General features: G+C 47.0%; 1 protein-coding gene and 1 pseudogene across 1 annotated transcript; one reads left to right on the top strand and one right to left on the bottom strand.

Annotated features, from left to right (window-relative positions):
* Positions 1–40839: 40839 nt before the first annotated feature.
* On the top strand, positions 40840–46536 carry LOC109778847 (aspartic proteinase Asp1). Its single transcript, XM_020337431.3, has 9 exons — positions 40840–41274; positions 41617–41734; positions 42257–42492; positions 42572–42805; positions 44963–45101; positions 45190–45378; positions 45465–45537; positions 45640–45727; positions 45806–46536. Exons 1-9 carry the CDS (start codon positions 41111–41113, stop codon positions 45918–45920), a joined length of 1356 nt encoding a protein of 451 aa, XP_020193020.3. The 5' UTR covers positions 40840–41110; the 3' UTR covers positions 45921–46536.
* On the bottom strand, positions 43243–44720 carry LOC120964457 (uncharacterized; annotated as a pseudogene).
* Positions 46537–72089: the final 25553 nt, after the last annotated feature.

The raw sequence follows: 72089 nt of genomic DNA, 5'->3' as shown, positions 1-72089 counted from the left end.
CATAACTTGAGTTTTATAACTCCGATTTAATTGATTCTTTTTGCTAATTGAAGCTCTTGATCTAAACTTTATGATAAGGCCAAATCCACCTAATTTTGGTACTATCAGAAATTGTTTTCTGTTGCAAGAGTTGTTTGCTTGTTTTCGAAGTTTTCCGAGATCTTTTCTTTGATTCTTTTGCATGAGTGCTTATGTATGCAATTGCTTGCTCACAGTAGATTGACCGGAGTGTGACGAGTAGAACTATCAAGAGTTATGAGTGTGAATCTTCTTCATCAACAGTACAAGGCAAGTTCACACTTTGATCATACTTTTCATACCCAGTTTTTATGCATTAGTTTCAACCCTCAAACATTGCATGAGTAGGTTTTGATAAAATGTGGGTATTGGGAAGTAGTTGTTGAGGTAGGAACCTATTGTCTTTTATCAAACCCTGGGTTCATACATTATGCTCATACTGCTTTGCTATGCTCGTATTCGTGGTTTGGTTTGAGAGAATTCATGACAGATGTGAGAGTTATTGTTAACTAAGGTTTACACTTAAGGTGGCTACTTTAATACACATCTGGGTGGATTGGTTGGGGAACCCTGGAGCACCCAGTGGTTTGCCCGGGCACCTGGAGAACCCAGTGCTTGCCCAAGAGGATCCCAGAGTGGTGGCTCAAAGGGATCATAAGATTATTCATGCTAGAAACTTCCGTGTGCAGCCACAAGCCATTATAGGCTCTGACATAGTTGAGTAAGTTGTGGGAAACCTTTTCATGATGGGCTAGCAGATGTAGGGGATTGTAGGTGTACCGGCCTATCTATCGGTTAAGGGACCTCTTCGGAAAGACTGTGTCTCAGTTATCCGTTTCTCAAACATCATGCAGTGCGCGAAATTCAACGGAGGAGATCGAGTCTTGTGGGGAAAAGTGCGCAAACATCTGCAGAGTGTACAAACTAATCATGATTAGCCGTGTCCCCGGTTATGGACATCTTGAGTATCTGGTACTTGAATTATTGTTTTGATCTCATCACCCTTTTAATTAATTTGTTGGGTTATTAATACTGTTTAATTGGGATTGAGTTGGAGGAACCTTTCTCAATGTTTATCAACCAACTTTGTAGTTAAATAAAATATATTCCTTTGTTGTAGGGAAAAATTGGCTTTTCGCAAAAACATGATAACCATAGAGCCTCCACCAGCCATATATGCATGTAGTGTAGCATGTATCTTGTTCATTGCTCTACAGTGTTATTTTGCCAGCGTATTCCATGTGCTGACCCGTTTCGGGCTGCAATGTATTATGTTGCAGACTTTTCAGACGAAGAGTAAGGTGCGCTAGGTCGTTGTCATGCACTCAGCTATGTCGTTGGAGTTGATGGACTTATTTACCTTCGATGCTTCCGCAGTTATCTTATTTAGATGGCCTTATGCCATATTATTGTAATAAGCTCTCTTTTGAGACATTCGATGTAATAAGTGTGCGATTGCACTCTGCTATAAATCCTTCGAGTACTGTGTGTGTCAGCATTACCGATCCAGGGATGACACTTATGCACAGAGATTTGACCGTCTGAGGTCGGATCGCTACACCCATCTTTCATCCACGAAATCTCCTCAATTTTGACTCCAAAATCCCCAAATTCCGCCCAAAATTGCGCCCCGGATCTCAAATCCCGCGTTGACCCCGATACACCGGACGACCGACGCTTTAACGGACGTCCGGAGCCCCAGGAACCACCGGACCCGATACTTACCGGACATCCGACACCCCGATCCCGAGCTGAAATCAGCGGATTTTCGACCCGACCGGACGTCCGACCACCGGACATCCGTCCATTTCCGGACGTCCGCTACCTGTAGATATCAACTTCGGCTGATTTTTGTTTCGGCCATAACTAATTCACCCAAACTCCGATTTTGACGTTCTTTAGATCATTTTGAGGCTTTTGACATCCCCCTTCCCACAAAAATACTTCCAACATCATTTGACTCCATCAAATTTTTTCAACTTTGGCATCTTTGCCTAGGGCTTCCACCATATCATCCGCATACTACCATAGCCTTCCGCAACCTAACCCTTTTTGTTCCCCTTATCATTTGAGGTTGTTTGAGTTGTGATTAAAGTCTCCTAAGGTGTTTCGGCTACTTAGGGACGATTGCTTCTTCATCAACCACCACCATAACTTCCGCATAGGCTTACCCACCATACACTTCCGCCACCCCAACTTAACCCAATTTTGTATGTGTTGTGAGTTGTGTCTCCTAAGGTGTTTCGGCTACTTAGGGACATTGCTTTCAACTCCGACACCGTGTATAGCCCATCATACCCTTCCACCACTATAACCCATTTTGACCGGGTTTCCACCAATACTTCTGCAACCACCACCGCATTCCCGCTACCACCATTTTGACATTTGACGTTTAAGATTTTGAGTTCATGGTTTTTTTCAGTTTCCTAAGGTGTTTCGGCTACTTAGGGACGAGTCTCCATCATCTTGGTATCTACATCAAGAACACCGCCACTCATCATCGCCACGGACGGTAACCTCCATATCATCTTGATATCGTGGTATCCCTCCATTCTATATTCCCCTGTCATTGCATTGATAACCCCTAGCCTATTTTGCGTCACTTGCCTATCGAGACTAGCCATTTGAGTATTGCCGGCAACGTTACTTGTGCACATTAGTGATATACACCATCCATTGCATATATACCATATCATATTAGTATCATATCACCTCGTGTGCCTCAAGTTTGTTCCGGCATATACACAATTGCTATCTTGGTTTGTGCATTTTGCATTGTGGCCATATACAAAAAAAAAAGAATAAAACTTTTAAGCAAAAGAGAAAGAGCAAAGAAGCTTGTAAGCAATAGCCATAGCATCATACCACATTGCATATAAGATCATCTTGGATCACCTTGTGAGGAACATCGGGAACCATATATACATAGCATAATTGGGATAGAAGTCGTTGCATTTTTGTCTCCTATAGGTTGTGCACAAGTGTCGTATCCGCCTATTGAGCAATCGTGCTAGCGTCTCTCTAGAGTTGTGCAACAAGAGCATTTTCCGTGGATCCCACATTTTGAGCTCATTCCTTGGTTGCACGACCCCATTTATCTATCCGTGTGCCACATATTGCTATTGGTCTACTTGTTTCACTTGCGAATTTGTGAATCTCTTTCAACATTATTGACTCTAGCTAACATTTTGCATCAAATTTTTGTGCCACTATCCTCACCGAGCTCCACCATCAGCCTTACTTGTGTAGGTGTGAGAAATCAACGAGATCGGTACCAATTGTGTTATTTCCTTGTTACATCATTGACTGATCATTGATCTATTTTCAACATTGGTCAAGGTACATTTGGTATAGTTCTCTCCTTTCTTCCACTCATATTTGCTCGAGTATTGTGATGGATAGGCAATGCATTTCATCTCCGGTCTTCGACAACAACGACGGCGCGAACAACTACATCACCAAAGCGTCCATCTTCGATCTACAATGACAAATGCAAGGCGCACATTCTACCTTGAGAGAGCGCATCGAGAACCTTTCCATCGACATTCATCACTCTGAAGCAAGGAAAAGGGACTACACGACAACAAGCTTTCCGCACAAAAGGAGGAGCAAGATGCAAGGATGGAGGAGAATCAGACCTTGTTGATCAACCGTTCTTCCCCTTCATCATCCTCAAGGCGACGGCGAGCAAGTCAATCATCTTCGGAGCACAAAAATTATACAAGCGCAAGTCGTCCACGTCCACATCTCCATGGCGACCACCATCACGTTCGTGATCCACATCGTCATGAAGGGCAAGTCACCTCCAAGCAACATGTGCACGACGACGACGAACGACATCTACTACAAGCTCAAGTGCGACAATGACACCATCATCATGAAGATGCTCCACAAGCGCCAATGCACAAGTCCCAACAAGCCCTACTTCACGCCAAGGCCAAGCTTCAAGAGCAAAAGAGAAGACCATGAGACGAGTACCACCAAGACGGAGCTACGGCTACCACCACCACTTCGGCATCTTCGCCAAGTGCTATCAAGGCGTCTTCACCTTTGGACGTACGACATCTTCGCCTACTTCCCATGAGTTCGCCTACATCGACATCTTCAATAACAAGGCGACCACCTACAAGCGAGGGTGACACTTCCATCTTCGGAAGCCCCTCAAGAAAGATGGCCGAGCATGCGAAATTCCCTTCGGTCATGGAGACGAGCTACGAGGTGCCACACCATATGGGCCTCCAACAACAAGATGGTGACAAGAAGGTCAAGCAAGGGCCATCCCCTTCGACCACGGCGACGAGCACGAACCTCTTCAACAACATGAAGACGGCGCCCATATTGGACTCATACTCCGAGTCAAGCTACGCAAGCGCACATGAGACTTTCTCGTTGGTCTCGGAGGAGAGTGATGTTTTGCCACATCCTACGGCATTCATCTTTGGAGACGTTTGCACCTACGAGATGTCCCAATTGCCGTGTGAGGAGAGCCACCGCCCCATGAGTGAGATGAGTGACTCCACCATATATGACATTGAGTGCATTTCCTATGAGAGGATGAATGTGACCACCACTAGCCCAACACATGAGAGCATGCCACACATCCTATGTGAGGTTGAGAGCCATTTGAGTGACTCCACCAACAATACGAGTGAGAGCATCCAAGAGGGAGTGAGTGAACCACAACACTTAGTGAGTGAGGTAGTTGAGACGGCATGTGAGGCCACTATGATTTCTAACGACTTAACCTCTACTCCAAGTGTGTTTTCTTGTTTGGTGCTAGGTCTCCTACATGATGACACGCCTATCCTCGATGAGTCCATACCTCCAATGGAGACAACGATGGCCATGGTGGAAGAAGGTGCACCCCCCACATGGTACCATCAAGTTGCAACCTCACCTACAACACATGAGCGATGCTCCAAAGGTAACATAGGTGATGGTGCTTCTCTTGTCCTACTAGTGGACTATATTACCAATGATTGCTTGCATGATGTTGATCACCTTATGGATTCATCACATACTATATCTTCTACTTGCTTTTATATGCCACCCATTTATGATGAATATGATGATGAGCATGTTGAATTGCCTAGTTGTGATGCTATGTTCCATAGGATATCATGTGAAAATTCTATTGGTCACTTATGGCATAGATGGCATAGATGACGAGATGATGGTCATTGGCTTTTTTTTCATGTGATGATATTGCCATGCTTCCTTTACATGATTTGCGCAATTCATCTACTATACCATGCCATGATCACATAGAACCAAATATGCTTTGTTTTGGATGTTGTCAATATTCCCCGTGTGATGTTTCCATTAATGCTCATGAGGAGACCCCCATAGCTTCCTCATACATATTAGGAGATTTTGATGCATTCCATACTTTGCATGATTCCCATAATTGCTTGCACCATATGCATTACTTGAATAACAATGCTCTACATATTTCTCGTGATACATTACACAATTTGAGTCTCCATTATGCCATACATAAAAACAAACCTATCATGATGGATGACATGTTTCTATACCATGCATCTCATTTATTTGAGCATTGGATATTTTGTGCTAACCAACACAAGCACGTGCGCATCATAATGGATGATGTGTACATATACCACGCACACATAATTTTTCCTTTGCCTTTGTTTTGTGTAGGTACTCACGTATACTCGTCAACCTCTCAATCCCAAGAGTTGACGAAATGAGCTCATGAGAGCAACAATGACTTGGGATCCCGTGGACTATCCTTACCACAATCCCCTTCGTGCAAGGACTACACACATCTCTTTTACTTGGCTCTCACACGGCTATGGGCTATTTACCACTTGTCACATTATGTCCATTCTACCATGTTCACTTTGCATGTTATGATTGCTTCTATGCCTTTGCCATGCAATTGTGACCCTTGTTTGCATCTACCCATGATTCACCATTTTACTACTCATATGTGTATTTGCATGCTTGGTGGAGATCCTTGTTGCTATTGCCATGATTACCATGTGCCTCATGCTATTGTTGCTTGTTGTGTTGGGAGAGTCATGATGTCCCATTGCTATTTACATATGGTCTCTCGACAATACATTGATGATATTTTGCTCATATCTTGCTTTCATGCTTGTGATATGTCATGTGCATCATATATGCTCACTATTTGCACACACGACATGATTGCCATGATTCCTTCTAGTATGTTGCATCTTCACACTTCTAGCTTGCTTGACTTGATCACTATGATTTCTTGCTTTATTGCATCATCCATGTTCCATTCTTACTCGCTTTCTTTGGTTGATGACATATATGTTCATGCCTCTCACATGATATATCTTGTTCATTGTCGCTTGCCTCCAATAGTTGCATCTATGCTTATTGATCTTGGAGACTTGGACATATTACTTGTGATGCATGCTTGTTTGATTGAGCCTATTGTATTTGGTTGTTCTCGCATCATATGCCTCCATACTATGAAATGCTCCCTTGTCCTTTCTTATGATGAGCATGATGCATACACTTGTTGGGTATCTTACCACACGAATGATAGGTTTTGCACTTCCGCTAACCTCATTTGTTTTTCCGAGTGTTTGTCATGTTCTTTCATTTTGAAGGATTCACAAGGTGGTACCATCACGAGACAACTTGATCATGCGAAGGCGTACACGATGCGCGACACCAACATTTTTGACATTCTCATAAAGGTGAACTCCTTCCCTTTGAGCCATCCTCAAATACGCATATTAGATGGGTCACACTTTCATTGTTGTCTCCTACTTGTTGTCTACATGATACATCTCGCGAACGGAGGAGCGACATTGAAGATTGGTGAGGGAGTCCTAGATTAAGGGGGGCGTCCGGCCTACGTGACGTGGGCCGGACTGATGGGCCTTGAAGATACAAGACAGAAGACTCTCTCCCGTGTCCGGATAGTACTCTCCTTTGCGTGGATGACAGGCTTGGCGTTCAGATATGTAGATTCCTTTCTCTGTAACCGACTTTGTACAACCCTAGTCCCCTCCGGTGTCTATATAAACCGGAGGGTTTAGTCCGTAGAGGCAATCACAATCATACAGGCTAGACTTCTAGGGTTTAGCCATTACGATCTCGCGGTAGAACAACTCTTGTAACCCTCATATTCATCAAGATCAATCAAGCAGGAAGTAGGGTATTACCTCCATCGAGAGGGCCCGAACCTGGGTAACATTGTGTCCCCCGTCTCCTGTTACCATCGACCCTAGACGCAAAGTTCGGGACCCCCTACCCGAGATCTGCCGGTTTTGACACCGACATTGGTGCTTTCATTGAGAGTTCCGCTGTGACGTTGAAGACAGGATTGATGGCTCACCTTGTCATCAAGGACAGTATCACCTCCGGAGGAGCCCTGGCCTCAGGCCAAACCCTCCAGCTGGGCAGCTTTACCATGACCGCCCGTCCGGCCGTTAAGCCGACAATGACTTCTCAGGTCATCGAGAATCGCCTCCGTGTTGACTCCGAATACTCCAAACGGATGGATCCGACGGAGTTATCATCTTTAAACAAACTCCTAGATCGCATCGCCGCCATGGGGGTCGCTATAGACTACGATCGGATTGGGCTTAAACCCGATCAGAGAAAAATCAAATCTCTGCCGATCACCCATCAGATAGCGGTAGTAGAGGAGCAAACAACAACTCTTCCTTTATGTTGAGGACGAACTGTGTTCGGATTTCCGAGCTCGAAGATCCGGATACCTGTCTACGGAACGGCACGCCCTGTCATCCGAACCTAGAATCGGACATTGGGACTCAAAAATCAGTTGACATCCCGGAGCCCGAACTATTAAGCTCGGAAGTCCTTCAAACTCCGGACTCCAAATTGGTTCAGGGTTCGGATTTAAAGCCACCCACCCACCACAAGCAATATTCGCCAAACAATTCCGGACCTCCGGATATATGCGACCTCATGTACGTACGACATCAGTCTCAGGAAACAGTCCATCACTTTTGGGCCAGGTTCCTCCTTGTCAAAGACAAGATTAAAGATTGCCGCGACGAGGACGCGATTTCAGTTTTCTGCAATAATTGCACGGACGAAGGAATCCTCAACGCCATCAACCGCCGTCGTGTATTACACTTCGCTGACTTGGCAACCATAGTACAGAAATACTGCATAATGGAAAGCGCCTGGAAAACTCAGGCAGCTCGCTGGGAACCACCGGTTTCCACTCAACCCCTCGGGCGGGCGAAAAGGGTGCACCCTCGCGCGGCACCTGGCCCCATATTGAAGAAGCCTAAGCCCATTACGGGGCACGGGACCGTTCTAGAGGGATGGCTCGACAGGCCATGCAAAATACACACGACACCGGATACCGTACTAACCCATAGCCTTAGAGCATGTTGGATACTCCGGCAGGTGGCCAAGAGTGGCGAGGATATCCTCACCAAAAACACCCCAGAGCAACACCCCCCGGAAGACGATGACCTCAAAGTATTGACGGTCTTCGGGACTTTCACTTCAAACAATCGGCGCAAGAGGGCACTCCGCGACCTCGCCGAAGTCTGCTAAGTCGCAGCAATAAACCCCTGTAACGACACGGCCATAACTTTCAATGCCAGTGAAGAGCCAAAATTCAGGACAGTCCGGGCACCAGCCGCCTTGGTCCTCAATCCAAATGTGGACGGCTTTTGGCTCACTAAAGTGCTCATGGATGGCGGCAGCGGACTAAACCTCATCTACGAGGATACACTCAGCAAAATGGAAATAGACAGGAGCCGCATCGAGCAAAGTAATACGACCTTCCGAGGAATTATCCCCAGCCGGGAGGCGTGATGCGCAGGGAAAATCACACTCGACGTGGTATTCGGCATGCCGGAGACCTACCGGTCCGAAGAAATAACCTTCCAAGTGGCCCCTTTCAACAGTGGATATCACGCCCTGTTGGGGCGAGATGCGTTCACACGCTTTCAAGCCATACCTCACTAAGGGTATATGAAGCTCAAGATGCCCGGCCCAACGGTATTATCACTCTCGCCAGTGATCCGGACATAGCCCTCCGTGCAGAAAACAAAACCGCATCCCTAGCCCTCGAGGCACTATCCGAGGCCCTCGCGGCTGAAGAGTTAACCGCACTACGCTCCACGGTGGACAGGGACGGCGTAATCCTTGATAAGCGGCCCAAATCCACCTCTTTCAAACCAGCAGATGAAATCATTAAATTTTAGGTCCACCCAATGGACCCCAAGAAGACAGCCTCTATCGGGGCACAGCTGGACCCAACGGTTGACGCCGCATTACAAGCATTCCTACACGAAAACTGGGACATATTCGCCTGGCACCCTTCTGATATGCTAGGGATCCCATGCAGATTGGCCGAGCACAACCTCAATATATTGAAGGGATATAAGCCGGTCAAACAAACACTGCGGCGCTTTTCCGAACCCAAACGACAAGCTATGGGGGAGGAGCTGGCCAAGTTAATCGAGGCCCGATTCATCAGAGAAATAAAGCACCTGGACTGGCTAGCAAATCTGGTGATGGTGCCAAAGAAGGATAAATCCTGACGCCTGTGCGTCGATTTCAAAGACCTCAACAAGGCTTGCCCTAAGGATCCCTTCCCCCTCCCCCGCATCGATCAGATCATCGATGCTACTGCAGGACACGACTCACTGTGTTTCTCGATGCATACTCCGGATACCATCAAATCAAAATGAAGGAGTCCGATCAAGCCGCAACGGCATTCATTACCCCATACGGGCCTTTTTGCTTCAACACCATGCCCTTAGGGCTCAAAAACGCCGGCGCCACCTACCAACGCATGATTCAAACATGCCTGGAGAAACAAATCGGCAAGACAGTTGAAGCATATGTGGATGACGTAGTCGTCAAGACTAGACACGTCAAGTCATTGATAGACGACCCGCGTCTCACATTCGATAACCTCCGCACATGTGACATCAAGCTCAATCCGGAAAAGTGTGTTTTCGGTGTTCCCGCTGGAAAACTACTGGGCTTCATCGTTTCCAATAGAGGAATTGAGGCAAATCCAACCAAAATCCGGGCCTTGTCACAATTGGCTATACCAATAGACCTTAAACAAGTCCAAAAACTAGCCGGATGTGTGGCAACTTTAAGCCGCTTTATCTCCAGATTAGGAGAAAAAGCATTGCCACTTTATCTCCTTCTCCGACGCACCGACCACTTCGAGTGGACGGATGCGGCAACGGCCAGACTGGAAGAACTAAAGGCTCTTTTAGCGAGCAAACCCAATCCTGGCCGCACCAAACGTCGGCGAACCAATGTTATAATACATCTCCGCAACACACCAGGTAGTGAGCGCGGTGCTCGTCGTTGAGCGAGAGGCAGACGGGCACAAATTCCCACTCCAGAAACCAGTATACTACGTATCCACTGTCCTCACACCATGCAAATCCCGGTACCCTCATTACCAAAAGATAGCATATGCGGTCTTCATGGCATCCCAGAAGCTACGTCACTACTTCCAAGAGTGCTCTATCACGGTGGCTTCTGAAGTACCACTCAATGACATAATAAACAACCGCGATGCTACGGGTCGGATTGCTAAGTGGGCCATTGAGCTCCTGCCATATGACATAACATACAAACCACGCCGGGCCATTAAATCCCAAGTATTGGCCGACTTCGTCGCCGAATGGACAGAGGCCGAACTCCCTAAAGAGTACGACACATATTCCAACTGGGTCATGTACTTCGATGGCTCTAAAATGCTGGTTGGCTTAGGAGCAGGCGTCGTTTTAACATCCCCAACAGGAGACACAGTCCAGTACGTACTCTAAATACTATACACAGACTCCAACAATGCATCCGAATACGAGGCCTTATTGCATGGTCTTCGGATGGCTACCTCCATGGGCATACAACGCCTGGAGGTGCGCGGGGATTCAAATCTCGCAATATCCCAAATAAATGGAGACTTCGATGCCAAAGATCCAAAGATGGCGGTCTATCATAACGCCGTACTTAAAATATCAGCTCAGTTCGAGGGACTCAAGTTTCACCGTGTGGCTCAAGAAAGAATCAAGCGGCGGACATCCTTGCTCGCATGGGCGCCAAGCGTGACCCCGTCCCGCCTAACATCTTTTTGGAAAGGCTCTTCAAGCCATCCATGGTGTGGCAGGATGAGAGCGGCAACACTAGTCCGGATCCGATGACACCCCCAGATTCCGAACACAATACCGATATCATCGGGGGCTCAGCCACCGAGATAACACCATTGGCCCATCTAATAATGGCAGTAATTACCCCATGGACCGAGCCCTTCTTGGCCTACCTTAATAGGTAAGAGCTCCCCGAGGACCAGAATGAGGCTCGCTGCATTGTTCGGCGCTCAAAAGCCAAAGGTCCATGACGGAGAACTCTACAAGAAAAGTGTTACCGGAGTCCTTCAAAGATGTATCTCCGAAGAAGAGGGACGACAGCTCCTGGTCGAGATCCATGCTGGCCTCGGCGGTCACCACGCCGCAGCTCGGGCCCTTGTAAGTAAGGCTTTCCGTACTGGTTTCTTTTGGCCTACGGCCCGAGCCGATGCACAGGACCTGGTCCAACATTGTGTCGGATGCCAGCTCTTCGCCAATCAAAGCCATATGCTGCCTACTGCTCTACAAACAATCCCCATTACCTGGCCTTTTGCGGTCTGGGGGCTTGATATGGTCGGACCCCTTAAAGGAGGAAGCCATAAGAAAAAATATCTGCTAGTTATGGTAGATAAATTCACCAAGTGGATAGAGGCCAAACCAGTGAAAACGGCCGAAGCCAGACCGGTGATCGACTTTATATCCGGTGTCATGCACCGTTATGGTGTCCCACACAGCATCATCACCGATAACGGCTCCAATTTCACGGCCGACGAAGTGAGAGCCTGGTGTGCTAAATTGGGCATTAAACTCGATTACGCCTCGGTATATCATCCACAAACAAGCGGTCAAGTCGAACGAGCTAATGGTCTTATTATGAGCGGCATTAAGCCTAGACTAGTGCGGTCATTGAAAGAATCAGACAAGCACTGGGTTGAGGAGCTCGACTCCGTACTCTAGGGGCTGCGGACCACGCCCAATCACACTACCGGATACACACCATTCTTTATGGTGTACGGCATAGAGGGCGTTTTTCCCTGCGACATTATTCATGACTCACCTCGAGTGCGCATGTATGAAGAGAGAGAAGCCGAGTTGGATCTGCAGGACAGCCTAGATGCCTTGGAGGAGGAGCGTGGCGTTGCAAAAGCCCGATCTGCATTCTATCAACAACAGGCTCACAGATATCAAAGCAGAGAGGTGCGGGCGAAGACTTATAATGTTGGTGAACTCGTTCTACGCTTGCTAGAAAAGAAAAAGGACAAACTCAAGCCCAAGTGGGAGGGTCCCTTCATCATAGATGAAGTTCTCACTGGAGGAGCGTACCGCCTGTGTGATACATTGGACAATCACCTAGAGCCGAACCCATGGAACGCCGCCAGACTCCGGAGATTCTACGCCTAGAGCCAGACTCTTTGTTCGTTTTCTTCTCCCTTTGTCTCTGTTTTTTTTCCTCTCTTTAATTTTTCTTCTTCTTGCTTTAAGCTCTTGTGCGGTTAAACCGCGCAACTATGACGTACACATCCTTAAATGTAGACGCCATAATGCCTGGGGGCTTCTTTTACAGAAGCTTATTATTATTATTTTCCGAGCATCAAGCTCCACACATATGTGTCCTTTCCTCATATGTATATTTTCTTCGCCATTATATGCATCGTTATGACTTAAGTTTTTGCTAAGCTGGGTTGCCTGACTCCTGTGCTTATGCCCTACGTTCCGGTTTGTTCGGCTAAGGCATAAAGGGAGCACCTCTGCGATTGTTACAGCCGGGTCATCCGGACGTGTACCTCAGACTGAGTGAAGCCGAAAGCTGGCGTTCTTAAGGGAATATTCGGTCGGCGGACTAAAGATGTTTTACACTCACTACATTATGAACCCCCAGATGTTACGAATACTGTGATTTTTCGATCACAGTTCGGACATGCATACTAACGCATGTGGACCCAGGGAAAGGAACCCTTAACGGAACTATTCTCCCTGGAAGATGTTTCTTACAATTAAATGTAATATAACATAACTAGCCGGATACAACTTGTCTGTTCAAGCAACTATGACCCCTATGCCTAGTTTCTACGCATACCCCGGTCTATATTACCGTTACAGTATTCGGAAACACTCCAAGCATTCAGGTCCAGAGGTCAAAGAGAAAAGGTCTGCCATGACAATCGTTTTACAATCCGGCTAGGGACAAATTTGTCAATTGAAGTACATCGTCACTTGGACTCAAAAACTTCTTCCTCTATGCCATCTAATAGGCTATCTAGCTTACAATCCTGTTGGGAATACTTGGCGGCTATCTTTACCTGGTCATATACCAGACTAACCGGAATTTCTTTCCCATCTGACCCCAACGGTCCGACCCGGGCCATATGATTCGGATCAAGCTTGGTGTACCGTGTTTTTACCATGGCCCAAGCCTCTCGCGCACCTCCTCGGCAGGCCGATATCTTCCATAGTCGGAAGCACCGCCGAGCTCCTTGGAATAGATTTACAAGCTCCTCCATGCTTCCTGGAGGAGAGGCGGAAGGCCACAAAGCTTTGGCAACGCTCCGCATTGCTTGCCAAGCTCGTTCGTGCAGTTGGGACAGCTCTTGCAGCAGGTCGCCTTGAGAGCCGGACATTTCATCTTCGGGACAGCTAGTCAGCATACCTGCAGACATAAATCTGTTAGATCATTGCTTCGCTGAAATATACGGAGGGGAGTTCAAAAGCATACTGAATATGCCACCTCGTAGCCTCCTATTCTCCTTTACGGCGTCAGCCAGCTGAGCTCGTATGTCTTTTAGCTCTTCTCCTAGCAGGGTGTTGGAATCCTGCAACTTGTTTTTATCATCTCTGACTCGTGTCAGCACACGTTCGCCCGCGACCAGTTGCCTTTTGTGCTCTTGTTCGCCCGCCTACGCGACTTTCAGTTCCCCTTCCTGTTGATCTGTTGATCCTGCCATCGGAAACACAACAGTATTAACATTACTGGTATATGATTACATTTTTCTAGATGGAAGGGAATATTACCAGGCGTTGCCTTCTTGGATTTCTCCAGTTCGGCGGTAACCGCAGCCAGTCGGGTCTGACACTTTTCCAGCTCTTGAGACAGCAGGCTATTCTTCTCCGTGGGTGCTTGATTATACAATGATCCTTAAATCAGTTGTATCAACTGCTTCAAGTCTCGGGGGCTACTGGTATATGATTACCAAATTTGTACTTACCTGCATATCTTGTAAATGCTGGTATGTGGCTCTGGCTAGCCCATCCCGAGCAGCTCGGATGTATGCATCGGCCGAGCTGAAGGCATTGAATGCCTCTTTTGAAAAGCCGGGGTCGCGGAGAGCGGCCTTTCGGCGCCGATGATTCATGGAACTCTCCACTTCAGAGTTCGTGACGGACACGTCATCTGAATCCTCTGCGGAAGGACAATTCGGCGTCACTCCCGTGTTAGCCTCCGTCCTTAAGGCAGGGTCTCGAACGTGGCTAGCGGAGGCGCGATCGGCAGGATCCCCGGACATAGTCCGGCGAACGCTCTTCCTGCGAAGACGTAGTGGACAATGTCATAGTTCGATGTGACTGCCAATGGGCGTATTTAAAAAGCTATACCTCTTTGATGAAGGCTCGACCGTGTTTTGATTTGCCTTCCTCTTCGAAGGTTTGCCCGTCGTGGGCGTCGCTCTCTTACGAGTCACCTCTGGTGCAGCATGGTGCGCCGAGCGCCTCCCCTTTGGAGCACGAGACAGTGCGGTGGGTGAGGCGGAATAAGGAAGCTCTTTCGGAGGAGATGTCTCCTGATTAATTACATGTGAGGCAGGAAGGAGGCCGGGATAGTCGGCTATGATGGCCACTTCTGTGCCATCGTAGCTCGCCTGGTAGAATACTCCCTCCTCAAGGTCTACAAATATGTCCAGATCCTCTTCGAATCCGGGGTCAAGATCCCGGTTATGGTCCTCCGGCTATGGAGCGGGGCTATAGATCCCCTCGATGACCTTTCGCCATTCCTGTTACAAATGGACGAGTTAGTGTCAAACTAAAAGTGACTCAGGGAGAGGATTGAGTAGAGTGGCGGGATTAAAACTCACCCAACTAGGAGGATTGTACATGGAAAATCCCTCCCGACGCTTGAGCAGAGAGAACTCCTCTTTCTCCCCTTTATACAGTTCATCCAGTATTGCGGCCAGGGCAGTGAGGGAATCCAAACCCTTTCGTCCACAGCGTGAGGCGTCATCTTCCCCATTGTACTGCCACATAGGGAGCCCCCTAAATTGGAGCGCCTGAACCCCTCACGCTATGGAAGTGGCCATTACCTCGACTATTGTTAGCCCGGACTGGGCGAGTGTCCTTATCTTGCCCATTAATTGACGGACTTCCGTGCTATCTTCCTCCTCGAGGCTTCGAGGGTGCCAGCTGTGGCGTTTCTTCAATGGAGTGCTGTAAAATTCGGGAAGACCCATTCGGATTGGGTCGTGGAGAGCGACGTCCTCAATATAGAACCACTCTGAGGGCCACTCTTCGGATGCCTTCTTCGGTGTGCCGGATAGGTATCCGGTTCTGGCTATGCGCCATACCTCAGCGCCGCCCACCTCGAATACCGATCCCTCTTGGGTGTGAGGGACGAGGCAGAATAGCTTTCTCCATAAATCAAAGTGGGCCTCACAGCCCAGGAATAGCTCGCAAAGAGCAACAAAACCCGCGATGTGCAGGATTGAGGCCCGCGTGAGGTTGTGCAGCTGGAGTCCATAATACTCCAGGAGTCCTCGGAGGAAAGGATGGATTGGAAATACGATGCGTCTTAACAAGTAGGAAACGAACCACACCCATTCCCCCTGGTTGGATTGGGGAAATTTTCCGCCAGGGCCTCGCCAGAGAAGGAGGTCAATCCTGCCCGAACAGGGACTAGATCCGCGTAGGGAAGGAATCCCTGCGTTTGGAGGTTAACCAGCTGATCGTGGGATACATAGCATCTCTCCCAGTCGCCTTTTTTGGAGCCGTGGGGGCAGGAGGAAGAACTGGGAACACTAGCCATGTTGGAATGGTTTCTCCTGGTAAGCTCTAAGGATTTTCTGCTAGATGTGGAATGGGATCTGAGATCCAATCTCTTTAAATAGATGCCTTTCTTGCACGGCTGGGGTGTTATGTGCAAAAAATACCCTGCCCTTTCGTATTTGCTTGACACGTGTAGGCAGAAGCAATGGAAGCATAGAAGCCGAGGGGCATGACATTAAATCGCAAGCCGAATACAGTTCTCTAAGTCAGGTGCTTTGAAGTGATCATAGGAGGAACCTGCGTTGCAATGTCGAAGACAATCTTGCGCGCCGGACACCTTGTCATTGAAGCCTGGTTCGGGGGCTACTGAGGGAGTCCTGGACTAAGGGGTCCTCGGGCGTCCGGCCTATGTGACATGGGCCAGACTGATGGGCCGTGAAGATACAAGACAAAAGACTCTCTCCCGTGTCTGGATAGGACTCTCCTTTGCGTGGATGGCAGGCTTGGCGTTCGGATATGTAGATTCCTTTCTCTGTAACCGACTTTGTACAACCCTAGTCCCCTCCGGTGTCTATATAAACCGGAGGGTTTAGTCCGTAGAGGCAATCACAATCATACCTAGGGTTTAGCCATTACGATCTCGTGGTAGATCAACTCTTGTAACCCTCATATTCGTCAAGATCAATCAAGCAGGAAGTAGGGTATTACCTCCATCGAGAGGGCCCGAACCTGGGTAAACATTGTGTCCTCGTCTCCTGTTACCATCGACCCTAGATGCACAGTTCGGGACCCCCTACCTGAGATCCGCCGGTTTTGACACCGACAATTGGCTCTATGGACCTTCACATTGAGGAGCGCTCGGACTTATTGGATGCACCTTCGAACCTCCACTCATGCCACGACATCGAGCATTGGTACACCAACACCTCCATAATTGTTGATTGTGCTCACACATGCCATGCTCGATGGACATATCAAAAACATGACAAATTTGCATCTTATGCATGGATTGACTCACATTATGATTGCCTTGTTGCATCTTCTATTCCCATGTCATCCATGATATATGAGCTTGTGCATTTCCTTAGCAAATTTGTTGTGATCTTCCTTGATGGCATATTCATACATCATCATCAAATTGCCAAACATCAATTGCATGATAACATAGTCACATTGAGCACCAATTACCATGTTCATGCTTTTGATAAACCATCCCATTATGACATCATTTTGCACAATGGTTACATTGATCACATTCACAATACATTTGTGTGCACAATGAATGATTTTGCTCCCATGAATGATTTACATATCATTCTATATCATCTTGATAAGCTTCATGCGCTTTGTCATGAACAATCTTGCCGAACGGACTCATACTTACTTGACGAACACTTTGTGTGTGCTAATCATTGTATTTCCAAGTGTCGCTTGTGTTTGCTCTTTTTGCATGTCTATCACTCCGGAGACACCTTGAGTACTTGGATTGCGCCATGTCTTCAAATACGTCCAACTACAAGTCCGTCCACGACAATCGTTTCCATGGTGATGAGGATCATGATCCAAGGTCGGATATTTCCCAAGGGGGGAGATGATGCGGAGCATCCTACGATCATCCCCATGTACACTATGACTACTCCCCGTGCCCCAAGAGGACATACGACGAGACCTCGACTATACGCCATTGGATGCAAGGTGAACTCGCTCCTCTCCGAACCATCACTTTCCACATGTGAGACATGGCTACTACCTCAAATATATGTGCTATGCATGACCAGGAACAAAGAGGAAGACCATGGACAAGACAACAAGGACACCAAGTACAAGGACCAAACGGAGAAGCTACCAGAAATCTACAGCCACCGGACGTCCGACGCCTGGAAGCCGCACAAGCCAGAAGGCCCAGCCCCAACTCTACAGCGACCAGACGACCGCTAGCCGCCGGACGTTTGACACCCTTCAGCGCCCGGACGACCAACACCGACCGGACAACCAGTGCCACCTTCACAGAATGATACTAGCGGAAGTCCGAAGAATTCCGGACGTCCGGACCGTCCCGAGCCACCGGACGTCCGACCCCCACCGGACGTCCGGTACCTGCCTGTGCGCAGCTGCAGCCTTTGGCCTTGTATCCCTCTCCCACTTACCCCTTCGTGTCCCTGGACTATATATACTCCTCCTCCCCTCCTAGTTAGGGTTAGCATTGTGTTAGCTCATATGTGAGATAGAGCTTCGCTCATCCATCCGGATCTACTCCATCGCGAGGGACCGTCACCTCTTCGGAGAAGATCCACTTGGATTCAAGACCCCTAACGGGAAGTCCTCAAGACCTCCTCTCGGAGAAGAACCGGTTACCCTATGTATCGTCTCTTGTTGGATTTGGACCGTGTGATCTCTATGTGTACTCGGATCTAGCATATGTGTGACCTAATCTCGTTGGTTTGAGTGTTTCTCTTATGTTTTCCCTTCGTGTTTTCCTCTTGTGTTCTTCGTGTTCACCGCGGGATCCGCTCCTTTCGTGAAAGATCGGTCGTATAGGGTTCCACCCTACATCATTTCGTTTTATCGGATTGAATACTTTTATGGATTTGAGAGCACTTGATATATGTCTTGCAATTGAATACTCATGGTGACAATGGGTATCATATTGATTCACTTGATATATGTTTTGGCACTCAACTCGCGGATTCCCGAGGTGACATTGGGGTAATCTATGCATAGGGGTTGATGCATGTTCTTGTCTTTGTTTCTCCGGTAGAAATCTTGGGGCACTCTTTGAAGTTCTTTGTGTTGGATTGAGTATTATGAATATGAATTTGCTTTGGTGTTATTTTAGTACGAACTCTAGGATAGATCGAATGGAAAGAATAGCTTTGTGTTATTTTAGTACGAACTCTTGAATAGATCGAACGGAAAGAATAGCTTTGAGGTGGTTTCATACCCTACAAACAATTTATTCTTATGTTCTCCACTAGATAAGAACTTTGGAGTGATTCTTCATCGCACTTTGAGGGGTGGTTATATGATACAATTATATTAGCACTGTTGGGAGATTGCACTAGCGAAAGTACGGACCCTAGGCCTCATTTTCAAGCATTGCAATGCCGTTTTTGTGCCCGTTTACTATTTGCTACCTTGCTGTTTTTATTTATTCAGATTATAAAAATATACTTCTACCATCCATATTACACTTTTATCACCATTTCTTCACCGAACAAGTGCACCTATACAATTTGCCATTGTATTGGGTGTGTTGGGGACACAAGAGATTTCTTGTATTTGGTTGCAGGGTCGTTTGAGAGAGACCATCTTCATCCTACACCTCTCACGAATTGATAAACCTTAGGTCATCCATTTGAGGGAAAATTGCTAGTGTCCTACAAAACTCTGTGCTTGGAGGCCCAACACGTGTCTACAAGAATAGAGTTGTGTAGTAGACATCAGGCCCAGCAGATCCAGCCCCGCCCGGGTGCCCGGGTCACCAACCTCGGGTGGCCGGCCCAGCTCCAGTCGGCCCCTACCCAGTCCGAGTGCCCGACCCTTGCTGCTCCGGGTGCCCGGCCTCACCTGAGCACGCGCCTCTGTCCGGTCTGGGTGCCCAAGCCCCTTTACCCCGGGTGCCCGTACCCCTCCGAGTGTGCCTGTGAGAATTTTGGGTTGTTGACCCTTGTACCCCTCTTTTTCCCCAATCTCGTCCTTGGGCTATACAAACTCTTTCCCTCGCTCATTTGAGGGGTTAGAAAAGTATTTGATAGACACTAGAGAGCTTTGCTCCTTGTATCCCCTCCTCTTGGAAGCCCCCACCTTGGGAAGAATCCTTTGGATTATCAAGGCCTCCTCTTGGAGAAGATCAAGATCAAGACCTCGTCTCCTAGGAGTGGGAAGAACTTTACCCTAGTGCTATTTTCCTTGAATTGTGCTTGAATACTTGTGGATCTCATGTATGCTACTCTAGTGGATGTGTTATTTGGGTTTGTTTGAGTGATTTGTTCCTTGTGTTCTTGAGTGTTCTTCCTTTTCCCCCTCCAATTATGAAAAGATCCCCTCTAGGGTTTCACCCTACAACATATTGGTATCATGAGCAAGGTTGATTCACATCTTGGAGTCCCATCCCCCCATTTGCTAGCTTGATTTTGTTGTTTTTCGTCCTAATTCAAAAATCCCCACAAAAATAGCCCCGGAATTTTTTCTTGCAATTTGTTGGATCTCGTGAGATTTGGTTGTTTTGGTCCATGGATTTGTTGTTTGGCAAGTGGATGTAGCCCCTACCCATCAATCCCCACCCTTCCCACCACGAAATCCACAGAATTTAGCTTTTCCCCAAAATTTTCCGCCCAAATTGGAGACCATCGGGTGCCTGCACCCCGAACCACCGGGCACCCGCACCCCCGGGCTGTTTGCCCCGGACCACCCCGGGCACCCGCACTTCCCACCCCTGGGTGCCCGCACCCCCCCCCCCCCGAATCAGCCCAAATCCATTTCTGTTTTGGCCATAACTTCCAACTCCCAAGTCCTTTTTCGTGTTCTTTAGCTCATTTGGAAGCTCTTGACATCCCCCATCCACATATATTATTACCCCACCATTAGCCTCCATAAAAAATTCATCATAAAAGCACCCACCTTCCGCATTTGACCGATTTTGAGTTGCGGTTTCCGTTTCCTAAGGTGTTTCGGCTACTTAGGAACGTTGACATCAACATCACCCCCATTCATCATTGCCTCAGAGTCATCTTCGCCAACGATCTTCACCGTTGACACCGCTAACTATAAGAAAGGACGGTAACTTCGACGACACCTAGTTCATTTCCTTGCTTTTGCATTGATAACCCGAGCCATTTTGCGTCACTTACCCATCGAGACTAGCGAGTTGAGAATTGTCGGGCCACGCTATTGTGCACCATAGTGATCTTGCTATCATCTTTGTGCCATAAGTCTCTCCCGTGCATATCTTACATACTTGTCTCATATCATATTTGGCTCGAGCATTAAGCATAGTGAAAAAAGAAAGAAAGAAAGAAAAGCTTTTAAGCAAAAGAGGAGAAAGAAAGAGCTTGTAAGCAATAGCATTGAGCCATTTTGCATAGACATATCATCTTGGTCACCTCATACATAGCATAGTTGGGATTGAAGACTACATGTTTCTCTAATAGGTCGGTGAACAAGCATATCTTGCCCATTTGAGAAATCGAGCTAGCGTCTCCCTAGCGTCTCCCTAGCATCCATACAACAAAGAACATTTTCCGTGGTTACACTTTTCGAGCTCACTCCTTGGTTGTGTGGATCCCATCTATCATCCGTGTGTGTGTTCCTAGTGATATTCTTGGCTTTGATCTATTTGCCTTACTTGCAATTTTGTGAACCTTCTCAACCTTATCGATATCTTGACTAACATTTGCTTGAAATTTTTGCCACCTTCCTAACCGAGCTACTCCATAAGCTTTACTTGTCTAGGTGTGAGAACCAAACCCGGTACCAATTCTCCTATTGTGGCATTACATTGAGTGACACTTAATACATCCACAATCCTCAGAAAAGGTAACTTCAGTATTGTTCTCTCATTTTCCTACTCACCCCACTTGGTTATGATGGATAGGCCAAGTTCTTCGGCGAACCCACTTTTCGAGGAGCAATGTGATGATCGCGACTACGTCACCAAGAGCCACTTCTTCCTCGCACAACGAGCTCTCCATCAAGAAAGTGAAGCCTTGGGTGAACGCCTTGAGCAACTCGCCACCGACCTTCGTCAATCGGAAGCAAGGAACCGTGACTACATCGACGCCAAGTTCACCACACAAATGGAAGAATTCCGCAACATGATCGTGTGATGCCTGTCTTCCTCAACCTCTTCATCAAGACGGTGCCACTCAAGCCACCGCTCAAGTCGGCAATCTTCGGACTACTACTCTTACGATGCAAGTCCTCCATGAGCTCGCTTTCCTCGACGTGATGATGCCCAAGATCGCCAAGCTCAAGAAAATCCATTCCAAGGCAATGGCTTACAAGACCGAGTCCGAGCACATGAAAGGGCACGACAACAAGCGCAAGAGGCAATGGAGCAAGAGCAAATACCTCCACAAGTGCAACGTCAACCACCTCAAGACGGTGATGCAATTCGACAAGCACAAGAGCACCATGAAGCACAAGCCCTCGAACGTGAAGCTCAAGCGCTCGAAGCTCAACGCACACTCAACGAGGCCACTAGAGCCGTCGAAGAGCGCAACCACCAAGTCCAGGAACAAGAAGAAGCACTTCGTCAAGCATGACAAGAAGAAGCCGCTCGACTTAAAGAGCAACAAGAAAGAAGAAACCAAGCGCACATGCCTCGTCCTCCTCCACGACAAGAGCGACATCACGAGGAACGAGCATTTGAGGACCTTCCTCCTCGTCAAGAGCAACATCAAAACCACCACTACGATGAAGAACTCTGCTACAGCAAGCTCAAGTTCACCATGCCCAAGTTCTCCGGAAGCAATGATCCCAAAGAATATCTCTCATGGGCCTTGAAGGTGGACAAGATATTTCGTCTTCACAACTACGAGGAGGAAAAGAATATCACCATGGCCTTCCTCGAGTTTCAAGACTATGTCCTCATTTGGTGGGAACAAGTGATCGAGCAACGACAAGCAAGAGGCGAACCACCAATCACAACTTGGACACAAATGAAGGATGTCATGAGAGCTTGCTTCGTGCCTACACACTACACCCGTGATCTCTTCAAGAAGTTGCAACTCCTCAAGCAAGGCACGAAGACGGTGGAAGAATACTACCAAGAAATGGAGGTTGCCATGATACGAGCCAATGTCAAGGAAGACGACGAGCAAACTATGGCACACTTCTTGAACAGCCTCAACCACCAAAGCAAGCGAATTGCTGACTTCCAACCATATTCCAACCTTCTCGAGCTAGTTCATCAAGCGACCAAGGCCGAGCGACAAGTGTAAGATGACTTCAAATACGCCAAGTACTCGTCCAAGACCTACGGCTCCTACTCTCAAGCTCCCGCGACTTCAGCACCTCCTACCTCAACTAGAGTATCACCAAGTACCGGCGACAAGTCAAGTTCCAAGCAAGTTACACCTTCCTCGACTCGTCCTCTAGAAAGCACCTACAAATCCAAGACTCCCTCATCTTCGGTGCCACCGAATGACCCCGTCAAGACAAGTTCTATCAAGTGCTTCACATGTGGTGGCCGAGGACACAAGTCCTTCGAATGCACCAACAAGCGAACCATGATCTTCAACGATGATGGCACATATGACTCCATGAGTGAAGAAGAAATGGAAGCACTTGAGCACGTGGCCATGCACCCGCGCGTGAATGAAGATGATCAAGTCTTTTGTGACAATGATTCAAGTCCCTCTCTCGTGGTCTCCAAGGTCTTGACGCTCCAACACCACCAAGAAGAAGACCAACGGTGCCACATCTTCCACACCAAGGCCGGCATCAACGGGCGTTCCGCGAAAGTCATCATCGACGGAGGAAGTTGTCACAACTTGGCAAGTGAAGAGATATGTTCCAAGCTGAAATTGATCAAGAAGGAGCATCCTCGTCCCTACAAGGTGCAATGGCTAAGCGACTCCAGCACTATTCAAGTGGAGCATCCGGTGCAAGTTTCCTTTAAGATCGGCGCCTACGAGGACACCTTGGAGTGCGACGTGGTTCCTATGTCCGTGTGCCATCTTCTCTTGGGAAGACCTTGGCAATTCGACCGCGGCGTCATCCTCAACGGAAGAACTAACCACTATAGCTTCAAGATGAAGGGCAAGGAGTACGTGCTACGACCTATGTCACCGAGCCAAGTGATCGTCGACAAGCAAGCATCCACACATCATGGAGATACTAGTGAGAGAGTGAACCACCACAAAGAAAGTGAGCGCCACAAGCCCAAATTGAGTGACTCTTTGCCAAGAGAGAAAAACTTAGTCCTTCTAGCCACCAAAAGAGAGATGAGAGAAGTGTGTGAGAACCCATCGGGTGTCATCCACTATGTCCTACTATGCAAAGATGAGGTGGCAAAAACTAACACTCCTAATCCTCTTCCTCTAGTGTTCTCTAACTTGTTGCAGAATTCGTGGATGTCTTTCCCAATGAGCTACCTCCCGGTCTTCCTCCTCTACGTGGCATTGAACATCGGATCAACCTCATCCCCGGCGCACATCTTCCCAACAAGGCTCTATATCGCGTCGTCAACCCCGAAGAAACTAAGGAGATCCAACCGCAAGTACAACAACTCATCAACAACGGTCATGTACGTGAAAACTTAAGTCCTTGTACCATTCCGGTTATCCTTGTGCCTAAGAAAGATGGTAGTTTTCGCATGTGCTCCGATTGTAGACCCATCAATGCTATCACCGTTCGTTATAGGCACCCCATTCCTCGTCTTGATGATATGCTAGATGAGCTTAGCGGTGCCACCATTTTCTCAAAAATTGATCTTAAAAGTGGCTATTGCCAAATACGCATTCAAGAAGGTGATGAATGGAAAACTGCTTATAAAACTAAATTTGGCTTGTATGAGTGGTTAGTTATCCCTATGAGTTTATCAGAAGCTCCAGGTACTTTCATGTGTCTTATGCATTTCGTGCTTCGTCCATACATTGGAGTGTTTGTTGTGGTCTACTTTGACGACATACTTGTTTTTAGCAAATCCATCAAAGATCATGTAAATCATGTTAGGGCCATTTTGCAAACTCTTCGCAAGGAACGTCTTTATGCCAACATGAAAAAAATGCACTTTTGGTGTTGACAAGCTTGTTTTCTTGGGTTTCGTTGTTTCCTCAAAGGGTGTCCATGTTGATGAGTCTAAAATTGAAGCAATTAAAACTTGGCAACAGCCCACAAATTTGCAACAAGTGCGTAGTTTACTTGGCCTTGCGGGTTTCTATCATCGCTTTGTGAAAGACTTTAGCACTATTGCCGCACCGTTGCATGCTTTGAGTAAGAAAAATGCACCCTTTGTTTGGGGACCTTTGCAATCTACCGCATTTGATGATCTCAAATCTTCGCTTACTCATGCTCAGATTCTTGCTTTGCCTAACTTTGACAAAACTTTTGAGGTTCATTGCGATGCTAGTGGTAACGGAATTGGTGGAGTTTTGATGCAAGAGAAGCGAGTCATTGCATACTTTAGTGAAAACTTTCCGGTGCCAAACTTAACTATCCCATCTATGACAAAGTATTGTATGCTTTAGTGCGTCTGTTGCATGTTTGGGAGCATTATCTTCGCCCACATGAGTTTTTCATACATACCGATCATGAGACACTTAAGTACCTTAAAGGTCAAACCAAGTTGAATAAACGGCATGCTAAATGGAGTGAATTTATTGAGTCTTTCACCTATGTGATCAAGTACATTAAGGGGAAAGAGAATGTTGTGGCGGATGCTCTTTCCCGCAAATGCATGTTAATTACTCAACTTGAATTGAATATTGTTGGATTTTATCATATCAAAGATTTGTATGAGCACGATGTGACTTTTGCCACTCCATTTGCTAAGTGTGTGACGCATACATCTTGGGAAAGCTATTACATCAAAGATGGTTATCTCATGAGAGCTAACAAACTATGCATCCCCGAGTCTTCTCTTTGTTTGTTACTTTTGCAAGAGGCTCATGGAGGTGGACTCATGGGACACTTTGGACGCGACAAGAGCTTTGCCACGCTCTCCAAGAACTACTTTTGGCCCAAGGTGTTCCGCGATGTCTCACGCTTCACCAACTGGTGCTCTACATGCCGCAAAGATAAGTCACAATCTCAATCCCATGGTTTACATATGCCACTTCCTATTCCACATCAACCATGGGAAGATATTAGGATGGATTTTGTGCTCGGATTACCTAGGAATCAAAATGGCAAGGACTCCGTATTTGTTGTTGTGGACCAATTTTCTAAAATGGCTCATTTTATCCCATGCAATAAGATAGACGATGCTTCACATGTTGCAAATCTTTTTTGTCGGGAAATATTGAGGTTACACGGAGTGCCAAAGACAATTGTGTCGGACTGAGATGTCAAGTTCTTAAGCTACTTTTGGAAGACGTTATGCGCCAAGTTCGGAATCAAGCTACTCTTCTCCACGACATATCACCCTCAAACTGATGGCCAAACGGAAGTCACCAACCGGACGCTCGCCACTCTCCTACACGTGTTGATCAAGAAGAACATCAAGGAGTGTGAGGAGTGCTTACCCATCGCCGAGTACACCTACAACCGCGCAAGCCACTCTACTACCAGCAAGTCCCCCTTCGAGGTTGTCTACGGCTTCAACCCTTTGTCGCCGTTGGACATCCTCCCCCTACCGCTACAAGAACAAGCGAACTTGGACGCTAGTGCAAGAGCCACCTACCTCAAGAAGATGCATGAAGAAACATGGTCCATGATCGAGCGTCAAGTACAACGCCTCACCACCAAGCTCAACATCAACAAGTCATCGATGGTGTTCCAACCGGGAGATCTCGTATGGTTACATCTCCGCAAGGACCGCTTCCCCAAGGAGCAAAAGTCCAAGCTACTTCCGAGAGCCGATGGACCCTTCAAGGTGCTCGCACGTTACAACGACAACGCTTACAAGATCGACATTCCACGTGACAAGTACAACGTAAGCGACATCTTCAACGTCAAGGACTTGGCCAAGTACCATGGTGATGACGATCACGATCCGTGGATGGATCTCTCCCAAGGGGGGGGGATATGATGCGGAGCATCCCACGACCATCCCCATGGACGTCCACTCGACACCTCAAGCACCAAGGGGACCGATGACAAGAGCTCGTGCACGGGCAATCGAGAACGAGGTCAATTCTTTCCTCTTTGAGTTTCATTCAGAATCACATATGAATCGGGTCCTACCTCAAACGGAAATGTTGTGCATACTTAGGTACCAAGAAGAAGCACGTGAGGAAGCAAGGATGGAGACCCTAGCACCCGAGGAGAAGAAATAAGGGGAAGGAAACAAAGGCGCGAAGGCACTGGACCTCCCGGGTGCCCGGCCTCCCCTAGCCCCGGGTGCCTGGCCAGCCAGCTGGGAGCAGCCCCTGAGCACCCCGGGTGCCCGGCCTGGATGACCCTGTTGGAAATATGCCCTAGAGGCAATATAAAATGGTTATTATTGTATTTCCTTGTTCATGATAATTGTCTGTTGTTCATGCTATAATTGTATTAACTGGAAACCGTAATACATGTGTGAATACATAGACCACAACATGTCCCTAGTAAGCCTCTAGTTGACTAGCTCGTTGATCAATAGATGGTTATGGTTTCCTGACCATGGACATTGGATGTCATTGATAACGGGATCACATCATTAGGAGAATGATGTGATGGACAAGACCCAATCCTAAGCATAGCACAAGATCGTGTAGTTCGTTTGCTAGAGCTTTTCTAATGTCAAGTATCATTTCCTTAGACCATGAGATTGTGCAACTCCCGGATACCGTAGGAATGCTTTGGGTGTACCAAACGTCACAACGCAACTGGGTGGCTATAAAGGTGCACTACAGGTATCTCCGAAAGTGTCTGTTGGGTTGGCACGAATCGAGACTGGGATTTGTCACTCCGTATGACGGAGAGGTATCTCTGGGCCCACTCGGTAATGCATCATCATAATGAGCTCAATGTGACTAAGGAGTTAGCCACGGGATCATGCATTACGGTACGAGTAAAGTTACTTGCCGGTAACGAGATTGAACAAGGTATTGGGATACCGACGATCTAATCTCGGGCAAGTAACGTACCGATTGACAAAGGGAATTGTATACGGGATTGATTGAATCCTCGACATCGTGGTTCATCCGATGAGATCATCGTGGAACATGTGGGAGCCAACATGGGTATCCAGATCCCGCTGTTGGTTATTGACCGGAGAGTCGTCTCGGTCATGTCTGCATGTCTCCCGAACCCGTAGGGTCTACACACTTAAGGTTCGGTGACGCTAGAGTTGTAGAGATATTAGTATGCGGTTAACCGAAAGTTGTTCAGAGTCCCGGATGAGATCCCGGACGTCACGAGGAGTTCCGGAATGGTCCGTAGGTAAAGATTTATATATGGGAAGTCCTATTTTGGCCACCGGAAAATGTTCGGGATTTTTCAGTATTGTACCGGGAAGGTTCTAGAAGGTTCCGAAGTGGGGCCCACCTGCATGGGGGGACCCACATGAACGTGGGTAGTGGGGGCAAGGCCCCACACCCCTGGTCAAGGCGCACCAAGATCCCACCTTAGAAGGAATAAGATCATATCCCGAAGGGATAAGATCAAGATCCCTAAAAAGGGGGGATAACAATCGGTGGGGAAGGGAAATGATGGGATTTCTTTCCCCCACCTTTGCCAATGCCCCAATGGACTTGGAGGGCAAGAAACCAGCCCCCTCCACCCCTATATATAGTGGGGAGGCGCATGGGAGTAGCACCCCAAGCCCTGGCGCCTCCCTCCCTCCCGTGACACCTCTTCCTCCCCGCTTGCGCTTGGCGAAGCCCTGCCGGGATCCCGCTACTTCCACCACCACGCCGTCGTGCTGCTGGATCTCCATCAACTTCTCCTCCCCCCTTGCTGGATCAATAAGGAGGAGACGTCCCTGCTCCGTATGTGTGGTGAACGCGGAGGTGCCGTCCGTTCGGCGCTAGGATCATCGGTGATTTGGATCACCACGAGTACGACTCCATCAACCCCGTTCTCTTGAACGCTTCCGCTCGCGATCTACAAGGGTATGTAGATGCACTCCTCCCCTCTCGTTGCTAGCATCTCCTAGATTGATCTTGGTGACACGTAGGAAAATTTTGAATTTCTGCTACGTTCCCCAATAGTGGTATCAGAGCCAGGTTTATGCATAGATTCTATGCACGAGTACAACACAAAGTAGTTGTGGGCGATGATTTGTTCAATTTGCTTGCCGTTACTAGTCTTATCTTGATTTGGCGGCATTGTGGGATGAAGCGGCCCGGACCGACCTTACACGTACTCTTACGTGAGACAGGTTCCACCGACTAACATGCACTTGATGCATAAGGTGGCTAGCGGGTGTCTGTCTCTCCCACTTTAGTTGGATCAGATTCGATGAAAAGGGTCCTTATGAAGGGTAAATAGCAATTGGCATATCACCGTTGTGGCTTTTGCGTAGGTAAGAAACGTTCTTGCTAGAAACCCATAGCAGCCACGTAAAACATGCAACAACAATTAGAGGACGTCTAACTTGTTTTTGCAGGGTATGCTATGTGATGTGATATGGCCAAAAGGATGTGATGAATGATATATGTGATGTATGAGATTGATCATGTTCTTGTAATAGGAATCACGACTTGCATGTCGATGAGTATGACAACCGGCAGGAGCCATAGGAGTTGTCTTAATTTATTGTATGACCTGCGTGTCAATGAAAAATGCCATGTAATTACTTTACTTTATTGCTAACCGTTAGCCATAGTAGTAGAAGTAATACTTGGCGAGACAAATTCATGAAGACACGATGATGGAGATCATGATGATGGAGATCATGATGATGGAGATCATGGTGTCATGCCGGTGACGAAGGTGATCATGCCGCGCCTCGAAGATGGAGATCAAAAGGCGCAAGATGATATTGGCCATATCATGTCACTTTATGACTTGCATGTGATGTTTGTCATGTTTACATCTTATTTGCTTAGAACGACGGTAGCATAAATAAGATGATCCCTCACTAAAATTTCAAGAGATGTGTTCCCCCTAACTGTGCACCGTTGCGAAGGTTCGTTGTCTCGAAGCACCACGTGATGATTGGGTGTGATAAATTCTAACGTTCGCATACAACGGGTGTTGACGATCCTAGCATGTACAGACATGGCCTCGGAACACAAGCAAAACACTTAGGTTGACTTGACGAGCCTAGCATGTACAGACATGGCCTCGGAACACAAGAGACCAAAAGGTCGAACATGAGTCGTATAGTAGATACGATCAACATGGAGATGTTCATCGATGATGACTAGTTCTTCTCACGTGATGATCGGACACGGCCTAGTCGATTCGGATCATGTATCACTTAGATGACTAGAGGGATGTCTATCTAAGTGGGAGTTCATTAAATAATCAGATGAACTTAATTATCATGAACATAGTCAAAAGGTCTTTGCAAATAATGTCGTAGATTACGCTTTAGTTCTACTAAGATATGTTCCTAGAGAAAATTTAGTTGAAAGTTGATAGTAGCAATTATGCGGACTGGGTCCGTAAACTGAGGATTGTCCTCATTGCTGCACAGAAGGCTTATGTCCTTAATGCACCGCTCGGTGTGCTGAACCTCGAGCGTCGTCTGTAGATGTTACAAAACATCTGACATACACGTTTTGATGACTACATGATAGTTCAGTGTGTGATGCTAACGGTTTAAAATTGTGGCACCAAAGACGGTTTTGAAACGTCGCAGAACATATGAGATGTTCCAAAGACTGAAATTGGGATTTCAGACTAATGCCCACGTCAAGAGGTATGAGACCTCTGACAAGTTTCTTAAGCCTGCAAACTAAGGGAGAAAAGCTCAATCGTTGAGCATGTGCTCAGATTGTCTGAGTACTGCAATCACTTGAATCGAGTGGGAGTTAATCTTCTAGATGAGATAGTGATGGTTCTCCATAGTCACTGCCACCAAGCTATTAGAGCTTCGTGATGAACTATAACATATCAGGGATAGACATGATGATCCTTGAGCAACTCTCGATGTTTGACACCGCGAAAGTAGAAATCAAGAAGGAGCATCAATTGTTGATGGTTAGTAAAACCACTAGTTTCTAGAAGGGCAAGGGCAAGAAGGGATACTTCATGAAACGGCAAATCAGTTGCTGCTCTAGTGAAGAAACCCAAGGTTGAACCCAAACCCGAGACTAAGTGCTTCTGAAATGAGGGGAACGGTCACTGAAGCAGAACTACCCTAGATACTTCATAGATGAGAAGGCTGGCAAGGTCGATAGAAGTATATTGGATATACATTATATTAATGTGTACTTTACTAGTACTCCTAGTAGCACCAGGGTATTAGATACCGGTTCGGTTGCTAAGTGTTAGTAACTCGAAATAAAAGCTGCGGAATAAACGGAGAATAGCTAAAGGTGAGATGACGATATGTGTTGGAAGTGTTTCCAAGATTGATGTGATCAAGCATCGCATGCTCCCTCTACCATCGAGATTGGGGTTAAACCTGAATAATAATTATTTGGTGTTCGCGTTGAGCATAGACATGATTGGATTATGTTTATCGCAATACGATTATTCATTAAAGGAGAATAATGGTTACTCTGTCTATTTGAATAATACCTTCAATGGTCTTGCACCTAAAATGAATGGTTTATTGAATCGATCGTAGTGATACACATGTTCATGCCAAAAGATATAAGATAGTAATGATAGTACCACATACTTGTGGCACTGTCACTTGAGTCATATTGGTATAAAACGCATGAAGAAGCTCCATGTTGATGGATCTTTGGACTCACTCGTTTTTGAAAAGATTGAGACATGCGAACCATGTCTATTAGTATATATGCATGAAGAAAGTCCATACAGATGGATCATTTGGACTCACTTGATTTTGAATCACTTGAGACATGCAAATCATACCACATGGGCAAGATGACTGAAAGGCCTCGTTTTCAGTAAGATGGAACAAGAGAGCAACTTGTTGGAAGTAATACATTTGATGTGTGCAGTCCAATGAGTGCTGAGGCACGCAGTGGATATCGTTATGTTCTTACTTCACAGATGATTTGAGTAGATGCTGAGAATATTTACTTGATGAAACACAAGTCTGAATTATTGGAAGGTTCAAGTAATTTCAGAGTGAAGTTGAAGATCGTCGTGACAAGAGGACAAAATGTCTGTGATATGATCATAGAGATGAATATCTGAGTTACGAGTTTGGCACACAATTAAGAAATTGTGGAAATTGTTTCACGACTAATACCGCCTGGAACACCATATTGTGATGGTGTGTCCGAACATCATAACTGCACCCTATTGGATATGGTGCATACCATGATGTCTCTTATCGAATTACAATTATCGTTTATGGGTTAGGCATTAGAGACAACCGCATTCACTTTAAATAGGGCACCACGCAATTCCGTTGAGACGACACCGTATGAACTATGGTTTAGAGAAACCTAAGCTGTCGTTTCTTAAAAGTTTGGGGCGGCGACGCTTATGTGAAAAAGTTTCAGGCTGATAAGCTCGAACCCAAAGCGGATAAATGCATCTTCATAGAATACCCAAAACAGTTAGGTATACCTCCTATTTCAGATCTGGAAGCAAAAGTGATTGTTTCTAGAAACGGGCCCTTTCTCGAGGAAAAGTTTCTCTCGAAAGAATTGAGTGGGAGGATGGTGGAGACTTGATGAGGTCATTGAACCGTCACTTCAACTAATGTGTAGCAGGGCACAGGAAGTTGTTCCTGTGGCACCTACACCAATTGAAGTGGAAGCTTATGATAGTGATCATGAAACTTCAGATCAAGTCACTACCAAACCTCATAGGACGACAAGGATGCGTACTACTTCAGAGTGGTACGTAATCCTGTCTTGGAAGTCATGTTGCTAGACAACAATGAACCTACGAGCTATGGAGAAGCGACGATGGGCCTGGATTCCGACGAATGGCTCGAGGCCATAAAATCCGAGAGGATCCATGTATGAAAACGAAGTATAGACTTTGAAAGAACTACTTGATGGTCGTAAGGCTGTTGGGTACAGATGGATTTTAAAGGGAAGACAGACAATGATGGTAAGTGTCACCATTAAGAAAGCTCGACTTGTCGTTAAGATGTTTTCCGGCAAGTTCAAGGAGTTGACTGCGATGAGACTTTCTCACTCGTAGTGATGCTAAGAGTCTGTTAGAATTATATTAGCAGTTACTGCATTATTTATGAAATCTTGCAGATAGGATGTCAAAACATTGTTTCCTCGACGATTTTCTTGAGGAAAGGTTGTATGTGATACAACCAGAAGGTTTTGTCAATCCTGAAAGATGCTAACAAGTATGCAAAGCTCCAGCAATCCTTCTAAGGATTGGAGTAAGCATCTCGGAGTTGGAATGAACGCTTTGATGAGATGATCAAAGATTTTGGGTTTATACAAAGTTCATGAGAAACTTGTATTTCCAAAGAAGTGAGTGGGAGCACTATAGAATTTTTGATGAGTATATGTTGTTAACATATTGTTGATCAGAAATGATGTAGAATTTCTGGAAAGCATCCAGGGTTATTTGAAAAGTGTTTTTAATGGAAAACCTGGATTAAGCTACTTGAACATTGAGCATCAAGATCTATAAGGATAGATCAAAAACGCTTAATAGTACTTTCAAATGAATACATATCGTGACAAGATTTTGAAGGAGTTCAAAATAGATCAGCAAAGAAGGAGTTCTTGGCTGTGTTACAAGGTGTGAGTATTGAGTAAGACTCAAGACCTGACCACGGCAGAAGAAAGAGAAAGGACGAAGGTCGTCCCCTATGCTTTAGACGTAGGCTCTACAATATGCTATGCTGTGTACCGCACCTGAAGTGTGCCTTGCCATGAGTTAGTCAAGGGGTACAATAGTGATCCAGGAAGGGATCACATGACAGCGGTCGAACTTATCCTTAGTATCTAGTGGACTAAGGAATTTTCTCGATTATGGAGGTGGAAAGGGGGTTCGTCGTAAAGGGTTACGTCGATGCAAACTTTGACACTAATCCGGATGACTCTGAGTAGTGAACCGGATTCGTATAGTAGAGCAGTTATTTGGAATAGCTCCAAGTAGCGCGTGGTAGCTGCATCTACAAGATGACATAGAGATTTGTAAAGCACACACGGATCTGAATGTTGCAGACCCGTTGACTAAAACCTCTCTCGTAAGCATAACATGATCAAACCCTAGAACTCATTGAGTGTTAATCACATGGTGATGTGAACTAGATTATTGACTCTAGTAAACTCTTGGGTATTAGTCACATGGCGATGTGAACTTTGAGTGTTAATCACATGGTGATGTGAACTAGATTATTGACTCTAGTGCAAGTGGGAGACTGTTGGAAATATGCCCTAGAGGCAATAATAAAATGGTTATTATTGTATTTCCTTGTTCATGATAATTGTCTGTTGTTCATGCTATAATTGTATTAACTGGAAACTGTAATACATGTGTGAATACATAGACCACAACATGTCCCTAGTAAGCCTCTAGTTGACTAGCTCGTTGATCAATAGATGGTTATGGTTTCCTGACCATGGACATTGGATGTCATTGATAACGGGATCACATCATTAGGAGAATGATGTGATGGACAAGACCCAATCCTAAGCATAGCACAAGATCGTGTAGTTCGTTTGCTAGAGCTTTTCTAATGTCAAGTATCATTTCCTTAGACCATGAGATTGTGCAACTCCCGGATACAGTAGGAATGCTTTGGGTGTACCAAACGTCACAACGCAACTGGGTGGCTATAAAGGTGCACTACAGGTATCTCCGAAAGTGTCTGTTGGGTTGGCACGAATCGAGACTGGGATTTGTCACTCCGTATGACGGAGAGGTATCTCTGGGCCCACTCGGTAATGCATCATCATAATGAGCTCAATGTGACTAAGGAGTTAGCCATGGGATCATGCGTTACGGTACGAGTAAAGTGACTTGCCGGTAACGAGATTGAACAAGGTATTGGGATACCGACGATCAAATCTCGGGCAAGTAACGTACCGATTGACAAAGGGAATTGTATACGGGATTGATTGAATCCTCGACATCGTGGTTCATCCGATGAGATCATCGTGGAACATGTGGGAGCCAACATGGGTATCCAGATCCCGCTGTTGGTTATTGACCGGAGAGTCGTCTCGGTCATGTCTGCATGTCTCCCGAACCCGTAGGGTCTACACACTTAAGGTTCGGTGACGCTAGAGTGTAGAGATATTAGTATGCGGTTAACCGAAAGTTGTTCGGAGTCCCGGATGAGATCCCGGACGTCACGAGGAGTTCCGGAATGGTCCGGAGGTAAAGATTTATATATGGGAAGTCCTATTTTGGCCACCGGAAAATGTTTGGGATTTTTCGGTATTGTACCGGGAAGGTTCTAGAAGGTTCCAAAGTGGGGCCCACCTGCATGGGGGGACCCACATGAACGTGGGTAGTGGGGGCAAGGCCCCACACCCCTGGTCAAGGCGCACCAAGATCCCACCTTAGAAGGAATAAGATCATATCCCGAAGGGATAAGATCAAGATCCCTAAAAAGGGGGGATAACAATCGGTGGGGAAGGGAAATGATGGGATTTCTTTCCCCCACCTTTGCCAACGCCCCAATGGACTTGGAGGGCAAGAAACCAGCCCCCTCCACCCCTATATATAGTGGGGAGGCGCATGGGAGCAGCACCCCAAGCCCTGGCGCCTCCCTCCCTCCCGTGACACCTCTTCCTCCCCGCTTGCGCTTGGCGAAGCCCTGCCGGGATCCCGCTACTTCCACCACCACGCCGTCGTGCTGCTGGATCTCCATCAACTTCTCCTCCCCCCTTGCTGGATCAATAAGGAGGAGATGTCCCCGCTCCGTACGTGTGTTGAATGCGGAGGTGCCGTCCGTTCGGCGCTAGGATCATCGGTGATTTGGATCACCACGAGTACGACTCCATCAACCCCGTTCTCTTGAACGCTTCCGCTCGCGATCTACAAGGGTATGTAGATGCACTCCTCCCCTCTCGTTGCTAGCATCTCCTAGATTGATCTTGGTGACACGTAGGAAAATTTTGAATTTCTGCTACGTTCCCCAACAGACCCCGGGTGCCCGGCCCCTTCCTGGCGCTGGCTGAGGCCGCCCGGGTGCCCGGCCCAGCAGCTCCAGCCCCGCCCGGGTGCCCGGGCCACCAACCCCGGGTGCCCGGCCCAGCTCCAGCCGGCCCATGCCCAGTCCGGGTGCCCGGCCCTTGCTGCCCCGGGTGCCCGGCCTCACTTGAACGCGCGCCTTTGTCTGGTCCGGGTGCCCGAGCCCCTTTACCCCGGACCCCTCCGAGTGTGCCTGCGAGAACTTTGGGTTATTGACCCTTGTACCCCCCTTTTTCCCCAATCTCGTCCTTAGGCTATATAAACTCTTTCCCTAGCTCATTTGAGGGGTTAGCAAAGTATTTGATAGACACTAGAGAGATGTGCTCCTTCTATCCCCTCCTCTTGGAGATCAAGCCCCCACCTTGGGAAGAATCCTTTGGATTATCAAGGCCTCCTCTTGGAGAAGATCAAGATGAAGACCTCATCTCCTAGGAGTGGGAAGAACTTTACCCTATTGCTATTTTCCTTGAATTGTGCTTGAATACTTGTGGATCTCATGTATGCTACTCTAGTGGATGTGTTATTTGGGTTTTTTTGAGTGATTTGTTCCTTGTGTTCTTGAGTGTTCTTCCTCTTTCCCCCCTCCAAGTGTGAAAAGATCCCCTATAGGGTTTCACCCTACAACAGAACATCAATCAAACAATTCTATATTTGGCCTACATTGGCCATAACTAACAAGATGGTCATTAGGAGCTCTATCCAAACAAGCTAACTAATGTGCAAGTTTATTAAACCTATTTCAGCTTTCTGAACCAGAAACTGAGGGAACTGTTCGGGTTATTCATGGCCATCAGAAGCACATACTAGTTGGAGATAAGTTGCTACTGTAGTAAACACATAAAACATAACCATTTTGTGAGCATACCAGTTGAATCCTAGATTTAAGGTTCTACAAATATTCTCTCCGTTTCTTACATAATTAGTTCCCGGCTAACATGGTTTAGAAAGAAAAGAAAGAAAACAAGATCAACTCGTACAACAATAAAACTTGCCAAACTAAAATTATGAACCGCCAACAAACCAATACTGATGGATCGTGCCTCCTCCACCCAAACAAGGCAACCATGTCGTCCAAGGAGGTGTTCCCCTTCGGACTGTGGGCACCCTGCTCCCTCCCACATACGGCGGTGCCTGAGAAGGCACCGGCTTGGCTTCGACGGCCTCTGCCTAGGGCTCGAGGAAAGTCAAGGCTCCGACAACACCTACCAAGGTCCAGAAGAAGGCCAAGGCTCCGACATCTCAACGACAGGCGCCTCCTCCACCCAATCCCGGGGCCCATGTACCCCGTGCAACTGTCAACTCCACCGGCGTCGACAACATGTTCGAGGAAACGTCGGAGAGGTAAAATTTCTTCCTTTTCACCGGTGTGCGCCAAATTGGGTTCATTTGATTAGTGCATCGCCCTTTGGATTGTGTAGCTACGACTTGCATACCATTCATACATCATATGTGGATTTGTTGGAGGAGAACGAGGTGAACATCATGAGTGCTCCTTCATCGAGGACAAGTACCATAAGCTCATGCCGACCCCATCCGTCCATTCATTGAATTCATTCCAAGGCCGGTGGGATGTGATCAAAACACATTGTCGCTGTTGGAGTGGTTTCTTGGAGAAAGTTAGGAATGCACCTCCCAAGTGATTGGACAATTGTCGACTATGTGAGTTTGTTGTCATTTTGTTGTACACATTTGTGATGTTGTTTGCTTTGATGACAATTTGAGTTCACACTTGCCTGTTTTCCAAATGTAGGATTGCATTGCCCGTGAAAGATTCAAGCAAATTGCGGCTTCCAAGCGCAAACCATTTGTGCTCCAACATTGTTGGAGCTTGCTTCCAGAAAATGAGAAATGGAGGTTGAGGGATCAAGAAGCTCTACCAAAGAAAGGTGCACCCGTTAACTTGGAAGAAGATGATGTAGGAAAGGGAGGAAGAAACAAGGGAAAGCCCGATGGAAGAAAGTTGGAGAAAGATAGTGTGAAGAGGTCGTCTCTAGCTTGAGGGAGCAAATTAGTACAATGGTGAAGTAAGGGAACTATGATGGAGAAGCATTTGGCAACTAAGTTGGCGTTGGCCGAGAAGAACCAACAAAAGGAGGCAAAGTGGGAGAGAAGATGTGCCTCCGAGGAGCGCAATATCGCTCTTGAGGAGCAAAAGAGGAAGGACAACAAGATCGACGAGGAGGACCAATTCTTGATGATGGATCCGAGTGGCATGGAACATATGGCAATGGAGTTTTAAGAGTTGAAAAGAATGGAGATCATGGTTCAGAGTAGGCAAGAGATTCATGATCTTATGGCCAGTGGTGGTGGTGCTTCGGCCAATGTGGTGCTTCCGGCAATGGTGATGATGGCGGTGCCATAGCCAGTGGTGGTAACGATGATCTTGTCAACAATGGTGTTGCTTGATTTCGTCAAGTCTAATTGTTTTTGATTGCACATTCTTTTGGACAATCTTAATTGCTACCTCTTATATTGCCGTACTAGTATTGTACGATATTTGCATATTTATTTGGTGTATTGCATCTACTATAAGGTTTGTAGTTCATATCAATGTGAAGCTTCTGGCTATGTGGAGGCTATTTCTCTCCTAACTTCTCGCAACAGTTTTCCATCATTTTCCTTTGTGAATTACTATGATTTGAGGTACCGTGCGGGCTCGGGTGGAACAGATGATGTAAACTCATACCGCAAAGCCGTTTACGACATCTGTTCCGCCCAAGCCCGCTAGGTACCACAAACCAGTTTTCGGGGCACCCCAAACTGGTTTTGCATGGCGTGTTTTTGCGGGATCTGCTAGAGATGCACTCAGCCAAAATAGCCACGTCCGGAAAGACGATAAACATATGTCTCATGATTGAGCAGCTTAAAACTTTAAAAAATTACTAGACAAGTTCTTTTTGGAGCTTCTGGGTATGTGGAGGCTATTTCTCTCCTAACTTCTCCCATCAGTTTTCTATCAATTCCCTTTGTGAATTACTGCGATTGTACTCATTACACAATCACATGAATGGCTATGGTCGTGTCTCGTACCAAAATCATATCAGTTCAATCGTACATGTAAGCGTGCCTGTTTGCTTGACAGTTTACCATGAAACTGCCATCATGCCCCATGGCCCGAGCTGTTCGCACATGCACATTACTTCTCTGAACTGAAGAAGCACACCTCCTAGCAACCGCACCTTCAAGTTTAGTTACTCAAAGGTTCAGATCATGCGAAGGCAGTCCACGGCTTGGATGGACCCATGCAACCACTCGAATTATCCATGTGTAACAACGAATCATCTTCATTGATATTACAATGTTTACCTTTTCACTTCTATTGAACTATGTAAGTTGATACTTGAAATGAGAGCAGCAAGATTCGAGATGCTATCTTAGAGTACTGTAGATGTAGCGTATCTCCTCTCTTCACCTGCCGTGATCCCCAAAATTCCCCCAAACCTCAGGAACCATAGCCCGAGAACCACACAAATCCGATGTCCGCAACCTCAAGGCATCACAAGGGTGTCAAAGCGCCAGTCCATGCTTGGCTCTGACCGTCAATGAGGCGAATTTAGGAGGGCCAAAGGTCAGGATGACCTGGTAAAATCCCTCCCTCCAGGATTCAAGGCGGCGATGTGCGGCGACTTAGCAATTTCTGCTCTCACCTGGATGCATTTGCGGCGTAGAGCAAGCAACTAACGCATGTTGCGGACTCGTTCGAGGTAAAAAATCCTTGGCAAACTTGTTCCGTGCGTCTTCTGGTTGCGAGTTTTTGGCGACGGTGAGATCTTTCTGTCAATTTGGATTTCTAGGTAGTGTAAGTTTCCCCATTTGTCTGTTTCCAAAAAATATCTCATTTTGAATATGTTCATTGACTTGTTTAATCTGTTTTTGCTGATTAGACAATGCTTGTGCAAAAACTTGACCAACACATGAGCCCTGCTGTGTTTTTTTTAGGTGAAAAAGGGAGCTTTATACATCAAGTAATAAGGTTACAATCTGTAGCCAGTAGGCTAATGAGAGCATCTGCGGCGACCTGCAACCACAACTCGGTTCGATGCTCCCTCTCGACAGAAAGGCTAGTCGATCTGCAGCCTTATTCTACACACGGTCAATACACATAACAATGTGCTCCCCGTCTCCTAACAACTCCTTAATCTCTTCTGTCATATGGCCCAGGTATGATCTGGTACGTCCCGCTTCATTCAGCACCTTCACAACTGCAGCGCAATTAGTCTGAACAATGAACGACAAAGAGGTACTCCCTCCATCCACGAATAAGTATACATATATAAATTTTAGGGCAGATTATAGAGAGAAGTAAAAATGCATTGGAAAGATGTAAGGCACCATCTCTCCACTTTTTAATTACTCGACCCCAGTGATATAAGTGCATGTAGAAAGTTAGGAAATGTTGAATGTTATTGGTCTCGGTTACCGTGTGAGGAGAATATTTTTTCTATTTTAAATGCATTAAAAAGATAGATGTACACTCTTTTGTGGATAAATTTTAGAACCAAATGTACACTTATCCATGGACGGAGGGAGTATGCATCAATGCCGCTTTAGCTCCTTCTCCGACCACCCCAAGTCAAGCTCCGTGTTGACTCGAGAGAAAGACCAATTAATAAGATAGTTAAAGGAACTTGCAGGATGTTGGAAGACCAAGATACCTTTTCCTAAACCTATCCTCTCTTTCTTTTCCCGGAAGTTCACTTCTTTCCTTATGATTCCGGCTAATTTGGAGCAAGCGAAGTACTAGTAGTAGCATCTCCTCAATCCATCATTGCCACACAGGTAGTAGAAAATGATGCAAATCTGATAAACCAGGCAATACCTTTCTCCAGCGAATCAACCAAAAGAAAAGAAGGCCCGGCAACATAGAACTACTTGACTTGACTCGGGGTGAAAAGGCCACCGGAAAGGGAGGGAGGGAGGCAACAATAAACTGGAGCGCAAGCCTTTTCTGTTCCTTGCCGCAGGCAAAGGAAAGGAAACTTTCCACAGAAGCTTCCATCGCAATACAGCGCACGCACACGCACACACACTGCTTCTTCTTCTCTCCTTATAAAAACCGCCGTCCCTCCCATTCGTTCTTGCCATCCATCCCCATCCTTCCTTCCCTCCCTCCCCTGAGCCGAGCCGTGCTGTGAGGGTGGGGGGCAAGGCAAACCATTCAATCCGTTCCAGTCTTCCCATCCTCTGCTCAGGCCGAGGCCTCCGTCTCCCCTGCCTCGCTTCCTACCATGGCTGCCAGGTGGGCCCCGCCGGCCGGCCTCCTCCTGCTCCTGCTGCTGGCGGTCCTGCTGCCGGCGCGCGCGGACAGGCCGGCGAGGACCGCCCACGCGGACGACGACCCGGAGGCCTCCTCCGCCGTCTTCCAGCTCTACGGCAACGTCTACCCCCACGGGTATGCCTCCTCCCTCCCTCACTCCCGGTCCCGGACCAACCCAACCCAACCCATCAATCAACTGATTGCGGATTTTGGCCCTACTCGCCAGTGCCGTCCATACATCACTGTGCCCATTTTTGTATGCCGATTCCAGCATTTTTAGCCTTTTTTTGTTTTATTTTGTTTTGTTTTGCGGGGGAGCATTTTTAGCCTTGTTGGTGAATTGAGTTACTAGCATTATCGATTGGCCTTGTTTTCTGTTTTGTTTTGGAGAAACATCCATTGACCTTGACGAGTCGACACAAGTTGCTGTGGTGACATTCTGATCCTGATTTTCCTGGATGCCGCTTCCTTGTGCAGGTTGTACTACGTGGCCATGAGCATTGGCAACCCGGCGAAACCATACTTCCTTGACGTCGACACCGGCAGCGACCTCACCTGGCTGCAGTGCGACGCCCCCTGCGTCAGCTGCTCCAAGGTAGGGGTACCATTCCCTTTCCTTCCTTATTTATCCAATCCTGTTTGCTGCCATTGGACCCCTGACTTGGCGCAAGGCACTGAGACCTTGTCATTGTTGGTTGTTCCTGGTCCAAGGGTTGCTGTTCAAGGCATCAGGGGCCCATCATATTATTTTGGTACAGAAAGTTGGAGCTTGATTCACTCTTTACACACACATATCCATGGATATAATGAATTCAGTGGAAATATGACCTATGAATTTCATGCATATGGGTAATTGCCCCATTTACCCTGCTGGCCCAACACTAGTACTCCCTCTGTTTCAAAATGTAAGACGTTTCGTATTACATTTTGAGACAGAGGGAGTACTATTTTAGTTTGCGGTGGACAAGTCTATTATTGGCATGAGTTCAGAGCTTTGCATTTGCCCAATTTTACCGATTCCTTCATTGTTGGAGATTTCATATGTGAAAGCCAAATTCGGTATCGCCTTTCTCATCAAGGATTCTTATGATGTTCTGCATGTTAATTGTGGGTGTAGGTGCCACACCCGCTCTACAGACCAACAAAGAACAAGCTGGTACCGTGTGTTGATCAGCTGTGCACCTCTCTGCACGGCGGCCTCAGTAAAAACCACAAGTGCGACTCACCGAAGCAGCAGTGCGACTATGAAGTTAAGTATGCCGACCAGGGTTCATCCCTTGGCGTGCTCGTCAACGACAGTTTTGCAGTCCGCCTTGCGAATGCCTCCGTTGTCCGCCCCAGTCTTGCATTCGGGTATGCTTACTTGGAACTTGTAAAGTAAAACTAACATTGCATGGTGAGTCACTTGAACTGCTTATTTTCTTGCCTTCAGGTGTGGGTATGACCAGGAGGTCGGGAGCAGCACTGAGGTTGCGCCCACTGATGGTGTGCTTGGGCTTGGGAGTGGATCGATCAGCCTGCTTTCACAGTTCAAGCAGCATGGGATCACCAAGAACGTGGTTGGCCACTGCCTCAGCATGAGAGGAGGGGGATTCCTCTTCTTTGGGGATAATCTCGTGCCTTATTCACGTGCAACATGGGTACCAATGGCTAGGAGTGCATTCAGGTGAGCCCTATTTTTTTTATGTTTTTTTGTCACACTATATATTGTACTCCCTCCGTAAAGAAATATAAGAGCGTTTAGAACACTACTTAGTATGTATTTCACTTTCTAAACGCTAATGTGTAATTGACTAGTCGCTCACAACTATTGTGGAAAGGATCTAAATGAATTGCAAAATTTGTAGACTAACGACATTAACATGCTATATTTTTCTTGGAAATCACTACCAATTCTATACTTCACTGTTGGGACTAAAAGTGATCAATGTGAGTAGAGAAAAGAACCCCCATGCACTTCCATATTGGTTTTTTTTTGGTCGGCTGAAAACATCAAGACAGTCTAGAATTTTCTGTTATAACTATCTTCATGCCTTCTGTGCAAATCCTCTACGATAGCCGTGCCATTTTCGTATGTTCGAATCAAGTAAAATTACTAGGGCAGGAATACGAAAACAGCCTACTAAATCAACATTTCTTTCCCTGCAATTGTTAAACATAAACAGTCTGGAACCAATCATATGACACGATAAATAATACAAACAGAGTACAGGGAGAACTGCCACTAGCATAGATAGTTAAGCTATCTGCAAGAACCCCACACAAATTAATCCCCGAAACCGAATTAACCAAAGAATCGTCTCTAGCAGATCAATCGACCTCTCAGTCTAACCATCCTTGTTGATGTTCACGAACTCATCATGATCAACTATATCCTCCAAAGAGCGCCACTCCGGTTCCCCCTTGACCGTCTCCGCAGGCTTGTCAAATATTCTCATGAATTGGTCCATTGGCATGCTGAGATTATCCGACGGCGCGTCCTCATCATGGAGGCCCGGCGGTGCAGGTGGAGCGACCTCCCTGGAATAGTGCCTATGCTGCTGCTGGTACTGACCAACAACGTTCGCTGGCATTGCTGCCCCCATGAAGTTCTGCCCCTTCTGGCTGTCGTAGTGAAGAAGACCCACCGGCATTATGTCCCCCATGAAGTTTTGGCCGCCGTAATGAAGAAGACCCACAGGCGGGGGTGGCTGTGACGCCTGTGACAGCCCAACGTGCTCTTGACCGAGACCACGGGCACTCCCCGGCGACAGTAGCGCGGCGGCAGCGTGAAAATAGTCAGCCGGAACAGGCTTCTTGTTCCCCACCGTGACGCCGTTTTCCCCGTAGATTGCCCTCCGGTTGTCGTTGGTGGTGCGCGGTGTGACATAGAGCTTGTGGAGCGCGGGCACGCCCTTCTTGCCGGCGCCGTTGTCCTTGTTGCTGGTGAATTCTTGCATGAGCCACGGCGTCTTGTACTTCTTGGACGGGCCGAAGTAGAACCCGAAGCTGTTCTTGAGCCGCCCTGCTCCAGCTCCTCCTTGCCCTGCTCCAGCCGCCAGCATCCGCCGGTCTGGACGCTGCGGTCGGCGCGCTTGGTGGCCGCGGACGGGCTCTGGAACTTGTTCTCGCTGAGGAACCACCATGTGTGTTGGCCCGCGCGGCTGCTGGCCGGCGAGTGCAGCTGCCGCAGCGCGTACGGGTTGTTGGCGTACATGTCGGCGTGGAAGATGAACCCCCGCGCGTCAGGCGTATTCTTGTCGCCGGCGATCCATTGGTTGAGGAACGCCAGGCTTTCCTTATGCGTCGGGCTGAAGTAGACGCCGGGGGGCAGCGGCAGCGGCTTGAGTTTGCTCGCGCAACCGGGCCCAGGAGGAGGCGGAGGGGGCATGGAACTGCTGGCTCCGGCGTCGTCGTCGGAAGTTGGTTTCTTGGCTACTTTTCTCGCTTTCTTGAGGGCCATGGTTTTCCTAGTTGTGTTTGAGGAGGGATCGATCGGTGGGGCGGCCTGGGCTTATATGTTGGCGACATGCTTCCGTCTGAAATCGGATTTCCATGTTTTGTTTTACCTCGACCTGGGATGGAACCTGGTCTCAGATCTGATTTTGGCACCCTCTTCCCGCGATTCCTGTTTGCCGCCTTTTAAAGGCGGGAGCTCGCGTAACCCCCCCCCCCTCACTGGGAACAACAACCATCGCTTACCAAGTGTGGGGTCCCTAAAATAAATAAATCGAGCTACTATTATTTTTATTTGACTTACCTTCTTCATTTCCCATTTTAATTTGATTTGTTCTCATAGTTGTGAGCTGACTCTCCCGTTTATAATTCTGAATCTCATTTCCAGGAATTATTACTCACCTGGCTCAGCAAGCCTGTATTTTGGTGGCCGGTCACTTGGCGTGAGACCTATGGAAGTAGTATTGGACAGCGGAAGCTCATTCACCTACTTCTCTGCACAACCATATCAAGCGCTTGTCACTGCAGTAAGTTTCACAACTTCTTTCCTATTCTAGTGTGGAATTAGGATTATGGCACAGATATATCAAGCTCATGAGGTTTTGTCTCTTGCAGCTTAAGGGTGATCTAAGCAAGACGCTGAAAGAGGTGTCTGACCCCTCTCTGCCTCTATGCTGGAAAGGAAAGAAACCATTCAAATCCGTGCTTGATGTCAAGAAGGAGTTCAAATCATTGGTTCTGAACTTTGCCAATGGCAAGAAGGCGCTCATGGAGATCCCTCCTGAGAACTACCTCATCGTCACTGTAAGCATTCCACAACCCGATAGATTATTCTGTAAATAACTCCCAACTTCTTGGTTACTAAATATTTGTTGCTATGTTGGTGCCAGAAATACGGGAATGCATGTTTGGGCATCCTTAACGGATCAGAGATTGGACTCAAGGATCTGAACATTGTTGGAGGTAGGAAGTTCAGGCATAACAACCAAGCAACATAGCTTCAAAATCCATGATCTCTTCTCAAATCATGTACAGAAAAATGACGTCACTTGTCTCTTGTTGCAGATATTACAATGCAGGACCAGATGGTGATATATGACAATGAGAGAGGGCAGATTGGATGGATCCGAGCACCCTGTGATAGAATCCCCAAGTTCGGATCTTCCCTTCTGTGATCATTTCACACACCTGAACATATATACCCTTAATTCTCTTCTGTTTATTCAAACAGTGAAAATACCATTCATGGATTTGAGGAAGGTTATTGTTGGCCCCAGTTCCCCAGCAGCATCTTTGGTATTCAGAACGAAGAGTGTGCAGTTAACTACCGTTCGAACAAAGAGTGAATAACAAGGGGAGGCCATTGGACAAAAATAATCATCCCAGGGAGGCTCTATATACGAAGTTAGGAACGTGTATTCTTTAGAAAGGAGAAAAATCTGGTAGCCTGTAATCATCGCCATGTGCATATGAAATATAATCATTCCGTTCTTATGAATCAAGGGTGTTAATGACTTACTATGTTTACTTGAGATGTTTTATGGAGCATATGGCAGATGATGAATGACTCTTGCAAATTAACCTGCACTGCATTGCAGGTATTTCTGAATTGGCTTTCGGAACTTGAAGAACTGAAACTTGAGCAACCAACTGAACCTACCCTTGTGCCCAAATGTGAAACTTCAGCGTAACCAACTGAAGAACTGTGTTGCTGCCATGACTTATCACCTGATGTTGGGTGGAGCCAAGGGAAGATTGATATCATGGTTTAGATCTTGTAGTAGTCATTCTTTAGTTGTAAGGATGTCTGTAAGGTGATGTTGTTAGTCCCAGGTATGTAGGAATGCCTGTCAGTTTATTTCGGTATAATATGTACAGTAGAATTGTTCTTTGTGCGGTAGTCTTTTTTTTAAACAAGGCAAAAGATTTGTTATTTTCATTAATGAAGAAGAGGCTTTGTTACAAGCAGACCGTCAGGCGGTGCCAGGCGGTCAAAAGGCAGAACAATTACTCTCACGACATTACATTACACAAATATTTGGCGCCCGCAATGGCCCAAATGGACACTTCTTCTTTGATGCATCACGTGATGATCGCCACCGGCGCCGTCTTGTTCTTGAAGACGCGTGCATTCCTTTCCTTCAAAAGTTCCCATCCCACAAGGAGAAGGGAAGATAGAGCTTTCGCAGGTTGAACATTGTTAGTGAGTAGCGCATCCCATCAAGATTTGACCGTGTTAAACTGAGGCCAAGGAGCCGTGGGGATATTTAGACCAAGCCAGGCAAACACCTCATTCCAAACACGAGTAGAGAATCTACACTTGAAGAGGAGGTGAGCCGCAGATTCTTGCACCTGATTACAAAGTGGACATCCTCTCCGTTGTAGCCTATCGACAGTCCAGATTCTGTTTTGAGTGACCAGCCAGGCAAAAAATTTACACTTGGAGGGGGCCCAAGCCTTCCAGACCGTGACATGCAAGCTTGAGCGAGTAAGGCCAGCAAACTGCGCCATATAAGCAGGCCTAGCTGAGTATTGGCCACCGTTGGTTAGCTTCCATAGGATCGTATCCTTGACACCCGTTCAGGTGATGACACTCAGAAGCTTCTCCCACAACGCCAAGAATTGTTGGAGGTGCTCAAACGTGAGGCCATTATGGTAATCAATTTGGTTTATTCAGTGCCCATCCCTCAAGGCCGTGGCAACAGATACCCCCCTTCTTGCGTGAAATCTCAAATATCTTTGAAGCCATGTCTTTTGGCCTAATACCCTCCAGCCAAGGTGACTCCCAGAAGGAAGCCTTCTCTCCATCACCAATCGTGACCTTAGTCGCAGCCGCAAACAGGTTATGGTCATCGGACATGCAAGGTGTCCCCATACCGCACCATGCACGTGGTGGGTCATCCCAGTCAAGCCAAAGCCATGCAACCGGAGGGCGGCGACAAACTTGCCAAGGTGCAAAATGCCAAGGCCTCCAAATTCTTTTGGCATGCAGACCAGCTCCCAGCTTACTTTCCACTTTCCACCAGTTACTTTGTCAGTTCCAGCCCAAAGGTAGGCCTACCGTAACCTATCGATCGCCTTGAGAACCTCCACCGGAAGGTCAAGCGGTGTAATGTGGTAAATGGCCACCGCCGTAAGGACCGCCTTGACCAAGGTCATGCGACCCGAGATAGCAACATGTTTGTCTTTCCAAGGGACCAATTTGCCTGCAGCCTTGTCTTCCAGCATTTGGAGATGAATCCTCCTTAATCTTTTGATTGCGAGTGGGAGGCCAAGGTAGCGTATAGGGAAGGAGGAGGGGTATGCCGGGAAGGACTGGAGAACATCATCAAGGTCCACGTTGGCACATCTGATAGGGGCTACAACACTCTTTGTGTAGTTTGTGGAGAGGCCGGTGGAATCACCGAAGGAAGCAAGCATGGACGCAAGGAATTGAACGTCCTCCTTGATGGGGGCGCAGAAGACCGCGGCATCGTCGGCATAAAGAGAGGCACGAATCCCCGTGTGCCTCCCAGGGAGGGGATGAAGCTTGCCTTGGGCGGTGGCTTTGTTGAGGATATGGCGCGGTGGGTCGATGGCAAGCACAAATAGCAACGGTGATAGAGGGCCCCCTGTAACATCCCAAATTTTCAATTTGGAATGTTATACATAGATCATACAATGCATAGCATATTTTTCTTGCATTTTGACAAATCCTCGATAAATCCTAAGCAACTCAAGGACCCTCGGAGAGAGTTGGGGATTTTCTCGATTTTTCATATTTGATTTTTATCAAATAATAAAACGAGGATTTTGGTTTTAATTATTTTCTCTCCGGAAAAATATTTCAGTTAAAAATAAATGAGAGGAGAAAATATGACTTCTCCAAAACAATTGAAATATTGGAGGAAAAATATTAAAATCATATATTGGATTTTATCCGGATTTTATTTGCAATTTTAATTGCATTAAAAAAATTGCATGTTTTCAAAACTGCATTTTTGTGTCAAAAAAAGTTCACCCTGTTCTAATTATTTTAACTAGACGGGGAAATTTTGTTTTATATTTTTTGATTTTTATTTATTTTTCTATGAATTCTTTTCGGCGGAATGTTTAAAAAAAAAAAGCGCGCCGCGCCCGACCGGGCCGAGGCCCAGCCGAGCGGCCAGCCCAGCCGCGCGTCTCCTCCGCGAGCACGCCAGCGCCGCCGCGCCCGTATCCGGCTCGGACTCCGCCGGAGCCCCGCCGCCTTGCCCCCTCCTCCAAGCAGGCCGCCCCCCTCCTTATATACCCCGCCGCCGCCCCCTCCCTCGCCACCCCGAGCCCCGCCCAAGCCGCCGCCGCCTGGAGCCCGCAGCCCCGCCGCCCGTCGCCTTCGCCGCCGCCGGAGCCGCCCTTCGCCGCCCCAAGCCCGCCCGAGCCCCGCCGCCCCTCGCCGAGGCCCCGCCGGAGCTCCATTTCCGACGAGGTACCGACTCGCCGTCGTTTGCCGGTTTTCTAAAAAAAAACCGTTCGTTTTTTTTCTAAAAAAAACCCTAGATCGGTTTATTTCTTCGGTTTTATTATTTAGTGAACGTTCACCGACCCGTTTGTTTTAACGAACGCGTTCGTCGGATTTTCTCTGTTAACGAACGTCCGTTCTTTAACCGTTCGTCAGTTTTTCTTTTTCGTCAGATTTTCCGCGATTTCTCAGATCTCGATTTCTGATCGGATCTTCGTTTCTGTTTAACTTTTCGCTCGTTTATCGGAATCAGGCGATTCAAGCGCCTAGAGTTTCGTCTCGAAATTCTCTTTCCGTTTAACCTACTCAAACAAGTTTTTGCTACTGTAAAATTTGACCTAGATCCAGATTAGTAAACGAAGCTTGTTTCTTTCGCCGTTTGACTTTCGTTGCTTCGTTCGAGTTGATTCTTTTTGCAAACCGGAGTTCTTAAGTTGAACTTTCTGGTTGGATCTTTCATTCGAGTTTTACCTGTGCATTAGATGAGTACTTATTGTTTGCTTGTTTGTTTGCGATAGAGTACCCGGAGTGCGCGCTTGTTACTTCGAATCGCTAGGTTTCGCGGATCATCAGCAAGGCAAGTAACACTTTGATCATACCTTTCCATACCCAGTTTTATTGCATTAGATCACTCCTCAAACACTGCATGGTTAGGATATAATTAAATTGTGGGTATTGGGATGTAGTTGAGGTAGTACCTATTACCTGTTTTATTTATCAAACCCTTGGGAGTTACTTCTACGTTGCTATTATATTGCCATGCTATGCTCGTAGACGTGGATTGGGTTTGAGAGATTTCCATGACAGATGTGAGATTGTTAATTAATGGTTTACTTAAGGTGGCAACTAAAAATCACATCTGGGTGGATTGAGGTACCTGGGTATTCCAGGATTGCCTGTTTTTCTTTTGGACCGCCACCCAGGCTCAAAGGGATCATGAGATTATTCATGCTAGAAACTTCCGTGTGCAGCCACAAGCTATTATGGGCTCTAGCATAGTTGATTAAGTTGTGTGAACTCTTACAGTGGTAGACTAGCAGATGTAGGGGAAAGTAGGTGTAACTGTCTACCCATACGTAAGGTGCAAACACTTCTGAAAGACTGTGTCTCGATCATCCGTTTCTCAAACACCATGTAGTGCGAGAAATCCAACGGAGGAGATCGAGTCTTGTGGGGGAAAAGTGCGCAAACCTCTGCAGAGTGTACAAACTAATCATGGTTAGCCGTGTCCCCGGTTATGGACAACTTGAGTATCTAGTACTTGGATTATCATGTGAATCTCATCACCATGTTACCTCTAATTAATTTTGTTGGGTTAATGATGATACTTAATTGGGATGAGATGCTGTGAACCATCTCAATGTTTCACAACCACCATGATAGTTAAATAAAATTTATTCCTTTGCAGTAGGGAAAAATTGGCTTTTCGCAAAAACTTTAACCATAGAGCCTTCCACCAGCCATATATGCATGTAGTATAGCATTATCATGTTCATTATTCTCTATGTGTTATTTTGCCAGCATATTCCATGTGCTGACCCGTTTTCGGGCTGCAACGTTTCATGTTGCAGACTTTTCAGACGACGAGTAAGGTGCTTAGGTCGTGGTCTTATACTCAGTGATGCCGTTGGAGTTGATGGACTCACTTATCTTCCAAGTCTTCCGCTGTTATCGTTTTTAGATGGCCTTAAGCCATATTTATCATACTTTCTCTTTGGAGATATTCGATGTAATAAGTGTGTGATTGCTACTCTGTTATAAATCCTCTATTTGTATTGTGCGTGTCAGCATTACTGATCCAGGGATGACACTGGTGCACAGCAGCACAGACTATTTGAGGTCTGGTCGCTACAAAGGTGGTATCAGAGCACACGCTGACTGTAGGACACGACCACTAAGCTTAAGCCCTAGAAAGCTTCTCTCTTCTCATTTCTGACCCCTCTCCACTTTCTACTCTTTTAGGAATGGCGGATACAAGGAGCAAGTTCATGCAACCTGATGAAGACACGCCCTTTGGACGACACTTGAAGGAAGTCACTAAGTACTTGAACATAGGAATACCAAGCATCACCGGAACCTACAATGCCACATTACCCGAAGAGGAGAGCTGGAAGATTCAAGTTCACATTCCAGGAAGGATGTTTGTGCCAGTTACCGAACCCATAAGAATGGTTTTCGAAGCACCAACCTGGAGTTTAGGGAAGAGCATGGCAGCCCACATTGCTATGGGACGCATTGGAGAAGTCTACCACAGGGAGCTTAAGGATACTATTTATCAGATTTGTGGACGCCGAGACGAGCAATGGGAGATGATCAGAACCAAGAAGGATGGATCAATTGCAGCTTTCATCCAGGAGCAAAACCAACACATTCGTCGCCAGGAGAACCAGATGTGCTCAGACAAGGAAGAATTGAAGAAGGCATTGACGAAGATCAAGGACCTGGAGGAAGAACTCAAGGCTACACACGAGGATTATATGGAGGAAATCGTCGCACTAGTAGGGAAGAATGACGACCTGGAGAAGAAGATTGGAGTATTCATGGGAAATCCAGTGCCAAAAGCAAAAGACGACGAATGCACTTGCCCGGATAACTGCATCATCATCGACGACACCGACTCGGAACCAAGTGAAGATGACTTTGTTGATGAAGTTGGAGCAGACATCATGGAGTCTTCAACTGATTAGAATTTCTAGTAGACCACCATATCAGTAGTAGTTTTCCCCCATTTAATAGTATAGTTCGAGCACTTTGTAACGCTAGTTAGATCGATTGTATGCCTTGTTTGAATTGATTGAGTGATATTCATTGTATTTGTCTCATGAGCATATGGGTAGTGTTTTCTCTCTAGACCCCATTCTATTCTTAACTCTCATCTTTTCTAACCCATCAGATGCCTCCGAGACGCGACACCGGATTTGTTTTCCCACCGGAGATCACCCAGTTGATTCAGCAACAGAATGCCCTGATGCAAGTGTTAGTGCAGAACCAAGGCAACAACAACAACAACCCACCGCCACCACCACCTGTTGATCACTTAGCCCGTTTCTTGAGGCTAAACCCGCCGGTGTTTTCCAGTAGCACCGAGCCGATTGTTGCAGATGATTGGCTCCGCAAAGTTGGAAGGGAGTTGACCACTGCAGGATGCACAGATGCGGAAAGAGTGCGTTTTGCCGCACATCAGCTTGATGGACCCGCAGCATCATGGTGGGAGAATTACACCGCCACACACCCTATCGACACTGTCACATGGGACCAGTTTCAGCAAGCTTTCCGTACAGCTCATGTTTCAGCAGGAGCTATGGCCATGAAGAAGCGTGAGTTTCGCAACCTACGCCAAGGAGGACGCACCGTAGGCCAGTATGTGGAGGATTTCAGTAAGTTAGCACGTTATGCACCAGATGACGTTGCTACAGATGCAGCCAAGCAGGAGAAGTTTTTGGAAGGACTGAATGATGAACTGAGTATGCAGTTGATGGTAGCAACCTTCAACAACTACCAGGAGTTGGTAGATAGAGCTCTCATGATTGAAGGGAAGCAGCAGCAGATTGAAAACCGTAAGAGGAAGTATGGACAAGGGAAGTATAATTCTGGAGCTCAGCAGAAGCCACGATTTGCCCCGAAACCGGGAGGACAGTTTCAGCATACCCATGGAGGAGGTAGTTCGCACAACCATAATGGCTCTAAAAATGGTAATGGGAATGGAGGAAGCAACGGACAGAACCGCACCAACCCATCTACCCCAGCCAAGAGGGACCTGAGCCAAGTCACTTGTTTTAAGTGCCAGAAGACTGGACATTATGCCAATGAATGTCCTGAAGCCCAGAATGGAAATGGCAATGGAAGCTCTGGGAAGAAGCCGAACCCGTTCAACAAAGGACATGTGAACCACGTGAGCGTGGAGGAGGTTGAAGCACAGCCTGATGCAGTAATAGGTATGTTTTTGGTTAAGTCATTTACTGCAATCGTTCTTTTCGATACTGGTGCATCGCATTCATACATATCAAGGGGATTTGTGGATAAGTTTAAGTTGCCCACCAAAGTTCTCAGAACACCTATGTTAGTAACCTCGCCAGGAGCAGAGTATATGGCAAGCCAAGGATGTTTTCAGATGCCATTGGCCATTGGTAGGCATGTTTTCCCCTCAGACCTAATAATTTTGGAGTCGCAAGGTTTGGATGTGATTTTGGGAATGGATTGGCTATCGATGTATGGAGGAAACATCGATTGTGCCAGTAAGCCGATTTTGCTTACCACCCCAGAAGGAAAAAGGATCAAGTATGTATCCCGGCATATGCCGAAGAGGACTCAAGTGAATTCCTTAACAGGAGTTGTACAGGAGGAAGTACCAGTGGTGAAGGATTACCCGGATGTATTTCCAGAAGAGTTGCCAGGCATGCCACCAGATAGAGACATTGAGTTTTTGATTGAGCTTTTGCCAGGCACAGGGCCAATATCTAAGAGACCGTACAGGATGCCCGCAAAGGATTTGGAGGAAATTAAGAAGCAGATCAAGGAGTTACTGGATAAAGGCTATATTCGCCCAAGTTCGTCACCTTGGGGATCTCCAGTACTTCTAGTGGAGAAGAAAGATGGATCGTTGAGGATGGTTGTTGATTATCATGGATTGAATGAAGTGACCATCAAAAACAAGTACCCACTGCCGATGATCAATGATTTGTTTGACCGCCTACAAGGAGCTAAAGTATTTTCCAAGATCGATCTACGATCAGGATACCACCAGTTAAAGATTCGAGAGCAGGATATACCTAAGACGGCTTTTACCACCAGGTATGGACTGTATGAGTATACCGTTATGTCATTCGGACTGACTAACGCACCTGCCTATTTCATGAACCTGATGAACAAAGTGTTTATGGAGTTTTTGGATAAGTTCGTCGTGGTGTTCATTGACGACATTTTAGTCTTTTCCAAGAATGAGGAAGAGCATGAGGAGCATTTGCGATTGGTACTTGAGAAGCTCAGTGAACATCAATTATATGCCAAGTTCAGCAAATGTGAATTTTGGCTGAAGGAAGTTGGATTCCTCGGACATGTTATTTCTGGAGAAGGAGTAGCAGTAGACCCTGCCAAAGTTGACACAGTGACAAGTTGGGAATCACCCACGTCAGTTGGAGAGATCCGGAGTTTTCTTGGACTTGCAGGATACTACCGGAGGTTCATCGAGAATTTCTCGAAGATTGCTAAGCCCATGACTGAGCTATTGAAGAAGGACACCAAATTCAATTGGACTGAGGAATGTGAAGCTAGTTTCCAAGAGTTGAAGAAATGATTGGTTACATCACCAGTGTTGATTCTGCCAGATCAATGCAAGGACTATGAAGTTTATTGCGACGCTTCTCGTCGAGGACTTGGAGCAGTGCTTATGCAGGAAGGAAGAGTTGTGTCATATGCTTCACGACAACTTAAACCCCATGAGAAGAATTATGCAACGCATGATTTGGAGTTAGCAGCCGTGGTGCATGCGTTGAAGACATGGAGACATTTTCTCATCGGAAACCATTGTGAGGTGTACACGGATCACAAGAGTTTGAAGTATATTTTCACGCAGAAGGAGTTAAATCTCAGACAAAGGAGATGGTTGGAGCTCATTAAGGATTATGATATGAGATTGCATTATCACCCAAGAAAGGCTAACGTAGTAGCAGACGCGTTGAGCCGCAAGAGTCATGTCAACACCCTCATGACAGGAGAGTTACCTCAGGAGTTAGCAGAGGACCTTCGCGAGCTATGTTTGGAGATAGTCCCAAGAGGCTATCTAGCGACACTGGAAATTCAGTCTACCTTGATGGAAAGGATCAGAGAAGCCCAGAAGACAGACAAGGAGATTGACGAGATAAAGGAGAAGATGAGCAAAGGAAAAGCCAAGGGATTTCGTGAGGATGAGCACGATACCTTATGGTTTGAGGAACGCGTTTATGTGCCAAATGATCCGGAGATCAGGAAGTTGATTTTGCAAGAGGCCCATGATTCACCGTATTCGATTCACCCAGGGAATACCAAGATGTATTTGGATTTGAAAAATACTTTTTGGTGGACAGGAATGAAGAAGGATATTGCAGAATATGTAGCAGTTTGTGATGTATGTCAGCGAGTGAAGGCAGAGCATCAGAAGCCAGCAGGATTGCTACAACCATTGCCGATACCCGAATGGAAGTGGGCTAAAATAGGCATGGACTTTATCACGGGATTGCCCAGGACTCGTTCAGGCTATGACTCAATATGGGTTGTAGTCGACCGTTTGACGAAAGTAGCTCATTTCATCCCAGTGAAGACCACTTACACCAGTGCTAAGTTGGCAAAGATATACATGACCAGGATCGTATGTTTGCATGGAGTTCCGAGAACCATTGTATCAGATAGAGGAACCCAGTTTACCTCGAAGTTTTGGAAGCAGTTACATGAAACATTGGGAACCAGGCTAGAATTTAGTACAGCCTTTCACCCACAGACAGATGGACAGACCGAGAGAGTCAATCAGATTTTGGAGGACATGTTGAGAGCTTGTGCACTAGATTATGGATCCAGTTGGTACGACAATTTACCATATGCAGAGTTTTCTTACAACAACAGTTATCAAACCAGTTTGAAGATGGCCCCTTTCGAAGCTTTGTACGGAAGAAGGTGTAGAACACCGTTGTTATGGGACGAAGTTGGAGACCGTCAGTTGTTTGGACCAGATTTGATTAAGGAGTCTGAACAGAAAGTGAGGTTGATTCGCGACAGGCTCAAGGTAGCCCAGTCCAGACAGAAGAGTTATGCGGATTCTAAACGAAAGGAGACAGTCCACGAAGTCGGAGACAGAGTGTATCTTCGAGTATCACCACTTCGAGGAGTGAAGCGCTTTGGAGTTAAGGGAAAGTTAGCGCCCCGTTTTATTGGACCATACAGAGTTTTGGAGCGTATGGGAGAAGTTGCCTACAAGCTGGAATTGCCTGAAGGATTGTCTGGAGTTCATGATGTATTCCACGTTTCACAGTTGAAGAAGTGCCATGTAGAGATGGCTGAGATACCACTAAGGGATACTGTGCCGCTGGAAGCGATTCAGCTGGAAAGTGATTTGACCTATGAGGAGAAACCAGTTAAGATTCTCGAGTATGCTAGCCGAGTTACCCGCAGTAAGGTTATCAAGTTTTGCAAAGTCCAGTGGAGTCACCACACGGAGGATGAAGCCACCTGGGAGCGAGAGGAAGATCTACGAAAGGACCACTCTCACCTGTTTTCTAGCCAACCCGAATCTCGAGGGCGAGATTCATCTTAAGGGGGGTAGGTTTGTAACATCCCAAAATTTCAATTTGGAATGTTATACATAGATCATACAATGCATAGCATATTTTTCTTGCATTTTGACAAATCCTCGATAAATCCTAAGCAACTCAAGGACCCTCGGAGAGAGTTGGGGATTTTCTCGATTTTTCATATTTGATTTTTATCAAATAATAAAACGAGGATTTTGGTTTTAATTATTTTCTCTCCGGAAAAATATTTCAGTTAAAAATAAATGAGAGGAGAAAATATGACTTCTCCAAAACAATTGAAATATTGGAGGAAAAATATTAAAATCATATATTGGATTTTATCCGGATTTTATTTGCAATAAAAAAAATTCATGTTTTCAAAACTGCATTTTTGTGTCAAAAAAATGTTCACCCTATTCTAATTATTTTAACTAGACGGGGAAAATTTGTTTTATATTTTTTTTGATTTTTATTTCTTTTTCTATGAATTCTTTTCGGCGGAATGTTTTAAAAAAAACACGCCGCGCCCGACCGGGCCGAGGCCCAGCCGAGCGGCTGGCCCAGCCGCGCGTCTCCTACGCGAGCACGCCAGCGCCGCCGCGCCCGTGTCCGGCTCGGACTCCGCCGGAGCCCCGCCGCCTTGCCTCCTCCTCCAAGCAGGCCGCCCCCTCCTTATATACCCCGCCGCCGCCCCCTCCCTCGCCACCCCGAGCCCCGCCCAAGCCGCCGCCGCCGGGAGCCCACAGCCCCGCCGCCCGTCGCCTTCGCCGCCGCCGGAGCCGCCCCTCGCCGCCCCAAGCCCGCCCGAGCCCCGCCGCCCTCGCCGCCCCTCGCCGAGCCCCCGCCGGAGCTCCGTTTCCGACGAGGTACCGACTCGCCGTCGTTTGCCGGTTTTCTAAAAAAAACCGTTCGTTTTTTTCTAAAAAAACCCTAGATCGGTTTATTTCTTCGGTTTTATTATTTAGTGAACGTTCACCGACCCGTTCGTTTTAACGAAAGCGTTCGTCGGATTTTCTCTGTTAACGAACGTCCGTTCTTTAACTGTTCGTCAGTTTTTCTTTTTCGTCAGATTTTCCACGATTTCTCAAATCTCGATTTCTGATCGGATCTTTGTTTCTGTTTAACTTTTAGCTCGTTTATCGGAATCAGGCGATTCAAGCGCCTAGAGTTTCGTCTCGAAATTCTCTTTCCGTTTAACCTACTCAAACAAGTTTTTGCTACTGTAAAATTTGACCTAGATCCGGATTAGTAAACGAAGCTTGTTTCTTTCGCCGTTTGACTTTCGTTGCTTCGTTCGAGTTGATTCTTTTTGCAAACCGGAGTTCTTAAGTTCAACTTTCTGGTTGGATCTTTCATTCGAGTTTTACCTGTGCATTAGATGAGTACTTATTATTTGCTTGTTTGTTTGCGATAGAGTACCCGGAGTGCGCCGCTTGTTACTTCGAATCGCTAGGTTTCGCGGATCATCAGCAAGGCAAGTAACACTTTGATCATACCTTTCCATACCCAGTTTTATTGCATTAGATCACTCCTCAAACACTGCATGGTTAGGATCTAATTAAATTGTGGGTATTGGGATGTAGTTGAGGTAGTACCTATTACCTGTTTTATTTATCAAACCCTTGGGAGTTACTTCCACGTTGCTATTATATTGCCATGCTATGCTCGTAGACGTGGATTGGGTTTGAGAGATTTCCATGACAGATGTGAGATTGTTAATTAATGGTTTACTTAAGGTGGCAACTAAAACTCACATCTGGGTGGATTGAGGTACCTGGGTATTCCAGGATTGCCTGTTTTTCTTTTGGACCGCCACCCAGGCTCAAAGGGATCATGGGATTATTCATGCTAGAAACTTCCGTGTGCAGCCACAAGCTATTATGGGCTCTAGCATAGTTGATTAAGTTGTGTGAACTCTTACAGTGGTAGACTAGCAGATGTAGGGGAAAGTAGGTGTAACTGTCTACCCATACGTAAGGTGCAAACACTTCTGAAAGACCGTGTCTCGATCATCCGTTTCTCAAACACCATGTAGTGCGAGAAATCCAACGGAGGAGATCGAGTCTTGTGGGGAAAAGTGCGCAAACCTCTGCAGAGTGTACAAACTAATCATGGTTAGCCGTGTCCCCGGTTATGGACAACTTGAGTATCTAGTACTTGGATTATCATGTGAATCTCATCACCATGTTACCTCTAATTAATTTTGTTGGGTTAATGATGATACTTAATTGGGATTGAGATGCTGTCAACCATCTCAATGTTTCACAACCACCATGATAGTTAAATAAAATTTATTCCTTTGCAGTAGGGAAAAATTGGCTTTTCGCAAAAACTTTAACCATAGAGCCTTCCACCAGCCATATATGCATGTAGTATAGCATTATCATGTTCATTATTCTCTATGTGTTATTTTGCCAGCATATTCCATGTGCTGACCCGTTTTTGGGCTGCAACGTTTCATGTTGCAGACTTTTCAGACGACGAGTAAGGTGCTTAGGTCGTGGTCTTATACCCAGTGATGCCGTTGGAGTTGATGGACTCACTTATCTTCCAAGTCTTCCGCTGTTATCGTTTTTAGATGGCCTTAAGCCATATTTATCATACTTTCTCTTTGGAGATATTCGATGTAATAAGTGTGTGATTGCTACTCTGTTATAAATCCTCCATTTGTACTGTGCGTGTCAGCATTACTGATCCAGGGATGACACTGGTGCACAGCAGCACAGACTATTTGAGGTCTGGTCGCTACACCCCCCTACCTGAGTCCCTGTCCATGCTTTATTGGGTCGCCGGCAATACCGTTGATCAAAACTCTCGAGGATGAAGAGGATAGGAGTGCCGAGATCTAGCCCCGAAAGCGGACAGGAAAGCCATGGTGATTCAACGTGTCCAACAGGTAATCCCATCTCACAAAGTCAAATGCCTTCTTGATGTCAAGCTTGAAGAGGAGCATATGCTTTTTTATGCAGTGAAATCTTTTGGCTAGATTCCGCACATATATGAAGTTGTCGTGGATGCTCCTCTTTTTGATGAAAGCACTTTGTGCGATTGTAACAATATCATTCATGTGGGGGGCCAATCTAGTGGCAAGAATCTTGGCAATGAGCTTAGCCACAACATGGATTAGGCTAATGGGCCTAAAGTCAGAGATCTCCTCCGCGCCGTCCTTCTTCCGAATGAGAGCAATATTCGCCGAGTTGAGCCAGTGCAAATTTCCGGTCTGGAGGTTGGAAAAATTATTAACCACTAGCATGATGTAATCTTTAATGGTATCCCAACAGCTTTTGAAGAATTTTCTAGGTCGCTAGGCATGGAAAATATGGCAGCCTTAACCTCCTCCTCCGTAATGGCATCGCCAAGCGCTGAGAGATCGTGGCCAATAGCAGGAATGGTTGCCCAATTGATGGTCTTAGAACATGGGGCACCCTTTTACATAATCCCCGAGAAGTGGGAATGAACAATATTCTTTTTGTGGTCATGATCCATCACCCAGCACTTCTTGAGGCGGTGGATACGATTTTTCCTTCTTTGGCCATTAACTCTTAGGTGGAAATATCGGGTATTCGCATCTCCCTCTTTGATGTTGGTTATCCTCGAGCTTTGCCTCTTCCTAGCTCTCTCCATAACTGCAAGGGCCACCAATTTTTTCTTGAGTCTTTTCCAAAGATCCATCTCCTCCAAGCTCAGAGGCCGCATCTCCTGAGCTTTCATCAAGCCTAAGAATTATCTCCAAGCCCATATGCAATTGAACCTTGGCATTAGAGAAGAGGCTCTTGCTCCAAGAGCAGAGTTTCTGACTAGTATTTTTCAACTTGTGGAACAACCTTTGTTAGGGTTTAGTGTGTGTGGAGGCCTCATTCCAAGCATCTTGGACAACTTGTTGGAAGCCTGTCATGTTGGTCCAAAAGTATTCAAATCGGAAGGTGTGCGGCCGCCTTGGCCCGTCGTCATTGGCAAGAAGGAGAGGACAATGGCCAGAGAGCGAAGATGATAAGGTGTGCATGATGTGCTCGTCGAAGGTTATGTCCCAGTCTTCATTGCAAAAGAACCCGTTGAACTATGGTAGTTTTCGATGATGGCAGCCGTTAAACCGTGGTTTCCCCCCAAAACGCTTGTAGAGTAGTTTTCTTTATGTTTCGGAACTGATATTATTTCACTTCTAAGTTGTTCGTTGATAACATTTGTATAACGGCCCATCTTCGGATGTTTCTCTTCAAAATTCATGTGATTAATTTCCATGATCAAAGAATGAAACCACCAGACTTTTCGTCCCCAGTACAATTACAAACACGCCATGACAAGTTAGAAGCGTCAACGCATTAGTTCTCTACCATCAATGCACTAGTGCAGTACCAACTATATGGGCGTGTTTGGTTGCCTACATAGGCCTCGACCAGGCCCGCGCGGGAAGTATCCAGCCTGTTTGGTAGCCCGCATACACTATTGGGCCTGCATCGCACGCTTCTTAAAGCACCTCTGGGCCTGGCTCACTGGGAACACACGAATCGGCAGTTTCTCCAGGGCCAGGCCCGAGCGGTGCACGTGGGCGGCGACGGCTGCACGCGCGCGGCCACGCTCGAGAAGCCGCGTTGCTTCCCGAAGCGCTGGCAGTTATTAGCCTCACCGCCCCTCACCGCTCCCTCTCCCCACTCTTCCCCACTCTCCCAACTCTCACCGGCGGCGGCGTATCGGAGCAGAGGAAGAAGACCACCGGACTCCATCACCGGCGGCGGCGGATCGGAGCAGAGGAAGAAGACCACCGGACTCCATCAATGACGGTAAGCACTTCTCTCTCTTTGACATGCACGCTAGATTTGATCCATGGCGATAGATTCGATCCACGGCGGAGGGGAATGGGGAATAGAGGTAGATAAGCATAGGGGTACTGTCGTGGATATGTCACGGCAGATGTCCTAGGGTGAGGACTTAGTCGTGAGGCCAGCACATCTTTGTGGTAGCTTGAAAGGGGTTGATCGGGATGACAGATGCAGGGCGGATCAACGCACAAGACAAGGGTTTAGACAGCTTCGGGCCCCAGGAAACATCATCCGGTAACAACCCTACATGTTGATTGTGGCTAGGTCTCATTATCATCATGAGGGAGTCGCCGGTAAACCGGCTCTTTGTGTCTAGCCCTAGAGATTGTTTCTTCTTGCCTGTCGCTTGTCCCTCTTTGGGGAGCCCTGCCCCTCCTTATATATGTTGAAGGGGCGGTTTACATGACTAGTCCTAGTTGGATTAGGATTACTCTATTACAAGTGGAGTCCTAGTCTTGCTTCCTTTGTAGGAGAATATTCCTTGTGCTTTCCTCATAAACCGGTCCACCATAACGTGAACCGGCCTTCCATAAACCGCCTTCTGGGCCACCGGGTCTTGTCGTTCCTCTAACCCGCTCGCCGGGTCACCCATGAGTCGCCAGTCCTCTGGCGGGTTATGATGAAGCGCCAAGTCCGGCCGGGTTACGCCGCGGGATATATCCCTGACATTAGCCCCCAGTTTAATTTGGATTTATCCATGTTAAACTGATCCTGGAACATAAACACAAGAACGAATTTGACAGGTTGCACTCCGGGTTAAATATTCTTGTAAGCTGGCATCTGATCATCCTTAAGTCCTTGTTATTTCCTTCTTCTAGAAAATCCGGGTCAGTAGACCAGCTTCATAATCAATTTGCTTGTAGAAAAAATATTGTAAATAAAGAATCCATTTGACTCGGCCTTGAATGCTCTGACTTGACAAAAATATTGGTCTTCAAATATTCAACTGATATTCAGTCGGCTTGAAAATATAGAACTTGCCGATCTATGATTTCCAAAATCGTCGGGTTATAAAAACTGATAATTTTGGGTCATGATTGTTGCCAATGCCGGTTCATGATTGTTGCCAACGCCGGTTCATGATTGTTGCCAACGCCGATTCATGATTGTTGCCAACGCCGGTTCATGATTATTGATGACGCCGGGTTATGATTGTTGCAGACACCGGGTCATAATGATTGGTGACGCCGGGTCAATAATTGTTGGTGACGCCGAGTCATAATTGTTGCAGACACCGGGTCAATCTGGTTAACTCAAAACTGAAAATGGGAAGATATTTCTCCCTTATATCCATATTACCTGTAACCCCCCAAGTCTTGAACAGAACAAAGTGATGATTTGAGACTTGTTTCCATATAATTACTGCCATTTTGAAGAAATCCATGTTGTTCATCTCAGTCACTAGTAAAAACTGAATACTCCATATATGTAGCCCCCAAGTGCCGGGTTGTCATGCTTGCAGCAACCTGGGACTTGTAATTGCCTTATACTCATAAAAACTTCAACCAGTGTAGCCCCCAAGGGTCGGGTCATTATGCAATAATGAGCAGGGACTTTATAAATATGATCATGTAGACTTGAACAATAACGTGTAGCCCCCAAGGGCCGGCTCAGTAAGATAATACTAGCTGGTACTTTGTATATAATTCATTGATAATAACATCATATGATGTAATCTCCACCATGGGGCTTGAACTCACGTCCATAAGGTTAAGAGCTTTGTGCTTTAGCAACTGAGCAGTGGATCCTTTCAACAAATGGATTAAGGCTTGTGTACCTTGAATTTTTGACAGGAGCAATTGGTGCCCCCAAGGGCCGGCTCATTATGATGTGATGAGTCAGGTCTTCAATAAGGCCAATAGAAATGACTTTGCATTAGCCCCCAAGTGTCATGGTGCATGCTTGCAGCGACATGAGACTTGCATATTTGATATAATCTCAATTTGAATAATGTAGCCCCCAAGTGCCGGGTCGTAAGCCTGCAACGACTCGGGACTATTCCTTCCATTGTAGAATAAATTAAATCCATTGATAAAATAATAGCCATTGCGCTAAAGCGACTTTGAAAACCTCAATCATAATACTGGTTACTGATAACCATAATAAAAATCCAGCCATGTTGGCTATTTAAGATTTGAATAATATAATCCGGTTTGAAAAACCGGTTCCTGCAATATAAACAAGTATATCCATGCAGATATGATATATGCTATGATGATATAATGATGATGCAATGTATGATGCAATATATGATGATGTATGTGTATGATAACAGAATACTTCAATGAAACTAGCATGATAGCCACTGGAGTATCCTTGCTCTCTGTAAGCCGGCTCTCACATGACCCAATCGATGTTTTAACCTGGATAAGTTCAGGGTCTTGTTTAAAGATTGACTTATCGAGAGTACACGAGGTCGGAGTAGCATCATGCAAACAGGCAGGTTTAACCAAGTTTCAATGAAGGCGGCTTAGTAGCCTGGGTTCATCCTCGCTATCTGTAAGCCGTGCCCTCACATGACAAACCGGTGTTTTAACCTTAACAAGTTCAGGGTCTTGTTTTAAAGATTGACTGTTAAGAGTTCGCTGGGCCAATCAGGATTACCTGATGAAGAAGCAGCTGGCATACAGGCAGGATGACCCGGAAGGTTTATGTCCTCTTTGGTGAATGCACCTATGTTTGAACAAGATAACCCAGTCAAAAGGGTAGTAACGCTATGTTCTCTTTGGTGAATACACCTATGTTTGAACAGGAAGCCCCCAAGTGACATATTCGGTCAAGAGGGTAGTAATGCTATGTTCTTTTTGGCAACCTTAACTCGAACTTGCGAGAGATGAATTCTTTTTGAACCGGATGTTAAACCGGATATTGAGAGCTTCAAAGCTTTACAGGAGAGAGATGTCTCTTGAGCCGGATTTTAAACCGGAATCTTCATTTTGAGCCGGAAATTTTCTGACGGCCTTTAAACTCGAACTTGCGAGAAGTTAATTCCTTTTTGAACCGGACATTCTTAAACCGGATTTGAGAGCTTCAGAGCTTTGTGGGAGACAGATTTTCCTTGAACCAGATTGTAAACCGGATATTTGAGAGCTTCAGTGAGATGACTTCCCTTGAGCCGGATTTTAAACCGGAATCCTTTCTGATGACCCAGAACTTCATTGATCCGGATTTTGTAACTGTCATATACTTTCTAAGCCGGAAATTTTTCTGCTGGCCTTCAAATTTGAACAATAGGATAGTAGCCTCTGGGACCGGGTTATCTTTCCCTCCAACGTCATGGGGTTCTTGACTTCACTGAAAACCGGCAACATTTGCTGAGTCATATCATTGTAGCCCCCGAGTCTCAAGGTGACTCGAGGAGTTGGCTTGAGATTCTCCATATTTGACCGTGATATAAACCGGCATAAGTTGTATATCATTGGTGTTGATAGCAGGATGTGAATCCACAGAAGATTGAGGTGACTGCGGCGGGTTATAAATGATCCCGTATGAGTTGTGTCAGCGTGAATCCACAGAAGATTGAGGTGACTGCGGCGGGTTATAAATGATCCCGTATGAGCTGTGTCAGCAACTCGGCCAATGGTTCCTTCCAACTGGCGATTTGAAGTTAACCAAACTGTAGTGGCGGCGACTTGTGCGCCTGCCCATTGAACCATCCAGTGCAGACGGCGGTTGATAGTATATGAAACTTTGCCTCCATTTTGTTGAAAGAAAACCGGGCTACCCAAGCTGTGACTTGCTCATGCTCAATAAACAGCTCATGCAGACAGGTGCGGCCCGGTATGTTGATGTAGACCAGGCCGCGAGAGATGGACGACAAAGACGACCGCAGCATCAGAGGCGGCTCAGACAGATAAGTCGGCCGTGACATTGTACGCTGGTGCAGACGGGAGAGTCGGCCGCAGCGTTGTAAACCGGCACGGACAGGCGAGTCAGCCACAAGGATGGTCCCGGTAAGTTGAAGTAGTCCGGGCCGCAAGGGTGGCGTCTTGCGCACATATTCTTTGATCATTATGGCACGGTCATATGCTAGCGCATGACAATAATTGTGCGATTTATATATCTATGATCCGGCCATCGTCTTTGAAGTGACCAATTGTCCTGCATATGAAAATATAAAAAATCAAAGTAATTGTTCATTGATAAAAAACAATATGTGCTAAATAAAATAGACTTTAGATGGATAGCACCTGATTCGTTTAGGCCGGAAATAACCCGCCATGAAGTTGATGATCACTAGGTGAAACTGAAATTACTCACGGGTGAGTCGGCCACGGGAGGAGACAGATGAGTCGGCCCGGTGTTGTAAGCCGGTGCGGACGAGCAAGTTGTCCTCCGCGTTGCAAGCCGGCGCGTACGCGTGAACCGACCGCGAGGGCGGACGGGCGAGTCGTCCGTGGCGTTGTAAGGCGGTGCGGACGAGTGAGTCGGCCGGCGCGTTGATGTAAACCGGACCGCGATACGCGTGTCCGTGAAGCTGCGCGGCACAGCCGAACGTGCCTCCGCGGTATAATACCACCCCTTTTTCTTTTAATAGCCATCCCGCATAAAAAATATTACAGGCCAGAGTAACTGTTGTCAGATGAATTACATGTACTGATAAAATATACCTGGTATTTTTCGGACGTTGATAGCGAGGCCAGCGAGGTGACACGGCGACCCTCTCTAGGCGGGTCAAACCCCGTGTTGCATGGAGAGTTTGAGCTACTAGGCTCCTGTGGGTACGTATATATTTTTTTCTTCTTTTGATCCCACTGGAGTACTTATTTGGTGTCTGAGTGCCGCTGGAGCTTGGAGTGGACACGTCACACGTCCACGCCGTGGGCTTGTAGTCCCCGGAATTTGTGTTTACCTCATATAAGCACCACCAGATGCATGCACTCTAGCCCTCATCCTGGAGCGAGGCCTCTCCAATGGGTCAACGAGGTGCAGCCGGCGCAAGGCTCGCTGCGGTGGCAGAAACGGCGCAGAAGTAGACCGCAATGGTGGAACAGCGCGCGTCAAGGCGGGACAGTAGCTCGACCACGGTCAAAACCAGGCGGCGACTCGCAGACGGCCTTGGAAGCAGCCTGGCAGCAGAAGGCGATGCGGCGACGGCGTCTTGAGACCGCACCCGCGGAGGTGAGCAGCGGCTGCAAGGCCGTACGTCGGAGGCGGACAGCCGGTGAGGCGCGGTTACAACCGCGGAGGGCGGTATCTCGGCGACGGCGGAGACGGCTCCAGACGCGGACGACTCGGAAGCGGCGCGGCGGCAAGGCGGAGCAGTGGCCTGGAGGACGCCGGCAGGATGGGCGAAGGTAAAACGGAGCAGTACGAGCAGTTCCGTAGCGGCGGCGACCGTTGCCACTTCCGAGTCGTCGTCGGTTGGAAGAGCCCACGTCCACTTTTTCCTCTAGGTCGTATGTCAGTTGTTCTATTTTTTTACTGGATCCGCATCCACCAAGGCCTGCAGGATTGCGCGCTGATAGCTTGCCTCTGATCACGTGTAAACCCACATAGTAGCTTTTCCTTTTTTAATTCTTGAATTAACTTCCTGGCAGATTCCTTGCATGCATGTAGCAATCATAGTTTGACCAAAGAAAGAACCGATTTTGCTTCAGGTGATGTACTAGTCAAACGTACACCAGTATTGAAACCATGAGTTTTGATGCTTGATGTGATGGAATAGCCTCCGCCGTTGTCGCTTTTGGTTTCTGCGCTGGGGAGTAGTAATAACCGTACCAGTTGATGCCTTCAGGAATTTAAATTATGTCTTAATCAGCAAAAAAGGTTTCGGACCACTTGATGGTCTCGGCGACTCTGTACGCGGCGGCATCAACTCGCCGAATCAGACAAAAAAACGTCAAGTTGACGGTCTCGGCGACTTTGTACATACCGACAGAACTCCTTTTTCAGTTGGCTTCTAGCGGCGGTGCAACCGAAAGTGATCCGGCCACGATGAATCGCCTGGTCGCGTGTGACGCAGAGGCAATCCAAATTTCACTTGAATCTCACAGATCGTAAAATCAGAACTGATGAAAGTTGATGCAGATCTTTCCAAGCTGAGTCTTTCTTATCTGAAAAATTGCAAATTTCTCGATCCCTGAAAGAGATCCCTTCAAGAACTCAACATCACCGTGCGCAGGCCCCACGGTGGGCGCCAACTGTCGTGGATATGCCACGGCAGATGTCCTAGGGTGAGGACTTAGTCATGAGGCCAACGCATCTTTGTGGTAGCTTGAAAGGGGTTGATTGGGATGACAGATGCAGGGCGGATCAACGCACAAGACAAGGATTTAGACAGCTTCGGGCCCCAGGAAACATCATCCGGTAACAACCCTACATGCTGTTTGTGGCTAGGTCTCATTATCATCATGAGAGAGTCGCCGGTAAACCGGCTCTTTGTGTCTAGCCCTAGAGATTGTTTCTTCTTGCCTGTCGCTTGTCCCTCTTTGGGGAGCCCTGCCCCTCCTTATATATGTTGAAGGGGCGGTTTACATGACTAGTCCTAGTTGGATTAGGATTACTCTATTACAAGTGGAGTTCTAGTCTTGCTTCCTTTGTAGGAGAATATTCCTTGTGCTTTCCTCATAAACCGGCCCACCATAACGTGAACCGGCCTTCCATAAACTGCCTTCTGGGCCACTGGGTCTTGTCGTTCCTCTAACCCGCTCGTCGGGTCACCCATGAGTCGCCAGTCCTCTGGCGGGTTATGATGAAGCGCCAAGTCCGGCCTGGTTATACTTCTGGCCGGGTTACGCCGCGGGATATATCCCCGACAGGTAGTTCATACTAGTTCATAGCAGTTCATATGAGTTCATACATGCAAGATCGGAATGCAGAAGGGGGATTGGGGGATAGGGGGTACACAACGGAAACCGGCTGACCGCGGCGGCCGTCACCGGCGTGCGGAGCGGCTGGTCGAGCCGCTGGCCTTCATCTTCTTCTTCATCGCCGTGCGGGCCGGCGGGTCGTCGTCGTCGTCCTCGGCGGAGTCGAGGTCGATCTGCCAGGTACGACGGCCTGGCTCCGTCGTCCTCGCTGGCATGTCCACCGCTTCTTCTTCCTCCTCCTTAGGCTCCCCAGCGATGACCGCCGGCGGCGCGATAGCCGTCTCTCAGTACACTACGGCACGACAGTCATTAGGAGCCCAGTAGGTCTTGTACTTGCACCACTTCTTCCTCTGTTTAGCGTCGTCAGAGACGGCCTGATTCATGGCCCAGCGAATGATGTCAACTGCCATCGCGCCCTTCGCTGGGTCAGGAATCAGCGTCTTCAGCTCTTCTTTAGTGGCCTTCATGAGCACTGCATTAGATTCGTTCTGCATGTCCGGCATGGAGCCGAAGTTCGAGCACACCTCCATAGTGCTCTCGAACTTGGTGCGGTCACCAGCCAACCACCTGAGGAAGAAGGCCCTCCAGCCAATACCACAAGGGAAGGGGGTTGGCGTTGGAGCTGGAGCTAGAGCTCATGGCAATGGGGAGAGGAAGGTTGAGAGTGAGAGAAGAGAGGGGGTGGGCAAGTAGTGGTGGGCAGGGTGAGTAAATATAGGGGGATGGAGAGGAGGAGAAGAGTGACAGTCATGCTGTTTTAACTACATGCTCTTTAATTAGCCATGAACTCTGTGTTGTGCTTGACTCCATGAATTGTGTGCAGATCGAGGAGAGTAATGAGATGGGCACGGAGGTGCTCCCGGCCCTTGACAACAAGGGCAAGCAGCCCCTTCATCCAATGCCCGACGAGGTTGTGCTGCCGCCTGTTGGAAATATGCCCTAGAGGCAATAATAAAATGGTTATTATTATATTTCCTTGTTCATGATAATTGTCCATTGTTCATGCTTTAATTGTGTTATCCGGAAATCGTAATACATATGTGAATACATAGACCATAACATGTCCCTAGTGAGCCTCTAGTTGACTAGCTCGTTGATCAATAGATGGTTACGGTTTCCTGACCATGGACATTGGATGTCATTGTAACGGGATCACATCATTAGGAGAATGATGTGATGGACAAGACCTAATCCTAAGCATAGCACCAGATCGTGTAGTTCGTTTGCTAAAGCTTTTCTAATGTCAAGTATCATTTCCTTAGACCATGAGATCGTGCAACTCCCGGATACCGTAGGAATGCTTTGGGTGTACCAAACGTCACAACGTAACTGGGTGGCTATAAAGGTGCACTACAGGTATCTCCGAAAGTGTCTGTTGGGTTGGCTCGGATCGAGACTGGGATTTGTCTCTCCGTATGATGGAGAGGTATCTCTGGGCCCACTCGGTATCCATCATCATAATGATCTCAATGTGACTAAGTAGTTAGTCACGGGATCATGCATTACGGAACGAGTAAAGTGACTTGCCGGTAACGAGATTGAACGAGGTATTGGGATACCGACGATCGAATCTCGGGCAAGTAACGTACCGATTGACAAAGGGAATTGTATACGGGATTGCTTGAATCCTCGACATCGTGGTTCATCCGATGAGATCATCGTGGAACATGTGGGAGACAACATGGGTATCCAGATCCCGCTGTTGGTTATTGGCTAGAGAGGTGTCTCGGTCATGTCTGCATGATTCCCGAACCCGTAGGGTCTACACACTTAAGGTTCGATGACGCTAGGGTTATAAGGAAGGTTTGTATGTGATTACCGAATGTTGTTCGGAGTCCCGGATGAGATCCTAGATGTCACGAGGAGTTCCGGAATGGTACGGAGGTAAAGATTTATATATGGGAAGTCACCATACGGTCACCGGAAATATTCGGGGGTATACCGGTATTGTACCGGGACCACCGGAGGGGTTCCGGGGGTCCACCGGGAGGGTCCACCTGCCCCGGAGGGCCTTATGGGCTGTAGGTGGAAGGGAACCAGCCCTTAGTGGGCTGGGCGCCAACCCCCCTAGGGCCCATGCGCCTAGGGTTTGGGGGAAACTCTAAAGGGGGGCGCCCCCCCCCCTTGCTTGGGGGGCACGCCATCTCCCCCTGGCCGCCACCCCTCTCCCTTGCCCCTATATATAGTGGAGGGGTGGGAGGGCAGCCATACCTTTCCCAAGGCGCAGCCCCTCCCCTCCCCAACACCTCTCCTCCTCCGCGTGTGCTTGGCGAAGCCCTGCCGGAGAACTGTCACTCCACCATCACCACGCCGTCGTGCTGCTGTTGGAGCCTTCTTCCTCAACCTCTCCTTCCTCCTTGTTGGATCAAGGCGTGGGAGACGTCACCGCTCCGTACGTGTGTTGAACGCGGAGGTGCCGTTCGTTCGGCGCTTGGATCATCGGTGATTTGGATCACGACGAGTACGACTCCACCAACCCCGTTCTCTTGAACGCTTCCGCTCGTGATCTACAAGGGTATGTAGATGCACTCCTCCCCTCTCATTGCTAGTAAACTCCATAGATTGATCTTGGTGATGCGTAGAAAATTTTAATTTCTGCTACGATCCCCAACAGTGACATCATGAGCCAGGTTTATGCGTAGTTTCTATGCACGAGTAGAACACAAGTTGTTGTGGGCGTCGATTTTGTCAATTTACTTGCCGTTACTAGTCTTATCTTGATTCGGCGGCATCATGGGATGAAGCGGCCCGGACCGACCTTACACGTACGCTTACGTGAGACAGTTCCACCGACTGACATGCACTAGTTGCATAAGGTGGCTAGCGGGTGTCTGTCTCTCCCACTTTAGTCGGATCGGATTCGATGAAAAGGGTCCTTATGAAGGGTAAATAGAAATTGACATATCACGTTGTGGTTTTGGCGTAGGTAAGAATCGTTGTTGCTAGAAACCTATAGCAGCCACGTAAAAGTTTGCAACAACAATTAGAGGACGTCTAACTTGTTTTTGCCGCAAGTGTCATGTGATGTGATATGGCCAGAAGGATGTGATGAATGATATATGTGATGTATGAGATTGATCATGTTCTTGTCATAGGAATCACGACTTGCATGTCGATGAGTATGACAACCGGCAGGAGCCATAGGAGTTGTCTTAATTTATTTATGAGCTGCGTTTCAACTAGAACGTCATGTAATTACTTTACTTTATTGCTAACCGTTAGCCATAGCAGTAGAAGTAATAGTTGGCGAGACAACTTCATGAAGACACGATGATGGAGATCATGGTGTCATGCCGGTGACGATGATGAACATGGCGCCCCGAAGATGGAGATCAAAAGGAGCAAAATGATATTGGCCATATCATGTCACTATTTGATTGGATGTGATGTTTATCATGTTTTACGTCTTATTTGCTTAGAACGACGGTAGCATAAATAAGATGATCCCTCGCTAAAATTTCAAGAAAGTGTTCCCCCTAACTGTGCACCGTTGCGAAGGTTCATTGTTCCGAAGCACCACGTGATGATCGGGTGTGATAGGTTCTAACGTTCGCATACAACGGGTGTAAGCCAGATTTACACACGCAATACACTTAGGTTGACTTGACGAGCCTAGCATGTACAGACATGGCCTCGGAACACAAGAGACCGAAAGGTCGAACATGAGTCGTATAGCAGATACGATCAACATGAAGATGTTCACCAATGATGACTAGTCCGTCTCACGTGATGATCGGACACGGCCTAGTTGCCTCGGATCATGTATCACTTAGATGACTAGAGGGATGTCTGTCTGAGTGGGAGTTCGTTGATAATTTGATTAGATGAACTTCATTATCAGGAACTTAGTTTAAAAACCTTTACAATATGTCTTGTAGATCAAATGGCCCACGCTAATGTTGCCCTCAACTTCAACGCGTTCCTAGAGAAAACCAAGCTGAAACACGATGGTAGCAACTACACGGACTAGGTCCGTAACCTGAGGATTATCCTCATAGCTGCCAAGAAAGCATATGTCCTTGAAGCACCGCTAGGTGATGCACCTGTTTTCCCAGCAACTCAAGACGTTCTGAACACCTGGCAGTCACGTAGTGATGATTACTCCCTGGTTCAGTGCGGCATGCTTTACAGCTTAGAACCGGGGCTC

The sequence above is a fragment of the Aegilops tauschii genome, chromosome 5, assembly GCF_002575655.3.
Source record: "Aegilops tauschii subsp. strangulata cultivar AL8/78 chromosome 5, Aet v6.0, whole genome shotgun sequence".
Lineage (NCBI taxonomy): Eukaryota > Viridiplantae > Streptophyta > Magnoliopsida > Poales > Poaceae > Aegilops > Aegilops tauschii.
Note: the sequence above shows the minus strand (reverse complement) of the source record. Positions and strands in the feature narration are given on the sequence as shown.

Bases quoted from the DNA above. Each gene is read 5' to 3' on its own strand.
- LOC109778847 (XM_020337431.3), top strand. From the start codon at position 41,111: ATGGCTGCCAGGTGGGCCCCGCCGGCCGGCCTCCTCCTGCTCCTGCTG. The intron at 42,493-42,571 runs GTATGCTTACTT...TCTTGCCTTCAG, and splicing joins CGCCCCAGTCTTGCATTCGG to GTGTGGGTATGACCAGGAGG. The intron at 45,379-45,464 runs GTAAGCATTCCA...TGTTGGTGCCAG, and splicing joins AGAACTACCTCATCGTCACT to AAATACGGGAATGCATGTTT.